Source organism: Hibiscus syriacus, unplaced genomic scaffold, assembly GCF_006381635.1.
Source record: "Hibiscus syriacus cultivar Baekdansim isolate YM2019G1 unplaced genomic scaffold, ASM638163v2 tig00110503_pilon, whole genome shotgun sequence".
NCBI classification, from domain to species: Eukaryota; Viridiplantae; Streptophyta; class Magnoliopsida; order Malvales; family Malvaceae; genus Hibiscus; species Hibiscus syriacus.
This window is the reverse complement of record NW_024062764.1, coordinates 3,912,055-3,984,143: the sequence shown is the minus strand read 5'-3', so window position 1 is coordinate 3,984,143 and position 72,089 is coordinate 3,912,055. Positions and strand designations below refer to the sequence as shown.

The following is a 72,089-nucleotide window of genomic DNA, read 5'->3' as shown; positions in this document are numbered from 1 at the left end:
ATTGCTTCCATCCTAGCTACGGGAGCGTATGTTTCATCATAGTCTATGCCCTCTTCTTAAGTATACCCTTGAGCAACAAGTCTAGCCTTGTTTCTCACTATATTACCACTCTCATCAAGCTTATTCCTAAATACCCATCTAGTACATACAGTAGATTTATTACTAGGCATTTCAACTAATGTCCATACTTTACTTCTCTCAAATTGATTTAACTCTTCTTGCATAGCCATAATCCAATGTTCATCATTTAATGCTTCTTTAATATTCTTAGGCTCTATGCATGAAATAAATGCAACATAATTACAAATATTTCTAAGAGAAGATCGAGTTGTTACCCCTTTGGATGGATCACCTATAATCTCACCACCCTTGACATAGTTGTACTCTCTTGGATAAGATACTTCCCTTTCTTCAATGGTTGGATTCTCAAGAGGATCATGAGTTTCCTCATTCTTTGTTTATTCCTTTGATGATGGTTCTCCAACTTCATGTCTAACATCATTTGTATTTATAACACCTACATCACCATTCACGCAAGAATCCTTCCTTGGAAGGGGATTATCATTGAAAACAACATGTATAGACTCTTCTACAACTAAAGTTCTTTTATTAAATACTTGATAAGCTTTAGAATTTAAGGAGTAACCCAGAAAAATTCCTTCATCACTTTTAGCATCAAATTTGCCAAGGTTTTCTTTACCGTTGTTTAAAACAAAATATTTACATCCAAAAGGATGAAAATAGCTAATGTTAGGCTTTTTATTTTTGAAAATTTCATATGGAGTTTTCTTTAAAATTGGCCTAATCATTACTCGATTAACAACATAACAAGCAGTATTTGTGGCTTCCGCCCAAAAATATTTTGGAAATTATTTTCACAAAGCATGATTCTAGCCATTTCTTCTAAAGTTCGGTTTTTCCTCTCAACAACTCCATTTTGTTGAGGGGTTCTAGGTGTTGAAAAATTATGACTAATACCATTAGAATTAAAAAATTCAATAAATCCAAGATTTTCAAATTTAGTGCCATGATCACTCCTAACACTAGTTATAGAGTAACCCTTTTCATTTTGGATTACTTTTGCAAACGTGATGAATTGTTCTAATGCTTCATCTTTAGTATTTAAAAATAGAACCCAAGTATATCTAGAATAGTCATCTACCAAGACAAATGCATATTGTTTTCCACCCAAGCTAGTAGTTCTAGTTGGCCCAAAAAGATCTAAATGGATCAATTTTAAAACTCTACTAGTTGATACATCATTAATGGATTTAAAAAAACTCGCTTTTGTTTTCCTTTAGCATAAGCATTATAGATTTTATCATTATCAAATTTAAGCTTAGGCAACCCTCGAACTAAATCACCTTGAATTAGCCGTTGCAAAACACTCATACTAGCATGTCCTAGTCTCCTATACCATAACAAATCATCATGTTCATCCCCTAGAAACTAGGCACAAAATAGTCATATTAATAAAATCTAAATGCATCATGTATATATATATATATCCCTATTTTATGACCAACAAGCATAATCGAAAATAGATGCAATGTTAATCAATTTTGCAATCATTTAAAATAAAACATTGTATCTTTTATCAAATTTATTTTTCAAAAGATTATACTTTTAACCCATTCACATATAAAACATTATGCAATGTTGATTATAGAGATTAAGAGAACATGCATAAAGTTTTTGAAAATGTTATGCATTAAAACTTTATAATATTTAAACAAAAAATCTATGCATAAACATTAAGAAAAAAAAATTTAGGTCAAAATTTTGCAAAACCAAAGTTCTTGAAAAATCGATATCAATTGTTAAAGAGATATCAATTACTTTTTAAAAACAATTTTGACCAAAAATTAATATGATGAACTAGAGTTTATAAAACATTACCAAAATTTACCATGTTCATCATACAATATTTTTCAACATACATGAGATAAAACATAATTCAACTTTTTAAAACCTCATGCATGCATAAACTAAATGAGCAACCAAATAATAAAAACATTAAGTTTAGAGGTTACCCATTCCCTTTTTATGTGTGGCTTAGAGCATCTTGAATATCATCATCTTTATCACATTTGCTCTCACACACCTACAAGAGACATTTAAGTAGATTTTGGTATCCAAATTGCTTTGGATCCTTGAACATTAGTTTCAATGCCTCTTGTTCCTTTTGGAACCCATACTTGTCTAATTTTAAATCGTTTTCCTTTCTTTAAAGGACAAGTAAGTTCCTTATGACCATGATAATGACAATGTGAACATATTGTCATTATTGAACTAGATGAATTATTTAGAATGATCTCTTTTTCTCTTGTTAAACATTCAAGCTTATCTTTCAAATTGAAATTTTCTTTTTCAATACTTTCAAATTTCATTTTTGAGAGTTCTAAATCCTTCTTCAAGATTTCATTTTGATTTTCAAAATCTATTTTCATTTCTAGAAGAAGTTTGTTTAATTTGAAAATTTCTTTTTCAAAGTTTTCAGATTTTATTTTTGAAAGCTCTAACTCCTTTCTCAACATTTCATTTTGATTTTCCAAGTCTGTTTTAGCTTTCAAAAGAAGATCATTTTTAGCAATAAATTTAGAAATCAATTTATTGTATTTGGAGTTCATGGTCTCAAACTCCGAAAATAATTTATCATAAGCATCTTGTAACTCATTAAAAGATTTTGAATTTGATATATTTGAGTTAAAAGATACCTTTGGCTCTGTGAGAGCTAATAGAGACATCACTTTTATTGGTTCTTCTTCTTCCTTGTCTCTATAGATCTCCTCAAGCTTATCCCACATTTCCTTGGCACTTGAACAAGAAGAAACTCCTTTATATACATTAGGATCAATTGCACAACACAACATGTGCATAGCCTTTGAGTTTTATTGAGCTTCCTTCCGTTCTTGAACACTCCACTTCTTTGCCTTCTTAGTAGGAGAGGAATATCCTTTCTTGATTATCATCCAAGCTTCCATATCAAATGCTTTGATGAATATCATCATACACCTCTTCCAATGACGATAATTTGTTCCATTGAAGTGTGGAGGCACGTTAATAAGTATGGATTCTTCCATGGAGAATGAACCGGAAGTAGACGCCATCTTTATCGATTTAACTCTTCCCGGATCGACTCAAGAGGCGATTAAACCTTCAAATGAGTGAGGCTCTGATGCCAATTATTGAGTTAATCGATTGACGGAATTGGCCAAGAGGGGGGTGAATTGGCAATTAAAAATTTGGTGGAAGCTTTTGTAGAAAATTGAAAGTAATTGCACAGCGATTTAGAGTGGTTCGACTTTCTCAATCAAAGTCTACGTCCACTACCTTAGCTACCCACACTAAGGATTTTCCAACAAATTCACTAATTTTTTCTTTCTTTTGAGGCCAAAGAGATAAACTTACAACACCCTCAAGAATATACCCCAATTCTTGAGAACACTCTTTCCCAAAGAGAAGATTACAAATTTGCAAACTTACAAGGAAAACCTCACAAGGTAAGATGTTTGCACAATTCTAGAACAAGAAAAGAACACTCACAAATAATTACAAATGAGCACAAATGGTGTTCTTTGAAAGCAAGATGAATATTGGAAGGAAAATTGGCTTGATTTGCACAAACTTGGTGTTTGATGTTTTCTCTCTTGTTTCTCTATAATTTCTTATTGATCAAGGGCTTCAGAACTTGTTTAAATACACCTTGAATCATTTATGAACGTTGGGGATGATTAGTGAAGATCATATAGCCGTTTTAGTGTGAAAACAATTAATAAAATAGCTTGGAGCGTGGGGGAATCGGTTCCCCCTCATAGGGAATCGGTTCCCTAAGTGTAAAATTCAAATATTTCGACCGTTGATCATGGGGAATCGGTTCCCTCCGAGCATTCTGAAAATCTCGGAGCCAAACCATTCAGGGGGAATCGGTACCCCCTAGAGGGGAATCGGTTCCCTCTGAGCAATCTGGAATTTTTGGCTTTGAAATGGTTCGAAATACTTTGAAAGATTATTTTGAAATTGTTTTAAGATTAAAACTTAATTTTACACTTAAGTAAGGATTAAAAATGATTTTTGAAATATTTGGAGTAATGTTTTGATATTTGAATAATTATATCGAATATACTTAGAAAATCATTTGGAAAATCTTAAAATTCATTTAACTTAATTTGTTATATCGAAATATAAAAATGTTTTCAACACTCATGTTTACAATTTGATTCAATTGCGAACAATATTTTACATAATTTTTTTCCTTTTCCCTCCTAACACAAGAAAAATGAGAAAAATATTTTCAAACATAACAGTCTCAGATTTGAAAGGTTTGTAAAGCCAAAGCTCGAAAAGATAATGGGACACGATTGATTCTAAGGACCAGATTGGCAAACAACGCACGAGACTCCATCCAGGGGATAACATATAATTCATTCATGTTGCATGCATCTTAGACATACTTAGGTGCATCACATTCATCATTTTAGCATACATGATTTTTTGCAGCTTTTAGAGTCAAGTTTCGACTTCAGGATGAAAGATACTCGATTCACAATCACCTTTAAAGAATGATGGTGGTTGCTTAACTCAGTAGTGAAAAGCTACACCTCAACTGACATGACATATCTACAGATCTCAGAATCAATTTCAGATAGATTTCTATTCCACGACGGAAGATATCTGGCTGACGAAATTTATCAGTTGACTTTCTTGTGAAGGGAAGTCATCCAAAAATCATATTACTTAGTTCAGACCCGCTCAGAGGAACCACTTGAAGAGCTATGATCGGCTTAGACCTGTGAAGGGAAACCATTTTTTAAGACAACATTTACAGCATAACTCAAGGCTAGAAGGGTTATATGCCAACAAAGACCTTTGAGTTTGACTACGCTCAGCTCCAAGGCACATCATTTGCAACATAGCTCAAGGAAAGAAAGGCTATTTGCCAAAAAAAGACCTTCGAGTTCGACTACGCTCAGCTCCAAGGCACATCATTTGCAGCATAACTTTAGTTGAGAAGGGCTATCTGCCAAAGACCATCGAGTTCGACTACGCTCAACTTCGAGGGCACATCATTTACAACATAACTCAAGGCTAGAAGGGTTATCTGTCACCAAATACCTTCAAGCTCGACTACGCTCATCTCCAAGGCATATCATTTGTAGCATAACTTAAATCGAGAAGGGTTATATGCCAACCAAAGACCTTCGAGTTCGATTACACTCAGCTCCAAGGCGCATCATTTGCAACATAGCTTAAGTCAAGAAGGGTTATCTGCCAAAGACCCTCGAGTTTGATTATGCTCAGCTGCGAGGGAACATCATTTAAAGCATAACTCAAGGCTAGAAGGGTTATCTGTCACCAAAAGACCTTCGAGTTTAACTACGCTCATCTCCAAGGCATATCATTTGCAACATAACTTAAGTCGAGAAGGGCTATCTGCCAAAGACCTTCGAGTTTGATTACACTCGGCTTCGAGGGTACATCATTTACAGAATAACTCAATGCTAGAAGGGTTATCTGTCACCAAAAGACCTTCTAGTTCGACTACGCTCAGCTCCAAGGCATATTATTTGCAGCATAGCTTAAGTCGAGAAGGGCTATCTGCCAAAGACCTTCGAGTTCGATTACACTCAGCTTCGAGTGCACATCATTTACAAAATAACTCAAGGCTAGAAGGGTTATCTGTCACCAAAAGACCTTTGAGTTCGACTACGCTCAGCTCCAAGGCATATCATTTGCTGCATAGCTTAAGTCGAGAAGGGCTGTCTGCCAAAGACCCTCGAGTTCGACTACGCTTAGCTTCGAGGGCACATTATTTACAACATAACTCAAGGCTAGAAGGGTTAACTGTCACCAAATACCTTCGAGTTCGACTACGCTCAGCTCCAAGGCACATCATTTGAAGCATAGCTTAAGTCGAGAAGGGCTATCTGCCAAAGACCTTCGAGTTCGACTTCGCTCAGCTTCAATGGCACATCATTTGCAGCATAACTCAAGGCTAGAAGAGTTATCTGTCAACAAAGACCTTTGAGTTCGATTACACTCGGCTCAACGGCACATCATTTACGGTATAACTCAAGGCTAGAAGGGCTATCTGCCAAAGACCTTCGAGTTCGACTACACTCGGCTCTAGGGCACATCATTTACAGCATAGCCTAAGGCAAGAAGGGCTATCTGTCAATAAAATTATCGAGTTCGATTTCATTCAGCTCGATGACACATCATTCACTACTGTCCGGTTACAATCGAGGCTTTCAAGTCGAGAATAAGACATGGGTTAACCGTGCCTTAGTGGCAAGAAACTGCTTTCCGACAACATAGCTTAAGTCGAGAAAAGCTATCTGTCAACGAATACCTTACGAGTTCGATGTCATTCAGCTCAAAGGTCTATCAACCACATGTTGGAGTCAAGAAACTACTTTCCAGTCAAATTTTAACCAATGTCTTTAAACCGAGAAGAAGACCGAGGTTGACTACAATTTGGCAACGAGAAGTCACGTTTCGATTCAAATTCTGAACAACGGCTTCAATTCTATATTATTTCAAGGTGGACTCGACTTCACGACGGAGGAGCCATCTACAACTCAATTCGACAGGGAGTTATTTTTCAACTCCACCGAACGAAAATTTGTGTCTTTTTATCTTTGTCCTATTTTTCGTTACACGAAAAAGGACAAAGAGGGGCAGCTGTAGACACTCATTTTCGTCCATATTTTTGACATATATATATATATATATATTATATAGTTTGCAAACGGTTTTTGAAAATATATATAATATATAGTTTTTAAAATCATTTTGAAAACTTATATAATATATAGTTTTAAAATCATTTTGAAAACTTATATAATATATGATTTTGAAAATATTTTTTGAAAACTTATATAATATATAGTTTTAAAACCATTTTTTGAAAACTTATATGATATTTTTTAAAATCATTTTTGAAAATTATATGATATATGGTTTTGAAAACTTGTTTAAAATATAATATATAATTCTTAAGAAAATGTTTTTGAAATATATATTATATATATTATATTATTATTATTATTATTTATTCGTTTAATTTAATTTAATTTGTTTTTCTTTTCCAGGTCTCGGTCTAGTTCAAAGGGTCCAATGTTTCGGTCCAATTAAAGGGGCATGTTTCAGTCCAGTTTAAGGGGTTGCCCAACGATTAGGGTTTAACACACAGATCACAAGCGCCACACAGGAGAATCCAACAGTCAAGGGGTAAAATGGTCGGCCGAAATCTCGGGACTGACCCATCCCGGGATGGCCGATCAACCACGAACAAAACGACCCCGGAAGATTCGAGATGACTCCAACCACCATCGAAAATGACCCCAACGGAGCCTATAAATATCAAGAACACAGTGAACCAAAGGGGGAGATCAACAATCGACAACAAAGAACACCATCCAAATAGTACACGGAGAGAACATCGGCCCACAAATACATAGACCACGGTACCAACAGGGCCACAGAAACCATCAACATCGAGAGAACCCGAGAGATATCAACAAACCCACATCAAACACATAACATCAAAATAAACTAACACAAAATCATCATAATACCCACTGTAGAAACTCGTAGCAAAACTCAACAAAACAAAAATAGAGCAGGAAAAATAGAGTTCACCACCGTGCGAAGCATCGGGAGCGCCAAAGGTCACCGGTGGCTCGGGTTTTTTTCCGAGAGGTATTTCCTAGATCTATTGGCCTAGGGCAGTTTTTGAGTGAAACTAACGTTGTTTTCGGTTGAGAGTAAAAGAGGGCATCTTTTGGGGGTGTTTGGGTTACTTCCGGCCTCCGGCGCCGTCGTGCACCGCCATGCGCCGATGTAGCTCCGCCTTGGTTCTCTTCCCCGATGAGGGGGAGTTGGGAGAGTCTGAACTCTCTCCCCTTTTTCTTTTCTAGAAGCAAAGAAGAAATGAGGATAATGCACACAAAAAGAAGCCTTTTCGAGCTTAAATATTCGAACAAAAAACAGTGCCGTTTTGGTACCAAACGAAACGATGCAGTTTTGCCCCATATACACCCATGTTTTTGAGACTTTAGGGGAAATGACGTTCTAGTCCTCGGCCGTTTTTAACCTTTTATTTTAATCACTTCATTAAGTTCCAGTTTATTTCATTTTGAGCATGCATATTTCAATATTTATATTTTTGTCACTAACGTGAATTAATTTTTTTCTTTCAAAATTTAACTTTTTTTATTTGTTATTTGTTTTTCTTCATTTTTTATTTTTTATGTTGTTTTTCTTTTATTTTTATCATATTTTTTTACTAGCTTCACTTTTTTTTTATCTATTTCTTTCTTTGTCTTTTTCCTTTTTATTTAATAGTTTTTTCTTCTATTTCTATTTCTATTTATTCATCTTCCCTTTTTTGTTTTTTTATGTTTATAATTATTTTTTCTCTTTAATTTATTCAATATTTGTTTACTATTTGTTATCTAATATTTTTTACTTTTTTAGAAGAACTTCAATAGATCAAAGGTAAGTAATTCGAATCGAGTGTTTTAAATTTTAATTTAAATTTTTAACTTTTCACAACTAAGACAACCGACAAATTAATTGGTACCGAAAGAGCGGTTCAAGGGTGCTAATCCTTCCTTGACCGTAACCGACTCTCGAACTCGACATGTTTCTGGTAAAACGCAGATCATGTAAGATGGTGTCCGACCCACCTAAATTCGTTTTAAAGTGGTCGATGGCGACTCTAACACCAATTATTCAAGTCGAAGCTCAATTTCGGGCCCAACCGAAAGACGGTTCCGACAAATGTTATACTTTTAATTTACAACATAATATCTATAATAGAAATTTTATCTTTTCGAACTTACTGTTTAACAATAATCTATAACAATTAAATTTTAAAATATACTTTTATACAACACTTTTAAAATTTTGTTTTTATAACAATTTTAAATGTTATAAAAATCATAACAAAAGGAAATAATAAGGAATTGGTAAGACTTAACCATTGGACTTTCATCTACATTGGAAGCACTTTAATCACTAGAACAAACAACATAATTAAATAATACTAACAACGTCATTTATATATCCTTAATATCTATTAATGGCATAAATAAATCAGTGAAATGAATTTAATAAATAAATTATATTTCACACATATATATTAAATTATAGTTATTGAAAATTTTGAAAATAAAATATATATAATTTTTTTATATTTTTAAAATAAAATATTTTTCATAGTTATTTTAAAATAATTATAAATTTAAAGTAAATGAGAAAAAATTTGAATACAAAATTAAGATTCAAATTTTAAATTTTTTATGATTTAAGTTATTTTGTAACTTTGGATTGTATAAATAAATTTTAATATAATTTATATATTATTATTTAAAATTAATTTGAAAAAAGGAAAAATAATTTAATTTAAAAATAAAATTATTAAAATTATTTTTTTAAATCTTGCGTTAACTATAATTTAATATATATATATATATATATATATATATATATATGAAATATAATTTATTTGTTAGATTTTTTTAATAATATATATATATATATATATATATGAATAAGATCTACTTATATAAAGTTTTATACCTTTTTATGATCATTGGATGAGGGAAAATCAAAGACTCAAATTAACCCTAGGAAATGAGAAGATATTCATTGGAAAAAAACAATTAGTTAATTGAGCCTTTGGTTTCTCACATCTATCAGTTCTAAAAAAGTAAAACTTTTAATTTTACATTAGGTATAACGGGATCCTAACATATATGTTTGTGAAATAATTTCAAACACATAATACGAAAGATTTTTGCATTTTGATATCAAATGGATGATTTGCCTCAGCAGCAAAAGTGTTCCCTAGAGACACATTTGGTCCTTGATTTAAGTCTCCTATGTAACACTTTCAATCAATTGATGGCGTGTAACACTTGAAAATGTATTATAATAATATATTGACACGTTATATTCTTAGGTTAAAAAATTAATTTTTAAATTAAATTAAAATTAATACTAAATTGATAGCATCACATACTTGATAAAACTTAACCCAGGGTACACCAACTCTGCCACATACCACACCACACCACAAAGTGATGTGATAGAATTTAACTTATCACCTAGAATGAATTATTATGAAAATAAAAAAAAAAGAGAGGAGATTTCAAGAAAGCAGAGACTCACTTTCTTATTACCCTTTGCTTGCTTGTGTAGCCTATACTTTGCAAGCCGGAATGGTACTAGTTTTTTTTTTTTTTTTTAGTCTTCACTTCACATATGACAAATGTAATTGTTAAGGTACGGGTCATTCTTTCCTTTTTGGATTTGTCCCGGAGGAGATAGCTTCCTTCGAAGTGAAGTTCCCCCGCCATCGAATAAAAATTTGTAGTCGCCCTGAAGCTAGAGTGTGTTTATGTTCGTAAGAAGCCTGCAGTAACCTTCGTCTTTAAATTCTTTCAAACATCACATTTGATTCAAAACGATTTAGTTTTTTCTAGTTTTTTGTACCAAACAATGATCCCGTCAGTGTTTATGTTCGTTGAATGAAGGAAAATCAAAGGTCGCAATTAATTTTTTTGTTTTTTTTCTATGTGAATATATTCACATTTCTTATTGTTAATCTCAACCTTTGATTTATCCCCAGTTGGATCTTAAAAGTATGTAATTTTTTTTAGTTTTACACTATATAATTGGATCTTAACTCATATATAAATATATATATATATATATATATATATATTCAATTATAGTGTTATGAAATTACTAAATAACATGGAACCTAAGAATTTTAAGGATTTAGAGATTTGGAAAAATCATAAAAGGTCATATATTACATGTAACTCTGACCAAATCGGGTTGTTTTCAAACGTATGCAACTATTTCTTTTTACAATTTTAGGACCAAAATCTAAACAAAATAAATAAAATCAAATAAATAAAATAGACATTTTCAAAATTTATTATTTTAAGGTGAAATATAAATTTAAAGAATTAAAAGCTTGGTATTTATTAGTAATTTTAAATATTTAACTTTATAATTTTATTAATTACCACATGTGGTTTCTCCTGATGACTTTGGTTTGGTTGTATTTTTTGACCAATTAAAGGGACAAAAATAAAATATCAAAACTTTAAAAATACTGATAAAAATCAAAATTTGGGCGAAAAGTCAGAGATTTAATATCTTTTTACTTTATTTTAATTAATTTTAATAACTGCACCTTTTGAATTTAAAGGATGAGAGTAATGTAACAAAAAAATAGCAATCATGTTATTTGGTAATCGCATAACACTAGAATTAAATATAAAAATAACACTTTTGAAGTAAAATATTGATTCACAATAATATACAAACTCTAATACAACTAGAATATATAATAAATAAAGTTTTTTATAGTATAATTAGTGAATGATGTTAAACCCTAAATTATGCTTATAAAAGCTCAGTTATCTCCGTTCTTTCAAAACACAATCTAGGTTTCATATTATCTCTCAATCTATTTCTTTCATTATGGCACTAAGAACCCATATCATCATGCTTGCAGTATCGCTAATATTTGATCTGATTATGTTTCTAGTGGGATTACTTCATTCTTACAATTTACATCGACCTCTCGTTAGGTTACTAGCCGAGGGTCGGCCGAGGCCATCGGAGAAGCAACTCGAAGAGGATCCGATCATACGCGATGCCGGGATCGTGTTTCGGTACGAGAAAGTAGAGGGAACCGAGTCGTATCGTACCGATTGTGTTATCTGTTTGGAAGACTTTGAAGACGGAGATTGTTGTCGGCTTCTTACCAACTGCAAACATCTGTACCATCGGCTTTGTATAGATAACTGGTTGTGGGAGGCTTTCTGTTGTCCGATTTGCTGTGAGCCAGTCTACCGTTAGAGATTGATGTTTCGTTAGAGAAAAATTAACAAATTGTTAATACTTATGAGATGTTCTAGATAATTTTCTTCTTATTGTTTTAGGGTTCTTTTTTTTTATGAATATATATATTAGTAGTTTTTAAAAAAATTGTTACATCAGTAAAGCATCCCACGTTGAATGAAAAAAAATCTTCGATTGGGTCTACCGGTCTAAATAAACAAAGCGTTCGATGAACAATTCATAAATTGTTCGTCTATTAAGAAAACTAAACGAGTAGTAATAAAATTTTTATATATATTTAATAACGAACACTAATAGAAGTGTGTTTGATTTGTTTATGTTCACAAACAAACTCGTTTACCGATTTGTTTATAAGCTTGTTTACTTGGTTGTTTATAAGCTCGTTTACTCGATTCTCTTTATATATATATATTAAATATTGGTGAATTTATGAGTTAAATTTAACATAAGGTGAATTCTAGATTTCAAATTGTGAAGCTTAAGAAACTTAAAGGCTAGTGGTGTAATTTTATCATTTTTCTTTTGCTTACAAATAAAAGGAGAGGGTTAGTTCATTATCAGTAAATATGTTTGTGAACATTAAAAGCATATTCAAAATATTAAACAAATAAATTCATGAACGCTACACGAACGAACACGATACTAAAAATTTAAACGAAAAACAACCCAACATTAAAAGCTTAACAAACAGATAAACAACATCAACGTAACTTTATTCGTTTAACACGATTTATTTTCACGCCTAATTGAGTCTTTCATAAAATCTTTGTTTTCCTTTCTTGTCGAATAAAGGAAGACAAGTCCTTCACTCATGTGTGTCACCACTTAACTTGTATTTGTAATGAATGTATAATTTTTGAAGATGACGTTCATCTTAGATGTTATTCCCTCATTAATTTTAACATCAAACTCAATTAAAATTTAAGTTATTAATATAAAATAATTCAAGCCTATTATAATTTTAGTCGTTCTCTCCCTCCCTTCTCCCCTTTTTTTCTTTTATAGTTTGTGTTATTTTCTGCATATCAAATTAACTTCTTTTTTTTATTTTCTCTAGCAGACAGTGACAATAATTTTGATGCTTATTTTTTTATCACCAGTTGTTTTCTCTCTTTATTTCTTGTTTAGTTTTTAATAAGATTAATTATGTCTTTGTGGCACATTTTTCTATGTCTTTTGGTAGTTTTCAGTCGTTTGGCCGTTGCTTTCGTTTATCTTTTTTTAGGGTCGGATTTGACAACGCCACAACTAATCAAGATGAAGCTTATTTGTTATTATGTTCATCTTCCCTACTTTGGACCATCGGATTGATTTACATACGAGTTTTGTGTTCGTGGATAGTTTTCTTACGTCACTCGATTCTAATTTGTGATTTGTCGATGGTCTCTCAATAGCTTCATCATCTTTTGTGATTCGTTTTGTAACATTTACTTTTCAAAGCATATACTTGTACAAGATAATGAAAATTCCAACTTATATTAAATAAAACTGCATAATTTATACAATTTCAACCAAAAGGTTTACAAAACTGATCAGAGCGTATACAATTCAAATCTTTAATTACATGCCAACTACATTCCTTATTACAAAATACAGACTATTCAAATACTTTTCTGATATGATCTTTGGAAAGGAGAAGCTGAACTGACTTGCCTATCATTGCTCCTCTTCTTGCCTCTCGGAACCTACATGTGAACCTACATTTCATATCATCATATCATACAAAATCATATAATATTACATATAACAAAATGCATACATACACATATGTTATCATTATCATAATTAATATTCTTATCATTAATCCCATTTATCATATAATCTTGTACTTATCATTTATACAATTCATATAACACATTTCACCAAGAAACACACATAACATCACACAAGGTTTATTTATGTTATGTCTTTTATTTGCCCATAGTACACTTGTGAGAACTAAAGATATGTGAGTGCATTGAGGTTGTGCACAAATGTTGTCACCACAACTCGTATAAGTTGTACTGAGTGCCATATAAAATTATTCCGAAGGACCTCATAGAATTGTCCCGAAGGACCACATATATATCCCTAAGGACCACATAGAATTGTCCCTAAGGACCACATATATGTTCAAAAGGACCAAATATATGTCCTGAAGGAATGCATATATGTTCCAAAGGATCACATATATGTCCCGAAGGACCGCGTAGAACCCTCGACTCTTGGCATGCCAACTATACCCATAGCTCTCATATCACATAACATGGGCATTATCATTTATATTTATCACATAGTCACATAAATCATCACATAACTTATATCATTTCATATGTAGTCTCATAATTTATCACGTAGATCATGTAACATTCTCGTATAGTCTCATAGCTCATTGTCATATATAGCATATCACATAGGTTCATCTCATATAACATGTAATCACATAGCTTGTATCATATAACTTATACTTTGTTCTCTTATGATCACATATATCATGTATCATATATAGTCACATATCACATAGACATATAATCACATAATTCCTTGGCACATAGCTTATATCACATGTTCATATCACATAGCATATATTATATTCTCATGTAATCACATATATCATTTATACCAATCCACATGGTTTATCACATAAACATGTATTCACATGGATCATGTAACATATTCAATAACATACAACACATATACTCATTTTCAAGTACTCAAGCACACATAATAATCATATCAAACACATACTTATATTCATGGATTCACTTATTCTAATACAGGAAACAGACTCGTCGCAAGTCTTATTTCCATAAAACATCATATACCAACTAATATGCACTCACCTGACCTCACTAGTCAATTCAAACACTTATAACTCTTGTACACTCTTATAGCTTCGAATCGTCTTGGACTTGTCTTCGATCGATATCTACACAAATATACGTCTTATATGAATATCGAAGTTCGAATTTCTTATAACCAATCAATATAACTTAAGCTGAAAGAAACATTTAATTTAGCATTTCAAGCTTAATAGTATCGATACTCTCACTATCGTACCGATACTACCCTTCTATGGTATCGATACCCCCCGATACCGATACCATTTTTACATTATGGAATTATAACTTGCTAATGGTATCGATACTAGACCCTTGGTATCGATACCCCCATATCAGTATTTATACCTTCCATAACCATTACCGATACTACTCCTTAAGTATTGATACTTCTTAAAGATTTCATCATATTTTTATCATATAGTATGGATATTGTTCCTTCAGTATTGATACCCCAAGCTCAAATTATACTCATTTTACTTTGAAGTATCGGTACTGGATGAACAATACTGATACCCCAAGCCCATAACTTATTTATTTTACCCGAAAATTTTCCAAAACTTACTTAACTTCCACTCTGCTAACTCCTTTCAATTCATTAAACTCAAATATACTTATTAAAACTACCTTATATCACTTAAACACACTTAAACATCCAAAATCCTCATAGAACACTTGGAAATAAAAATCAGACCAATTATTCAACATGTTCTAAATCCATTTCTAACACTTTAGATTTCTTATTTCAGCTCATGACAAGTCAAATTTAACCTCAACCTTCATTTACAAACTCTTTTTCAACATTTCACTCCAAAACCTTTTACTTTCAATCTTTCATAACTAGTTCATCTTTGAGTTTTAAGCGGCCTTAAGCTTTCCTTAAACTTTCCTAATACTCCAAGAGTCAAAAATACTAAAAAATTATAAGAAATAATCAACTGGAATACTCCTTACCTTATCCAAGCACTCACATAGAGAGGAGGAAGAAATAATGAAGAAAGAGGAAGAAAATTCTGGATTTCCTCCCACTCTTCTCTACGCGAAGATAAATAACCCCAATTAAACATTTTAAAATCATTACTTGCTAAAAGACCAATATGCCCTTTCCATTTTCAAACTTTGTTATTAAATCCAACACCAAAATACTCCAATTAAGTCCCTAAACTTTTCAATTTTCCTAAATTGATCACCAAGTTTTAAAAACTTACGTTTTAGTCACTAGCCCCATTTTTGTGATGTTACAAGTTTTTTGTGACAATGCTTATAGAAAAATGTCTTAATTATATTTGGTTTACGATTATACTTGTAAATCTTTATTATAATTCTGAATATTTTCAATTTTTAATAAAACTATCACCTTTCTATAAAAAAATATTAATATAAAATAGATGTTATACTAGGGACGAGCATGGGACTCGAACCCGACTCGATCGGGTCTAATTTTTTTAAAAAAGTGGGTTCGGGTTGGGTCGAGTTTTTTTAATGTGATGTTCGGGTTTAGGGTGAAAAATATCAGACCCGACCCAATTATAATTTTACCTTATATATTTATGAATAATTACAATAATACCCCTCTATATATTATTTTTTTTCAATTAAGTCATTGTTTTTATTGAATAAAAATATTTTTTTATTATTTCGGGTCGGGTCGTGGGTCGGGTGAAAACTTGTTTTGGTAGGGTCAGGTCTCGGGTGGAGGACTCCTTATTATCGGGTCGGGTCGGGTGGACCAAAAACCCGACCCAACCCGACCCATGCCCATCCATATGTTATACTTTTTATTCCCAAAATTATCCTTCACATCATGAATAGTGCAAGCAAAAGAGCAACCCGATTTACCTCATTAACATTACAATTTACTAAAACCATAACATTAAAACAAGGGTAAACTACACGTTTAGTATTTAAACTATCAGTTTTATTCTATTTTAGTATCTAAACTTTTATTTATTTCAATATCATACTTTTACTTTTTATTTAGTTTTTGTACCTTGCCATTAAAAATCTAATAGAACTTAAACCTAACAGAACTGGTGTAAGTGACACATTTTTATGAGTAAATTACATCATTATCATTCAACTATCTTCTCATTTCTATTTTGGTCACTAAAATTTAAATATTAATAAAATAATGATAAAAATATCACGTCACAAAAATTATTAATAAAATAAATTAGAGTGATTAGAATAAGAGTAATTTGAAAGTTGAGTAGTTAAATTATTTTTTTTAAAGTTTAGTAACCAAAATAGGAGTAAGAGGATAAGTGAGTGATGAATGATGTAATTCACCCATAAAAATATATTGCCGTTATGTTTTTAACATCGGGTAGTAAATGAAACAAAAACTAAACGTGAAATATAATTTTGAAACAAATGAAAGTTCAAGTGCTAAAACAAAATAAAATTGATAGTTTTGGCATTAAATGTGTAGTTTACCCTTAAAACAATTTAATTAGTGAAATTTGTAATGCGGGCATGTGGCTCACAAGCCTTAGCCGCCGGAACGGCTTCAACGGCTGGGTGTGGCTCAATCGGCTCGCAAAGAAGCTCGGCCGGGAGTTCCCCAATTCCCCTCAAATAAAACGTGTAGAAGATCTTGAAGGGAAACACAATTTGGCGAAGCTTAACCTGATCGGTGACGACCACGAAAATGCCTGACCCACCAGTAATAGCCAGACACGTGTCCTGGTAGGTCAAGTAATGTCCCTGCACCGTCATGTGACCGTAGTCTCCGACGTAAAAGCTGTAGATTGCCTCGTAACGGTCACCTTTAATTTCCGGTTTGTTCTCTACCAGAATGCATATCCCTGCCGTTATTCCCATCCGTTTCTCCATGTCATATATGAATAAATTTTAAACAAATAGGACTAAATTGCAAAAATTCTAAGAGTAGAGAGATCTAGGTACAAAAATAATAAGATAAACTACATTATTTTATCACCCAACTATTATTGCTTAGTCATCTCACTATTTTTCCTTTAAAATTATAACTAAATTTATCTTTTATATGTTTTTATCATTCATCACTAAAAAAATTATATAGCAAATAAATATTGTCAACACACATTTTCGTCCGGGTACAACACTCTCAACAACCCCGATTTAGTAGGATTCAGAAAACAAACGTTAGAGTTTTAGTAGGATTCAAACTCTTAAAAATATGATAGAGTTTTACTAGGATTCAAACCCCTAAAAATATAATAGAGTTTTACTATGATTCAAACTCCTAAAAATATGATCCACAAGCATTATAAATAGTCATTGTAACTCACTATTGTAACACATGATTTACATATAAAATACAAAGGAAAACACGAAAAAATACAAAGGCAAAGCTATTGTAAACTATTCGAAAAAGAAATAAAAGGTAACATCTTTTTTACTTTGATTCGTTCATTTCTCGCATGTGCATATTATTTTTCTTGAAATTTGGTTCGAATAACTCAAAACGTGGGTTGCGTCGATGACCAAAAAGAGGTGGGGTTTCGAAATTTCGAACCTAGATCTACCCCCGAGGTGTGTTCCTATTTTTAAATATTCAATTCTCCCCCAAAATCAATTTTGTTTTTGCTTCGAAATTTGCCTATCGATTTATTTTTCCTTTTGATTCGGCCCTTTACATTTACATTTTAATTATTATTATTTTATTTATTTAACTTTATTTATGCGCACATTTCCCTTATTACTCATTTTATGTAATTGCTTTGTTATTTTTTTTTTCATGTAATATTTTTTACATTTTATGCATTTTCTTTTTTACTTTAGTATATATTTTTATTTTTTAGATTACATATATATATATGTTATTTTTTATTATCTGTTTTATTAATTTATATATATATACTATTTTTTATGTTTTTATTTATTATATATATATTATTTTTACTCTTTTTATTATTTTATTTATTTGTTTTATTTGTTTTATTTATATATTTATATATTTTTTTATTTTTTTTATATTTTATATATATATATTTATTTTATTTACTATTTTATCTTTGCTTTCTTTATCTTATCTTTTATTTAATTTATTTTTTCTTCATTTTAATTTAATTTATTTATTTCTTACCTTTTTATCTAACACATTTTTTGGCTCTCTTAAGGGTACACCTTTAAAATCATCTAAGGTAAGTAATTGGGATCGTATTTGTACCTTTTAATTTTAAATTATAATTTTCTTAATTTAAGACAACTGGAAATTGCGTAATACCGAAAGGGCAGTTCAAGGGTGCTAACCCTTCCTTGACTGTAACCGACTCCCGAATCTGACACATCTTTGGAAAGACGCAGATCAGGTAAGAAATAGGGTATCCGATCAACCCATTTGTTTTAAAATAAATGATCGGTAGTGACTCCAACTCGTTTAATCCAAGTCGAAACCCAATTTCGGACCCACCCGAAAGACGGCCGCGACAAATGTATAAAACATATCATTAAGTATCTAAAATATTTTTTTTTTGTCAAAATAAGTATCTAAAATTATTTTATGTCAAAATAGATATTTTTGTTCAAATAAGTAATAAAATATTCAATATTTTTCATCTAAGTTCTAAAAAATTTGATACATCACATTAATTAAAGAATACTTTATGTACTTAGACGAAAAATTGAATACTTTAGATATCTATTTTGACCAAAAACACTTTAGATACCTATTTTGACTAAAAGATAACTTTAGATTCTTATTTTGACCCAAAAAATACTTTAGGTGCTTCGATGAAAAAAATATTTCAGATACCTATTTTGACTAAAAATATAATTTTAGGTACTTATTTTGATAAAAAAATACTTTATGTATTTAAATGGAAAATATATAGTTTAAATACATATTTATAATATAAACTTTAAAAAAGTAATGATAATATTAACATATCACCATAAGGTAATGTCATGTCACCATTGAAAAAATTTGAATTTTTTCGCATTATTAGTTCTAGTTCTTAAAAGTCAAGTGATCAAAAAAGAGTTAAAACGTAATTTCAAGTATAATTTTGAAAAAGAAAATTATTTAGTGATCAAAATAGAACTGTGGAAATAATTGAATGATTAAATACATAATTTACTCAAAACAATAACATACTTTGTTGCTAAAAAGGACAAGATCACCGAGCGAGTTAACAGATTTCTGATTCAGACGAAGATAAACTGGGCTACCGCGAAAATAGTTTAGATATAATTAATAATATTATATTACTTTAAATTTTAACTTAAAGTATTATTTTGTCAATTTTTAAAAATTAAACAATTGATAATAATTTTTATTTATAATCGTTTCTATTTTATCCATTTTTTTCACTGATGTTAAAAAATATAATATTTAATTATTTTATTTTTATTTAATTAATATATAATCGTTGAAGATTAATTGTCGTTGAATTTTTAATGAATTACTAATATGACACATTAATAAAAAAATTTAATTTTATTTTAATCCTTGAATTTTTTATAAAAAAATAATTATGAGTATTTCTATAAATAAAAAATATTTTAGGGACAATTTTTTAATTTTCTTCAACCTGTCAAAACTATAGTTGTTGAACTATATTTTGATATAATAATTAAGACAAAATGTTTTTGGACTTTAATTGAATTTATTCAAAGTTTTCAAAAATAATTCAAAGTTAATTTAACTTGGAATTGAGCACAAAATGTTTTCCTGGACAAGCAATACCGATATTGTTCTTACAGTATCGATACCTCATTAACAGTATTGATACTGTTCATATGATACATATACCAAAGGTAAGGAAAGTATTGATACTCACTAGATAGCATCGATACTACCAACTTTGCTCAAACTTCATAATACAAAAATGGTACCGATACCCAAAGGGGTACCGATACTACTTTACATAATAATATCGATACCATAGGCTTAGTATCGATACCATCAGGCCCAACGACTAGTTAACGACTAGTTTCATTTAAAAATATAAGGGAAGTACCGATATTCCTTATAGGAGTACCGATACCCTCTGTTCTGGGTAATTTTGTTTTGCAGAGAAAAACATCTCCAACGGCTTTAAAAGACTCCCAAAGGCTAGAAACGGCCACAACTTCATTCCAAAATATAAATATAAGTTCAAGACACTTGAAGAAGGGTTAGAACACCTATCCAAATAATTAAACATAAGAAAATAGTTTTTCATTCCTATTTTAATTTCTCTTGTAAATATTTTGTTTTTGTGAGCTTTATTTTGTAAACACCCTATTTTTAAGAAGTTTATTTGTTTATTTCTTTTTACCTTTTGTAAATGGGATTGGTTATAGTTTAGCCAAGTGAAAAACTAGGGAGTTTGTAAAAGTTACTCTTGATCTTTGAAAAAGAAAGAACAAATTAGTTGATTTGTTGGAAAATCCTTAGTAAGGAGCTAAGATAGTGGAAGTAGACTTAGTTGAGAAGTCGAACCACTATAAATCTCTGTGCAAACCTTTCTATCTTTTATTTCTCTTTACTTCCTAAATAATTTTTGCCAATTCACACCTCTTGCACATTTTTTGGGTGTTCAATCGAGTCACTTTGATCCTAACAATAATTTTCCTCCACCAACATCACACGTCTGTATGTAGCCAATCAGTCCAAATAAAAAAAAACATAAATAAAATTAATCATTCATGTAATTAACCCAATTAAGATTTTTGATTTAAACTTAAAATATTACATGTAGGGGGTGTTTGGTTAATAGAATCCACATTTCTCCGTTTGGTTGGTCAAGAATGTCATTACCGGTAATGTTTATTGCCAATAGTGTATTTTTAGGGGTATATTACCGGGAATGTCATTACCCCCTCCCTTAGGTATTGTTGGATTACCGGTGTTTTGGACTAAAATGCCCTTAGTTTTTTTTTCTTAAAAAATATCCTTCTTCTGTCATTGAATAATAAAAATTCTACGAATGTTAAATTACAAATTTATCCTTATACTATTTTAGATTTACAAAAAAAGTATATAATTAAAATTTTATATGAAGTTTAGAGGTTAAAATAAAATTTTACCATTTCATTAAACCTTTTTATATTTTTAATTTTGTAAAAAAAATTATATAAATTTTATGAATTTAATTTTTTTTTAAAAAAATATATAAATATTTTATAGTAATATTATAGTAGAATTCAAATTGTTAAAAAAATAAATATATAATAAGGACAATTTTGTCAAATATACATTCTAATAATCTTTTATTACTTTAACCAAACAACCATCTTACATTACTACTAAACCAACCAAACACAAAATACATTCTCAGTAATTCTACTCCCTAATAATCTTTTATTCCCACTAATAAATTTATATTCCGTGAACTAAACGCACAATGAAATTGCAACCATGAATGAATGGTCAAAGCAGGCTTCGCCGTACTACTGTTATTATTAAACGTGATCTTGTACATACACATACACGTGATTTCTTTTCAAATAAAAATACTATTTATTTGGACGGAAACAGATTTAATTTTTCACTTTGAAAAACTGCCTACGCATATTTTGGGAAGGCAATGGAATGAAATTATTCTTTTCATATCAAGACATATAATACACAAATTATATAAAATTTATTTTATACTAATTTATTAAGCGGTCTCAATAATAAAAAGAATATCGATCTTAAGTTTAATTTATTATGTCTGTAAGATGTGTCTACATTATCAATTGATTAATAAACTTTTGAACAAAAACTTCATTTTTCTTGTTATCAACCCAAACTATTCAAAAATAACATTTTATATAAATATTCTAATATTAATCTTGAACTTTTAAAATTTAAAATCCGAAATTATAAATTCTAAAAATAACAAATTAAATTATATCTATAAATTCTAAATTTAAAATCCTAAAACTTAAATACCGAAACACTAAATTTTAAATAGAGCTCTGAAACCTTAAAATAAAGAAACTTCATAAATTAAAGAGTACTCGACTATATGGTATTGTTTTATTAAGTTTATCGACTATTAAAGGTTGCAAAATGGTTTTCTAATTATAAAGTGTTAGTTTATTGAGTCCCTTGACTATTAGAAGTTACAAAATGATCATCTGTCTGTTCATTATGTTTTAAACCCGACATTTTTCGTTAAAAAATTAATAATATTTTTAGTTGAACGATAACATGCTGACTGTGATATGATAATATATAACGTCAGAATCTCAAAAAATTATCATATTCTAATCACCATGTTAACGTCTATCTTAGACAACCGCCAATTATTTAACGAAAAAAAGACAAGTTTGGAACATAATAAATAGTCGGGTGACCATTTTGTAACTTTTAATAATCAATGGACTTAATAAAGTAACACTCTATAGTCAAAGGACTATTTTTATAATTTTTAATAGTTAAGGCACTTAACAAATCAACATTCTATAGTCGGAAAAGATAACGTATAAAATCGTACACTATCAATATATCATATAATTAAAAGAAAAAAGAGCCTTATGAGCAACTAAACATCCAATGTTATTATTGCTGTTGTTTTGTCATGAGTTTAACATGAGCAAAATGCAATGTTTTAAGAAGATAATCTTACGATTATCGTAAGAAAGTTTGTTTGTTCAATGAAATTCATTTTTCGGATTTTTAGAACACAACACCACCTTACATGCCAAGATCCGAATTCCCTGCTCCTTCATGCTGCAGCCTTCCGTGCCAATGATTCTTTAAACTGCTTTATGTCCCTAAAGAATTCAAAGTAAAAAAAAAAATCATTTTCATGTCAAAATGTTTTAGATTTATTTAAGCATTCGACACAGGTCATGTGGTTGTCTGTCGTACCTGCACCGCGGTACGATGCAGTCGGAATCTTTGCAAATTCGGGCGTGAAGTTTCAGTATGAGCCATGCCTTCTTACAGTGCCTACAACCTCCGGGAGCCCTAGTAGTGAACCATTTTGTATGGAAGAATAGGTTCTTCATGCCATTGCAATTCGAGTCGGGGCAGCGGTAGCGACACCGAACAGCATGCATCAACAGTTCCATCAGTTTCTGTTTCAATCAGATAACATTGTATGTTATTAGCATTCATTGGAATCACCTGTCTTAACATGGACAATATGTTAGTACCGATAGATTATTCGTCATAGTAGCTTCGCCGTTCTCGGTCTAAGAATCGACGGCAGAAGAATGAGGAGTCAACTCATGAACATGCGAGGAACATCTGTCTCTTCAGTAGCATGCGGAACAAACGAAGAAGTCGGAACAGGTCTCGCAATGCCAGCAGTGCTCTGCTGATGCGTCCTTGTTACAAATAGAGCAGGTAGTAGTTGTAGTAGTGGCATCAAGCAAGGCCGCCGGATTGTGAAGTTAATAAAGGATCATCATCGACGAATGCTTGGTCCGACGAAGTGTGTCAAACTAATAGTTGTTCTGACAGAAGATCAAAAACTGATACCTATTTTCAAATAAACCATTGCCCATGTCTGCATCTTTATCATCAGTATCAGAAAGATCATCCACCATTTTCTGGAAGAAGGACAGATATGCATAGATACTCTAACCCCTTCGTAATAGCAGTAACGAAAACGTTAAAACCACGAGCACTAGGTGCTTACCTTACAGAGTAAATGCCTTTCACCTTTCCATGATGTGTGAGTGGAGTTCTTGTACGTACTTTGTTTTGTATCATGGCACCTGGAAGATGACATGAAGCGTAAAGCGCAATGAGTAACACATACATCGGTAGAAGCTCCGAAGATGACGAAAAAATGCATAAACACTGACAAATTACCTTCCGCAAAGCTGAAAGCTTAGACACAGAGGGCAAGACCTTCGACAAGCGTCTAATATGGCTTGATAGCAGCATACACAGACAAACTGCAGATGGGCAATGATGAAATCCTCCTTCATAGATAATATACTTTGGCCCAGCTGCGAAAGCGGGAAGAAACGAAATCGAATATTTAGTGACCATAATAGAAATCCATACTAAACAGATTTAAAATAGTATGGTTTGTAAATTTTTACCTTCTGCATCAGCAGAATATCCTTAATGGCATGACCAGATGGATTTCTGTGTCCCATGGATTGCAATGTTCTCTTCGACACATTCGTCATGCTCATACCATTCGAGTCTTCAATTGCTTTCTCGATCTGTTTAATCACATCCTTGGCAGCACCGGTCCAATAGTCACCGTCAAAATATGGCAAATGAGCAGCAGTCATCTTGGTGTTGTATCTCCCAGTGGAAAAAAATTGATCATATAAGTTGGTCAAATCAACCGCTATGCCTTCTTTAGCAGCCTTTTTTTAGCATGGTCTTATGCATGCACTTCCAAAAAGGATGCTAGTCAAGACATATATACTATATACAAACCGAGACAACGCAGCATGCACGCATACATATATGTGATATAAGTCTGTGTGTGTACGCGTGCGAGAGAGAGAGAAACCAATGCCGCTGCTTATCGGACTTCGGTATTTTCTGAACCTCTGGGTGACAATAGAAAATATAATCTTTTTCATGGGCGGACAGGCCCATATGTAGCAGGTTGTGAATCCCCGTTTCTTGCAGTATTCAAGGTATCCTACCTAAAAACGAAAACAGAAGACGAAAACACGAAACAATCTCAGTGATCTGACTATGACAAACAACGAGCTTCGAAAAACTACAATAATTGGAGAAGGAAAATTATGACATACCCAGATTTCATGGTAAACAACAGTTCGGAGAGTTTCTCCACTAGCAGCAGTTACTGTTTCAGGCCTAAAATACTTGACAGAATCGAGATATGAGATATAAACGCTGCGTTGATTCGGTCGACCACATTCTGCACCAAACTCTTGGACATACATGATAAAAAGGCATACATCTGCTCCTTCAATGTTCTGAAACAAGAGAATTACCTGAAAATGGAAACCATTTTCATGGTTTAGTGAAAATGGCATAAACCAATTACCTTCAGAACATTTAATAATTTCAAAAGATATCTTACCTTTGACCGGTACGGAAACTCAGCAGGGTAATTCTCATCCTGAAGAACATCTAAAAGTTTCTCACTTTTACAAGTCTCCGAACCGATAGAACCTGTCTAATCACAAGACATGCTTCAGGAACCTAGTGAACAATAGAACATCATACCGTCAATGTAACCACTAAACTAAGTAAAATTAACATTTTGAATCATAGAAAAGATGTAGCAGTCAAATATATATACATGCATACATACATATATATATATATATATATATATATATATATATTCAAGTTGATACACTGAGTGAGACTTGCTATCCTACGTCATCAGTGCTCATTCCAGTAGCCCTTGCTTTCTCTTCTCTGTTTTCCTGAAGACACCTAAACAATCTTTATTCTAAGTGGTCACTGAGCATGGTTTGTGGCAGATCTTTTGCCCCAAAAACAGTATTTACTCGGGGTATCGGTTCTCCGTTTTCGATTTCTTCTACGTAGCATTTTGGGCAGACAAAATCTTTTCCTTTCCTATTCATTTTCTCATTAAAGAGAGCACATATCTGGTGTTGCCTATAAAGTTATATGAACGAATATCATTATCTTCAAGTGAGTAAGTACACAAGTCTCAAGGAGAACATTTATAACTATGATTACAGCTGTAACTAATTCTGTAACTAACTTCAACAAACTGAAACTTCTCCAACTGCTTAGCTGCAACGTATCAACTCTCAGCTGCATGCGCGTCCATCATGCACAACAGCTCTCAGCTGTACGTGTGCTCAGCATGTCCCATGCACAGCACGCAACTGCATTCATTAACACTAATATTCCCCTTTCACCTTCATCTTCAACAATTCAACTGCACATCAACACTAACATTCCCCTTGCAACCTTCAACTTCAAAGCCTCCTTCAAAATTCATCTGCACGAATGTTCATCATGTCCTTATGCATAGTAACTGCACAACAACAACATTCATCAACACTAATATTTCCCTTTCAACCTTCAACTTCAAAGCCTCCTTCAAAACTAATTTGATATGCTTTTAAGCTGCACCACCAGCAACCATTGTCTATGTTTGAAGAATAAAGGTGGTGACAAAGGCTTGGTCAGCACATCAGCAACCTGCTCAACTGCAGGAACTTCATGCACTTGTAGCTTCCCCATAGCCACCATTTCTCGAACAAAAAACAAGTCTAGCTCAACATGTTTAAACTTGGAATGAAGTACAAGATTAGCACATACGGCGAATGCACTCGTATTATCACACCATAACATGGTCTTTCCATGCGAAACTACATGCAGTTCCCCCAACAGTGATCGAAGCCACACCATTTCAGCAGCTACACAAGCCACACTTATGTACTCGGCCTTAGCAGTTGACCGTGAAACAACCTGTTGCTTTCGAGAGCTCCACGAGACCAAATTTCCACAAAGATATATGCAAAACCCAGATGTCAATTGCCTATCATCAACATCTGACCCCCAATTTGCATATGCAAATCCAGTCAAAGCCATTCTCGAGGAGGATGTAAAACGTAGCCCAAAGTCAACGGTACCTTGTAGGTTACAAAGAATTCGCTTGACTGCCTGAAAGTGAACATCTAGTGGGGCTTGCATGAATTGACACATTCTATTCACAGCAAACGCCACATCAGGCCGAATAATCACAATGTACTACAGAGCACCTACTATGCTTCTGTATCGTGTAATATCTTCAAGTGGAGTTCCTTCCTTAGCAAACAGTTTGACATTGGAGACCATGGGGGTGGGAAGGCTTTTCACTTCACCAAAGTCATGCTTCTGTAAAAGGTCTTGAATATACTTCTGTTTACTCAAGACAACATTGCCACCTTCATAACTAACTTCCACTCCTAAGAAAAAAATTAAAGGTTCAAGATCCTTTAATGAAAACTGAGTGTTCAGTTTGTCTATAACCTGTTGAACAACCACTTCTTTATCACATGTTAAGATAATGTCATCAACATACACCAACAAGTGCACCAAACTATCCAAGGTCTTTTGAACATAAAGTGAAGTATCCGACTTAGTTAGACAAAAACCTTCAGATTCTAGGTATGTCTTCAGTCGTTCAAACCAGGCCCTCGGTGCTTGTTTCAGCCCATAAATCGCCTTGTGTAGCTTACATACCAGCTCACCATTGCCTTGCTCATACCCTGGTGGTTGAGTCATGTATACCTATTCAGTGAGCAACCCATTCAAAAATGCATTATTGACATCAATCTATTTCAGCTTCCACCCTCGTGACAATGCCAAGGAAATAATTATCCTAATCGTTGTAGGCTTGACCACCGGGCTGAAGACTTTATCAAAATCAATTCCTGGTTCCTGAAGGAAACCCTTTGCCACTAAATGTGCTTTATATCTTGATATCGAACCATCATCATTTCGCTTTATTCGAAAAATCCATTTACAGTTTACTGCCTACCTATCTCTAGGAAGAGGAACTAATGTCCACGTGCCATTCCGTACCAGAGCATCAAACTCAGCTTGTGCAACTGCTTTCTAATGAGGACTCATCGAGGCCTCTTTGATATTCATTGGTTCTCGATCTGAACTTACAATATTATAAAATTTCGGCTTCCAAATTCCATGCTTGCTTCTGGTCATCATAGGATGTGCATTAGAACCTGCCTGTGGTACATCATTCTCCTCATTGTCTTGAACTCCAACGCATGTTTCTACTGTACCAGGAGACACCAACTCACCTTTAGCAGTTAACACTCCTTGTGAAGAAACCACCTCAGTTGGGGCCAAATTTGGTAACTCATTACCCAATGTAACATGTTGCTCATCTTCAAGTAACCTGCTATCAGTTGTTTCTTCCATTCGAATGTTGCTGCCATCACAACTCTATTCATGAACTTCATCTGAGTTGCCCCTACTACTTTCATTGTTTGTATTCACCATGTGATGTAATTCCTCAGCTTGACCAATACTTCTAGCACCTTCACACGTTCCTTGAAGGGTTTGTTATGATGCAAACTACATGTAACTGTCCAGTCGTGACAGTCTCTTCTCTATGGCAACTGCACACATGTTGGTTCTTAACAAAGTGAAACACTTGTTCATCAAACCTCAAATGGCGAGACACAAAAATTCTACTATCACTATCTAAGCATTTATACCCATGATGTGAGGTGCTAAGCCCAAGAAACACACACTGTCTGGATCGAAAATCCAATTTATGTTGATTAAATGGTCTCAAGAAAGGAAAACAAGCACACCCGAATACTCTTATACCCGAGTAGTCAGGAGCTTTTTGATAGAGGACCTCAAATGGAATTTTACCTGATACAGTCTCGGTTGGTAGTCTGTTAATGATGTACACTGCCATAGTAAATGCATGAATCCAGAACTTTGTTGGTAGTGATGCTTGAGCCAACATGGCTAGTCTCATCTCAACAATGTGTTGATGTTTGCGCTCAACCTTCCCATTTTTCTCTAATGTATTGGGACAGAAAATTTGATGTTGAACACCATTAGTAAAGAACCAATTCTTTAGAGCTTGGTATTCACCTCCACCATCGCTCTGCAGAGCCTTGATTTTCTTCCCAAACTGAACCTAAACTATTTTAACGAGATTGAGAAAACATTGACTGACTTCAGACTTCTTTTCGATTAAATATACACAGGTATGTCTGCTAAAAACATCAATAAATGAAACATAATACAAGTAACCTTCAGTCGAAACCACAGGTGCAGGCCCCCATATATCTGATACAACCAGCTGAAAATTTTCTTTATATTCAGTCAACGAATTACAAAAAGGCAGCTTATGAGCCTTGCCTTACAAACATGCAGAACAAACATTATTCAATTTGTTTTCGCTAGAAGAAACATTACACGTCTTCATAATATCTTTGACAGTTTTCACACAAGAATGCCCCAAACGCCTATGCCACAGTTCCAAAACACTTGAAGCCTTTGACACATTGTTCACCATACAACTCGACTTGCTTTCTTCATATGGTAGCAGTTGGTACAACCTTTCATGTGTGAGCTTCCCTCTCAATAGAACGGTCCGAGTATGTGCATCCTTCACAAGGCATTTAAATTGATGAAACTTAATAAACATATTGTTATCACGAGTGAATTGAGATACTGACAATAATTTCTTCTTAATATGTGGAACATGTAGCATGTTTTTAACACCAGAGGTTTGAGACTAGAAGACAGAAAACCTTGGCCAACATGGTCAATCTCAATCCCTTCACCATTTCCCATTAAAAGTGTATTGTTACCTTTGTATACCATACCTGAATTGAATGGTACAAGGTCATTTGAAACATGATAAGTGGCATCTGTTTCTAGATATCACAATGCATTGGAATGTTTTGGTGCATTATGAACTGCTGCCATACTAGGCACAATGGATACAAAAGCTGTAGGTGCAGTTTGTACAAATGATTTTTGTCATTCTGTTGGTGCGGGATGAGCTACACATTCCCCAGGAAAAGTGTACATTACCTGATTTGAGGAATAGGGTAATCCTTGACGAGTCGATGCATAAGGCATAATATACATAGAACTGTATGGATAGTGATTGAAACCAAGAGAATTCAACGTGTGATTATACGCATGCCTATTCACAGGAACAACCTGCTCAACTGGCTTCTTCTATTGCTCAGCAGGATGATCTTCACTGACAACTCCAGTGAAATCTCAGTCAAAACGATGATAGTACCCCTGAGCAATGTGCCCAGACTTTCCACATAACTGGCACTGTGGTCGATTTGAGTGATTAAACCTTCATCGCCCTCAACCACGATAACCTCCCTATTGACCTCTCATGGGATAAAACTGTTTTTCAGTTACATCTGCTTCAGTGACAGCCTGATCCCTCGACCCATTCTCATCTCTTGAACGAAAAACCATATTCGCATCAATACCATCACTTAAAAAGCTTTATGCCTTGCCACAAAGTCCAGGAGCATTTCTGTGAGATTATCCAATGATACTATCTCGCGAGATGCTATAGCAATGATAGATTCAAACTCCATTGATAACCCAACAAGAATCACAATTACTTGTTCTTGTTCAGATACAACACAACCAACAACATTCAACAAGTCACAGATTGTCTTGATTTTGGCTAGATAATCACTCACATTCAAGCCATCTTTCCTCTGAGAGTGCAAAATGTGTCTTAGAGAAGAAATCTTGGCACTAGAATGTACTCCAAACATTCTTGACACTGCATTCCAGATTGTACGAGATGATGTGAACCCCGTAAGGTGTGGCAGAACCTCCATGCTAATCGTTATCAACAACTATTAAGAAAGCAATTTGTCTTGTTGCCTATGCACAATAAAGATTGGATTTTTCTCAAGCTGTCCTGACTCATTTGTAAAAAATTGAGATGAAGTAGGATTATCACCCGAGATATAAGCCAACAAACCATAGCCATCAATTATAAGTGTCACCTGATGCTTTCAAAGAAGGTAGGTTAACTCAGTAAGCTTTATAACATCCTGTTTAGGTATTCAGCGGAGACTGAACACCAGCTTGATGTAGGTCCACCATTTTCCAAAGAACTTTCAGAAAAAACCTTCAAGAATCCTCAAAAAGCAACCACTGAAGCAAGAAAGAACAAGAACAAATCAAGAAGCGCATGACCATTTTGGCGAATGATACCATGTAAAGTTATATGATCGAATATCAAAACTATGAAAGCATGAACAAAACTAAATAAAAGAAACTTCTGAATTTCATTATCTTCAAGTGAGTAAGTACACAAGTCTCAAGGAGAGCATTTATAGCTAGGATTACAGCTGTAACTAATTCTGTAACTAACTTCAACAAACTGAAACTTACCCAACTGAGCTGCAACGTATCAACTCTCAGTTGTATGCGCATCCATCATGCACATCATCTCTCAACTGTACGTGTGCTCAACATGTCCCATGCACAGCACACAATTGCATTCATTAACACTAACATTGCCAACATTTACATTTATCACACTGAACTCACTGCAAGGTAACAACATTAGAAAGTAAGTGTTTTGGTTTGAAATTTCAGTGAATTAGCTTACCCATTCTTCCAGTTCATCATCATTCTTCATTTTAATGAAAAAGATTTCCCGGAAGATGTGATGCCCTGAGCCCGACATACGTTATAGCATGAGGAACAAAGAAAATGTATGATGCCATTTGCTTCAGTTATGACTTCAGGTATGCTATAAATATATTGCATTGAGTCTCATACAAGTACAACATGACGAACAATATATTGGTGCAGGAGAAAGTGAAAGCTTAACTTCTCCACCCAACAGGCAAGACTCCTTACCGTCGACTATTCCGTTTTCCCATTCTTTCTTTCCAATATCCTAGTTTTGTAAGAGAATGCCGTGTCAATGTAGCTTCATGAGCAAATGCAAAATCTAATTTTGTAAACATGGTATCACCATCAAGTATAATATAGATAGCTAACTTGAGGAAGATAAACTTCCCTGAACAATATTAACACAACAAGAACCAGCAACTTTGAAAACGATTCGATAGACTCTGTGCAATTATGCATATCCTTCAAGCATAACTTCTGTCCAATTCATGCAACCCCTATACCCGGCCTGGAAGCTATGACCAAATCTTAGCGATTACATATCGTATTCAAAAATTCTTTTCATATTTAAAACAACTTTAAAATCCATATAATAGTATAATATAGAATTAGTCATAAGAAAGATTCATACCATATATATATATATATCATAAAACTATATAAAATATATACATAACAAAATATCGGTAATACAAATATACCAAGATAGTAGCAAAAACATGTGTCACCAAAGTATAACTAAAGGCATATAGAGATAAATAGTGGTACAAAAATAGGATTAGTTGGTTCTCCTGATGCCAAGTCTGCTAGTCTACGATCTGTTACTATCTGAAAAAGTCAAAATTTACAAAATGAGTTAAATAACCCAGCGTGATCCTTACGATGTATAAAAACATACATATATAAAATACTTCGGTAAAAAAATAGTTCATCAAGCATGCTTTAAAAATATGAAACTACCCCATCCAAACACTAGAATGTGTAGGATCCCCAGAACCATACACCCATATGTACACCCGATAAGGGCCTTATACATATAGCATAAGGACCTACGGTAAGGACTTACCATGTACACAAAGCAGATAATTTTGCTGTAAGGTCTTATAATTCATAGACTAGACGTGATATACTTCCTCCAATAATACCCCAAATGATAGTAATAAACATGTATGTATTCGAGTGAAAACGGTAGTTTAATCCATTAAAACATAAAAATATTCCATAATCAGAAATTAGATACAAAAATACAATAATTAGAGATCATATTAGAAATATACAGTAAATTAGATATCAGATAAAAATATTCAGAAAATCAGGTATTGTGTCATAAAAATATTCGATATAATCAGAAATCTAAAACAGTTCAAATAAATAGTTTAAAATAGTAATGTAACGCCATCAAGAAACACATATGTACCAGTCTAAGTAGTCTGATAGGAAAGTCTACTACTGAGTCTGCCGATAATGATCAGCGGCAGCACTAGATCCTATGAATCAGAAAATCTATATCAAAATCCTAATATGAATAATAATAACCTATATTTAAACAATTTACAGAAACCTATGAATAACTCTTGAAGAACGCGAATCGAGCGGATATAACAGACGGGAAGTACTGGATCTAATCGATCATCGGTCGGGGGAAACACAAATACCTTCATAAAATTCTATACTCGAATCAATTCCATAATTAAACCTCAAATAAGCAAAAATGCTAAAAATACCAAGCATTTCGGATTACTGGGCTTAATTCGGGGCTTTTGGGTTAGAATTTGGCAAAACGAATCGTAAAATCAGACTTAGGACATAAAAAAAGTCAAGTTAGAGGTTTTTAGAAAAACTCAACAGTGGCCAACGATCAACAGCCGGTCAACGGTCAATGGTCAACTGCTGACCGGTTCGGTTCGAGTTGGACCGAGTCGGGTCGGACAGATCGGGTAGGTGGGTCGGGCAGTTTCTAGAAGCCCACCAGGTGGTGAACCTTTCCCACGCGCAGTGACGGCGTGTGGGGGTGCATGCGGGGCCTTTCAGGATAGTAAAAATAGCGAAAAAAATTCATATATGCTTTTAAGGGGTTTTAAGACGCTTACCAAGTTCAGTTCACAGTGGTGAACGGCAGAGAGCTCGATTTTACAACGTCAGAAACTTGATCTTCCTCACCCCGTCACATACTGGAGGCAACGGAGACAATATGAACATCGGTGTACTCAGGATAACATGAGAAACACGATGGTGCAAGAAGTGTTGAAAATGGAACAATGGTCAACAACAAAAAGTCAATTGAAGTTTCTTGCTAAAAGAAGAAAACTTGAAGAGAGAATGAGGTTTCTAAATGAGGAAATTTTCCAAATTTGGGGGTTATATATTCCTTAAAAAGAAAAATGATAAAATTATGCCATTGATCCTCGAGTTTTAGTTGCTTTTTGAATTTGGATCCGAATTTAATCAAAATTTCACTTCGGTCCCCAAATTTAATTAAACTTTCAATTTAGTCATCAGAATAAATTTTATGAAAATTTTAGACCCTAATTTGGGTGTGACAACTCTCCTCCCTTAAAAGAAATTTTGTCTTTGAAATTTACCTGATGGAAATAGATGCGAAAATTGAGCCTCCATCGACTTCAATGTCTCCCAAGTAGCATCTAAGGGGCCACAGTTACTCTATTGAACTTTGATCATTAGAATACGCCTATTCCGAAGAACTCTCTCATCCCGATCTAAAATCTGAATGTGCTCCTCTTCATAGGACAAATTAGGTCTCCACTCTACCTCCTCAACTTGAATGATGTGACTTGGATTTAGACAATATCGCCTTAACATGGATACATGAAAAACATCATGAATTTGACTAAGCTAGGGAGTCAACTAAAGTTGATAAGCAACAAGTCGGACTTCCTTCAGAATACGATACAACCCAATAAATCTCAGACTAACTTACCATTACGTCCAAATCTCAGCACCTTCTTCCACGATGAAACCTTCAAAAAAACCTGATCCCCAACCTCAATCTCGACTTCTCTATCCGATGGCAATCCAGGCAATTCTTCAGGGAAAATATCGAGAAATTCCTTAAAGGTCTGGATGCCTTCAATGCCAGATCGAGAACTCGTAGTATCCAAAATATAAGTAAAAAACACCTTGGAACCCTTCCTGATCATCCTCTCAGCTACCAAAGAAGACACAACATTCGTCAGGAATCCTCAACTTCCTCAATCATCACAATCATCCGGGAACAACTCTCTTAGTCTCACAATCGAGATTAACTCGATGCTTGCTCAACCAATCCATACCAAGAATCAAGTCAAACTCTTCCAAAGATAACTCCATCAGGTCCTCCATAAAGATCTCCCCATGGATCTCTATGGGACACCATCTAAAAATACAATCTAACTCTATAGACTGACCTACGAGACTCTGAACTGTCACCGAACTCTCAATATTCTCAACTAGAATATTAAGGCCCCTAGAATTGACTGAACTACGACCCATGTTGGAGTCTGAACTATTCTCTGAGTACGAGCGGGGGTACGAGTTGATGTCTAAACTGTAGGAGTTAGCTATGGACAATCCCTCAGGAGATGGTCACCATAACCACATCTAAAATAGGTACCCAAATTCTTCCTACATTCACCAAAATGATGTCTCCCACAGTGCTCACATAACGGCAAAGGCTGCAAACCAAAAGAACCACCCTAACTAGAAGGCGTTATAGCTGATGAACCTGATGCCACAGGCCTGGAACTCGTAACATCTCTCTGAAAAGACTCACCCCTGCCTATCTTGTTGAGGCGTGCAAAAGAGTCAACAGAACCAAAAGACCTCTTGAATCAGTCTTGGTCTCGGTCTCTATCTCTCCTGTGCTCTATACTCACTTGCTCTATCTCTTTAACGATCTTGGCTATCTCAAATAAGACATCAAAGTTCCTCTCTCGGTGGGTGGCAACTTGACTCTTGATCTCATACCTGAGTCAATTCTCGAATCTCAAGCACTGATCCAACTCAGTGTCAACCAACCCAGTAGCATAGCGACTCAATCTGATAAATTCAATCTCATAATCCATAATAGACATATCACCCTGCTCTAAATTCTAAAACTCCTGGCGTCGCTCCTGCATGTATCTCTCTTTAATATAGCGACTCCGAAAACATGTAATGAAAATATCCCAAGTCAACTGATTTTCCGGAATACTACAAAAAATTGATTGCCACCATATAAAACTCTCTTTCTTCAGCATAGCTAGGGCCCCCTTAACTTCTTCTTAGGCCTCAAATTCATCTCATCTATAATCCTCTCTGTATCCTACAACAAATACTCAACGTCAGTCCGAGGTCCACCAGTAATGCCCTCAAACAAAATTACTCCAGCAACTACCAATGACTTTGAAATATCAACAACAGACATATTACCAGGGACTCTAGCAACTCTCCTGAACATATGAAAGACAACACTATTAATGGCATCCTCATCCATATCAGTGTCATCATCCTCAGTGACGGGAGGGTCTCTCGTAGGTGTAACTGATTATCACGAAAAATTGACGGATCTACATGCTGAACAGTAGGATCTCGAGGTGACATCAGATTATCTATCATAATAGAAGGTCGAGTCGCTCGCCCTCGACCACATCCTGGCCTATGACCTATAGTAGCACTCATCGGATAAATCTATAAGGCTCACAGAAAGAATTTGAACCTAAGTTAGACTAGCATCAGAGAACTCGATTATATTTAAAACTCATAAAATAAGGTGATACGTTTTTTGAAAATATCAAAAATATCTTGAAAATTCATATTTTAGGACATCCACAGTCCGAGTGTTTAAAATTGAAAACTCTGATACCACCAAGTGTAACCCCTTAGACCCGACTTGGACGTTATGATCAAATCTAGACTATTACATAAAGCTAAAATTCATATAATAGTATAATATGTAATTAGTCATAAAAAAGATTCATATGATAAACATATATACATATATAAAAAATTGTATAAAATATATATAGAACAAAATACTGGTAATATAGATATACCAAGACAGTAGCAAAAACACGTGTCACCAAAGTATAACTAAAGACATAAAGATATACAGTGGTACAAAAATAGTAGTATTCCGTCCTCCTGATGCCAAGTCTGCTAGTCTATGGTCTGTTACTATATGAAAAAATTAAAATTTACAGAATGAGCTAAGTAGCCCATTGTACTCCTTATGGTGTATAAAAGCATACATATAAAATACTTCAGTAAAAAAATAGTTCATCAAACATGCTTTAAAAATGTGAACACTATCCCAATCCGAACACTAGAATGTGTATGCTCCCCAGAACCATACACTCACCTGTACACCCGGTAAGGGCCTTATACATATAACATAAGGACCCGTGGTAAGAACTTACCACGTGCATAAAGCAGAGGAGCCTGCGGTAAGGTCTTACAAGTCATAGACTATGCCTGATATACTTCCTCCAATAATACCCTTAATGACATTAATAAACATGTATGTATTCGAATGAAAACGATAGTTTAATCTATTAAAACATGAAAATATTTCATTCTAAAAAATCAGATACCGAAATACAATAACCAGAGATCATATCAGAAATATACAGTAAATCAGATATCAGATAAACAATATTCAGAAAATCAGGTATCGTGTCGTAAAAATATTCAGTATCATTAGAAATCTAAAACAATTCAGATAAATAGTTTAAAACAGTAATGTAACACCATCAGGAAACACACCTGTATCGGTTTGAGTAGTCTGATAGGGAAGCCTACTACTGAGTCTGTCAATCATGATTAGCGACATCGCTAGATCCTACGAATCGGAAAATCTATATCAGAATCTTAATATGAATAATAATAATAATCTCTATTGAAACAATTTACAGAAACCTATGAATAACTCTCGAAAAATATGGATCGAGCGGATTTAACGGACGGGAAACACTGGATCTAATTGAGCCTCGGTTGGGGGAAACATGAGTACCTTTATAAAATTATATACTCGAATCAATTCCATAATCAAACCTCAAATAAATAAGTAAAAATGATAAAAAAAAAAAGACTAAGCATTTTTGGATTAATGGGCTTGATTCGGGGTTTTTTCGGTCATAATTTGGTAAAACGAATCACAAAATCGGACTCAGGATGTCGAAAAACGTCACGATGGAGGTTTTTAGAAAAATGTCAACGATGGCCAACGATCAAAGTCAATAGTCAAAAGTCAACGGTTGATCAACGGTCAATGGTCAACGGTTGACCGGTTCGGTTTGGTTTGGATCGAGTCGAGTCGGGTAGGCGGGTCGAGCAGCTTTTAGAAGCCCACCAGGCAGTGGACTTTCCCTACACGTAGCGGCGAAGCGTGGGGGCGTGTGTGTGGCCTTCTGGGGGGTCAAAAAAAATTTATATATGCTTTTTAAGGGGTTTTAAGACACTTACCAAGCTCGATTCACAGCGATGCATGACGAAGAGCTCGATTTTGCAACGTCGAAAACTTGATCTTCCTTACCCCTTACACGCCGGCGGCAACAGAGACAATGAACACCGGTGGACTCGGGACGATGCGAGGAACACGATAGTGCGGGAGGTGTCCAAAACGAAAAAACGGTCGGCAACGAAACTCGATTGAAGTTTCTTGCTAAAAGAGGAAAGCTTAAAGAGAGAGAATGAGGTTTCCAGATGAGGAAAATTTCTAGATTTGGGGTTATATATTCCTTAAAAATGAAAATGGTAAAATTATGACATAGTTCTCTAGTTTTAGTTTCTTTCTGAATTTGGATCTGAATTTAATCAAAATTTCACTTTGATCCCTAAATTTAATTAAACATTCAATTTAGTCCTCAGAATAAATTTTAAGAAAATTTTAGGCCCTAATTTGGGGTGTGACAATTCATACTGAGTAAAGTTAAAGCAATTTTAAGTAGATGATTGAAGTAGAATATCCGCTAATCAAAACAGCACAATATGGAAAATAAAAGCAATAAACAACAATGAAATCACAAACCTAGTCAATGCCCTCCCTGAGACTTGATATATGCTCCATTATCTGCTCTCCTGTGAAATTTCTACCAAGGACACACCTCTTCGTTTTCGACTATCGAATGTTATTTCCTTTCTGCAATTTGATTCTTGCACAATAAGCTCAGTCTTTGTTTGTAGCTCTGCATCACAACCAGCTGCAAGTTCTAAACACTTTGGCGACTTCCCCAAGGGTCGAATCTCGGCAAAACTTGGTTGAGCCTTCAATGGAGCCATTGCATAAAACATACCATTTTTCGGATTCAAACGCTTTGGCAATGGTTGCATGGCTTCTGAAGTACCACATCCGGGCTGACCGGAATCTCCTTTACCCGAAACTGTTCCAAGACCTCTTTTTACATGTTGAAAGTCAGGACTAAATCTATCAGTTAAAGGACTATGCCTACGAGGACTGCAAATTCTACATGTAGCATCTCGACAGCCATCGTAATGTGATACGAGTCGCAAAATCTGCGGGCATTTGCAGATACACCGAGAACAGACTTTTAAATGCAGACAGTTCATAAAGAAAACAAAGCATCATACCGGGGAGTCATCACTAAATTCTTATGCTTTATGTAAGCAAGTAAAACCTTCTTCTGGATAATCTGCTGTATCTGATCTATCGAATTTGCCTGTGATTCTTCTAAAGGGAGCTGAGGAGGATGGCCATGAGTCCCATCTTGTTCATTTATGGGACAGATAGATTGACTTTGTCCGGTTAACGAGAGCCTAGTAAGACCACTTGTCGCTTCTCGTTCATTTACGAGACGAAAAGACTGATCTTGTCCATTTAAAGGACATATGTCTTCAGCTTCAAGGGGCCTTTGAGTTTGCAAGTTTGGAACAATAGTTGAAGGAGTCATTGTCGACTCCACGCCAAGCCGTATATTCGGAACGACAGAGCGAACCATCCTGCCCCCTGCACTGTAACCAAGTTGGAGAACTCCTTAATCCAACCAGAATTCTACACAAGAACATTATTACCAATGTATCATTCATTCATTCATTCAATTTCAGATCATCACAAACAAAAACTAATTGGTTATTCAACGAAGTCTCATTTACAGTTAACTTCCTTTGTGGGAAAGACAACTTGATACAAAACCCCCAACGAAGAACAAATTGTACAAAACCCTAAAAACCCTATCTCCAGTAAACAAAAATATCTTGGAAAAAAAGACTCTCCTCCGAGAAGTGAATGAGGAGAGTATGAGACGAATAGAGTAACAAGGAACAGAATCCAAAAATCGAAATCGAATATAGTAAGAATGATTCAGAGAGCAGATAGTTTCATAATCCCATTTCAGAAGTATAAATCTTCACGTTAAGTTGAGGGTTTCAAAAGTTACCGTATTTGATTGATCGCTTTATAGGAAGCTTGGGATGCAAGAAAGACGAGGCCGGCACGAAGATAGATAGAGCACTGATGAGAGGGAAATATTTGATAGAATTTTATTTTATTTTTTTATATTTCTTAAATTACCCTTAAGTTCATATTGATTATTGTATAACATGTAAGGAAATAATAAATTTATATTTTTAATGAATTCATCAAGTATTCTTAGTGATAAACACGATGACATATTTATTAGTAATGATTATAAAGAAAAAATACTGGTAAAAAGATCTAGTGTACTTTGATATCACTCCTCATTCAATTTGTCCTAGCACACCCTAATTTGATTTCGTAACGTGTCTAAGTATAATTATGCAAAAGCTAGTATGTTATGGTGTTTTACCTATGCTCTCAGAGTATGTTCATATGAATCATTTCTACTTTTTATAATGTTTGAATGACTTGTCTCACTGAGATTTTTAAGCTTACTTCGGTATTTTTCATGGAATTATAAAAATTATTAGTTTTGATTTTATCAAATTGATTTATTTTGAGAGATATAGCCATTTTCTATATTTATGTAGCTTTGGGATTTATGTTATAAAGATGGTTTTGTAGGGATATTTAGAGAGTAATTTGATATACTTCAGATTTAAAAATAGATATTGGATTTTAAGATATATGAGATAATTGTGTATTTGTACATTTCTTGATCTCTACATTTATAATGGACTATTGTTATCCTCGCCCGTGAAGGTAGACAAGGCCGAATCACATTAAATTTAATCACTTGTGTATGTCTTATTTTGCGTTGATTTGGTTTTGGTTATTTATCTGTTTTCAAATTCCTAAGTCATTGTTAGCAATTTTGAGGACATGCGAGAAGAATTTTAATGAGTAATTTTCAATCGATCTAGTGGTTCTTCAACATGTATTACTTAAGAATTGAAGTTGTTGAAGGTTTATCAGAGATGCTTGAATTTGTGGAGAGGTATAAATTCTATCAGAGAATATTAATTGAAATTTTCTATAAGTGAATATGCTCAAATATCTTGCAATTGTTAGTGCTCGAACCCAAGACCTCTAAAAATAATAATCATTCCTTTTATTATTGAAGTCACTTAGTTCACGTATACTCTCTCAATGAGGTAAGAAAGTTTATTAATTCAATGTTACAAGACATTTATGTATAAAATTATTTGTTTCTTATTACCTAAGATGTTGTGTAAGAAATTGGAAGCTATATAATTATATGATACTGGTGGAAAAAGTCTATGAACAAGCACAGAATTTATTGTTGTTTATGGTATTAAGTATGTTGTGTGAAAAAATGTGGTGGTACCAATTTTAGAGGCTTCCCTAAATTTAATAGAACTCTTTTGGCTAAACAGGGATAATGCCTAATTTGATATTCTTCTTCATTTGTGGGTAAACTATTAGATGCTAAGTATTACCCATCTACGGATTTTATGAATGAAAGATTAGGTTCACATCCTTCCCTACTTTAGAAGATTATTTCAAGGGTTAAAGATCTACTTAAATTTAATCTAATTTACCGATGAGGGTTGGTTCAAGTGGTAAGCAGTTTGATATCGCTTAAATATATTTCATGTTAGAGTTCTTGTATATGCATAAAATACCTATCTAGAGACTCATCAACTAATACTAAGTGTGTTACACAAATCAGTCCAGATTAATCAGGGCAAAACATTCGGGTATCAACTACTAAGTGACGTGCCTATGGTGAATCTTAATGATATATCACTATACTATTATGGAAAAAGTGCATATCTAGTGATAGAGGATAATTTGGGCATTGTAATTTTCCTGGAACAAAAGAACCTTTAGGGCACTATTCATAGAGTTTAAGATCTCCTTACCTTTGTGTGTATCTATTATCTATTGCTTGGCTCTGCTATCTTTTGGCACCATACATGTAATCTCAGTTTTTAGATTATGGTGTAACGAGTATCTCTTTGCTACTATTTTTAAAATTAAATATAAAGGTTTGTTTGTTCTATTGTAATTGGTTTTTCGAAAAAAAGATGTCTTTTTTTTTTAATATTTGGTTTGTGGAAAACATATAATCAATGTAATTCATTTTCTTAATCATCAAAATTTCGTTTGTATTTTCTGGAAAATGACTTACAATATGATTTTTCATAAATCGTTTTCCGAACTTTTCACTTTAAAACATAAATACTCAAAATAATATTATTTTATGTATTTACTATTAATATACTATTTTAGTACCATTTAATAAAAATATAAATTATGAAACTATATTTATTGATAACTTTAATAATATCATATAATATTTTTTGGTTTTATAATAATATATTTAATTATAATATAATAATAGTATATTCTTATTTTAATAATATATAATAAATTATGTTATTTATAATAGAAATAATATTTTAATAATAAAATTGACATTAATAAAATTAAATAAATTATTTGAAAATAATATTTTTTAATAAATACTTTATTATATTCGATATTTATATCAAATAGTTTCTAAAAAGTTATCATGAAAAAAGATTTACACTGTATAATCCAATCACTGTATAATGATTTTCAAAAATGATTTTTCTATGAATATAATTTAATTTCCGGAAATTATTTTCTAAAATCTATTTTCCTTAAAACAAACCCACCCTAAATATAAGTTGTTCTTCGGAGAGTTTAAACTGTACAGAAATCATAGACGTTGAAGGTCTAATTTTAAGGAATCTTTGGTCATGATACATGGTCTACAACTCGTGATTGATTTGGGCTTTTGATCTATTTAATTAGAAAATGACTATTTGTCAGTTAGTACCAAGTTAAAGTCAACAATGGTGGACTTATCGGAGATTAGTACCTTTGCCTGAGATGAAAGAATGATGTTGAGTGACTTTCAAGATTGTTGGTTCGACTTCGTTCCACGATAGAGGAATCAAGTAGCACATACGATAACAAAAGAATAAATCTGGTTGTCGACCGATGAGTCTTGGGTAGAAGAAACTCCGATGCCAGTAATGTTATTAGCGGCAGAAGATAAAAAAAAATAGTAATAGTTAGATCTATCTTGAGAAAGACTTTTAAGATTGATTCTAAAGTTAGGAAAGTTGAAAAAAAATAGTTTCTCTTCACCTTTTCTTCGTGTGGCGTGCTCGATCATTGTCTATTTGCTTTCACCGGAGGATTTGGCATTCTGATTCATGTTCTGTGTAGAAAAAGTCCTTATTTTCTTAGTTGGATAGTTGTTGAACGACGGTTTTGCTCTCGATATGCTTTTATTTATTTTCTCCTCACTCTTTTCAATAAATATCATATAGAAGGAAATACAAAGAAATTAATGAAATGCTTCTCTGTTAAATTGTAAGACACCTTACTTGATTTCTATATAAGGATTCTATTTTTTTTAATAATCTTGAATAAATAATAAATGTTCAAAGACTCATTTTTTTTTACAATATACACTTATACTCCTCCATAGGTACTCGAACTTTGTTGGGATTTCGATGAAGCTCAATTGAGCAACTGAATATTGTCAATAGGGGGTGAATTGACTTTTTGAGTTGATGGAGTAAGGAGTATAAAAAGATAGACATTTTGCTCAAGGATTTATAGTGGTTTGACTTCTTAACTAAGTCTACATCCACTACCTTAGCTCTTCACTAATCCCTAGCTTCTCACATGCTAAGCTAGAAGCAATCCCCTTTTCAAAATGTATAAAAGAAATAAATAAGAAACCTCTAAAAGGTAGGTGTTTACAAGATTAAGCTCACTAAAACACTAATATTTACAATATAAAGGAAAATATCTTGTGTTTGATTGCTTTTATAGGTGTTCTAACCCTTCTTCAAGTATCCTCAACTTGTTTTTATATCCTGGAATGAGCTTGTGGTTGTTTCTAGCTGTTGGAGATTATTTTTCTGCAAAATAAAACTGCTCAGGACAGGGAGTATCGATACTAATTTCAAGAGTATCATTACTACCTAATATTTAAATAAACTAGTCATCAAAGACTGTTGGGCTTGACCAGTATCGGTACTATGCTTTATGGTAATACCATTGTGTAAAGTAGTATCAGTACCCTTTGAGTATCGATACCTATTTTGCATTCTGAAATTTGAACAATTTGGAAAACAACTGGTAGTATCGATACTTCTCTTACCTTTGGTATCGGTACTACGTGAACAGTATCGATACAGTTCATGCAATATCGATACAGTTCATGCAATATCGATACTGTAAGAACAATATCAGTACTATGCATCCAGAAAAACGTTTTGTGCTAAAATTCTAGTTTAATGGACTTTGAATTATTTTTGAAAACTTTGAACAAATTCAATCAAGTCCAAAAATATTTTGCCTTAATTTATTATCTAAAAAAACATAGTTCAACAAACTTAAAACTTCAAGAGATAACAACAAATATTTCAACTACTGAACTCACTTGGTTGGTGTCAATATAAAGATTTCCTAAATTGCCTATACATATCTTTTATCCAATCACATATCACTTAAATCATGGCCCATAAATAAGAGGATAACACAAACTTAAGCATGTTCAAATTCACGTTCTCAATGTCACCTAGACTAAGACTCAGTCAACCATAATCACTTAAATTTTAAAACACTTCAAACAATAAATAATGTATTTGCTTATATGTATAATTATATTACCTTATATTTGTACCAATATATATATATATTATTACTATAATTAGGAATTTTCTTTAAAATATTTTTTTAATGATGAATTTGATTTATTATAGTATTATTATTTGATACACATGTTGTGTAAGATTTATTTTACATAACATGCCTATTTTAATACCAAATCTTAAATTATAAATTGTTAACCTCAAATCATGGACCTTTAAACTGTGAATTTTAAAACCTTGAACGTAAATTTTAAATTCTAAATTCTAACCCTTAAATCTTAAATTCTTTATTTATGGTCTGTTTGTTTGGCTGTAATTGGTTTTCCGGAAAATGAATTACTGCAATTTGAATTACTGGAATTTGAATTACTGTAAAATGAATTACTGGAATTTGAATTCTGAAAAATGAATTATATTTTTGGAAAATGAATTACATTTCCGGAAAACATCTGGAAAACGTTTTATGATGTTTGGAAGATGTTATTTAAACATTTTTTCCACTAGTTGAAGAGTTTTTTAAAAATTATTTATTACAAATATTAAATATAATAAATAATATTATTTATCATAAAACTTAATATTATTATTTTAAAATATTAAAATAATTTATTTATTATTAAATATTATTTTTTATAATTTTATTAATAAAAATATTAATATTGGTATATTTTAGTGAAATAAAATATTATAAATTATATTAATTATTTATTAAAGTAATAATGTTATATTATATTTTAAAAATATTAATTAGTATATTTTAAATATCTTTACTAAAATATTATTTAAATATATAAATAATATTATTCATTATTAAATATATAAAAAAATTATTATATATTATTAAAATAAAAATATAATATCTTATATTATATTATTATAATATAATTTATTATTTTATATAATATTAAAAACATAATATTATATTATTATAAATATTAATAAATATATTTTAAATATTTTAATAAATAATATTTTGATGAAAATGATATTAAAATATTTTATTAATATTAAATTCATAAAATAAAATTATTTTGAGTATTTTTGCTTTAAAGTGAAAAGTTCGGAAAATGACTTACAGAAAATGAATCCGTAAGTCATTTTACAGAAAACACAAAGGAAATCCTGTTATTAGGAAAATGAATTACGTGAAACAAACACGGGAAAACATTTTCCGGAAAACGAATTACGTGAAACAAACACGAGAAAACATTTTTCAGAAAACGAATTACATGAAACAAACACGGGATTTCGGAGAAAACCAATTCCGTAATTGATTTTACGGCAAACAAACAGACCCTAAAGTTTACATAGATTGCGTATCAGATAAATTTCCTTTATTATAACTCATTTCTTTATTATAGGTACTATTTTTTTTTAAATCACTGACCCGATCTAATTTAAATTATTAAATTTTCATATTATCTTCCTAACCCTATGATAAGCATACATATATTTTATCTTCCTTGTCACTCTGATAAGCATGGCGATAATGGCAACTAATGCTATGCTTTCACTCTCACTCTCCATATGCACTTTCTTCATCCAAACGGTACTTTCTTCATCGACAGATTCATTCGTCTTTGGAGGCTGCAGTCAACCACAATACACACCCAACTCACCCTTCGAGTCCAACCTCAACTCGCTACTCACTTCCCTTGTCAACTCAGCCACTTACTCCTCCTACAACAGCTTCACCATCATGGGCTCAACTCCCCAAGACGTCGTCTACGGCCTCTACCAATGCATGGGGGATCTCGGCGTCGGCGAATGCCGGGATTGTTTGTCTGAGGGGATCGGACGGTTGAAAAGCGAATGTTGGGCGGCGGTTTACGGCGATTTGTACTTGGGGAAGTGTTATGCACGGTTCTACACCGTCGGGGCTTGGGGAATTGCAGCTAAAAGACGTTCGCCATCGTCATTGGATTATTTGCTGGTAATGGGATTGCTGTCATCGCCATTTTTCATGCTTTCCTAAAGAAAGGTGACGGAAAATGGTTAAATATTACAAAAGCCCTTCAACTTCATTTCTTTATTTAAATAAGTCCTTATACTTTGTTTGATACTTTATAGGTTAAATTATGCATATAGTCAGCTAGCTATCACATTGATTACGTTTTGATCACCCAACTATTTTATTTTTAAAACCATCATTAATGCTATATATGGTTTTATTCTGGTCACCCGTCGTTAAAAAAGTAAAGATGAAAATGTGTCACTATAAGATAATGCCATATCATCATTAGAATTTTTTTTTAATATATCATATAGTAGTTCTATTAATTTTTTTTAATGACGGATGACCAAAATAAAACCAAAATATAACATAAGTGATGATTAAAAAAACTAGTTGGATGATCAAAACAAAACCAAAATGATAGTTGGATGACTAAATATGTAATTTACCTTACTTTTAAATAAACTAATATCCTTTTAAGGAAATCTTTATTAAGGAAAACCACATTAAGCAACTAGTTACTTCTTAAGGTTAAATTCTGATTCCAGTCTCTCTAGTTTTCTTTGACTTGGGATTTAGTCTCGATATTTTACTTTCTTTCAATTCTAGTAAAAATATAGAGACTAAATTTTAAAAATTGGATTCTGAAATATACTGAATCGATTCTTTGGACTTGAATGAATAACTGAATCATTGTTCCAATGCGATGCAGATGGCAAGAATTCCACAACAAAAGGAATTTGTTGATCTCTTTTTCCTCCATGAAAAATGGAAAGCTTATAAAGGAGGGGAAAAGGATACTTTCCCCTCCACTTACTGATGGGCATGGGTCAGGTCGGGTCGGATTTTTGGTCCACCCGACCTAATCCGACCAAAACAAAATTTCACCCGACCCGACATATAACTTATAAATCCGACTCATCCCGACCCGAAATAATAAAAAAATATTATTTTTATTCAATAAAAAACGACTTAATTGAAAAATTATATATAGAGGAGTATTATTGTAATTATTCCTAAATATATAAGATAAATTATATATATTTTTGGGGTCAGGTCGGGTCAAGTATTTTTCACCCTAAACCCGAACCCGACTCGAACATCACACTTAAAAAAACCCGATCCGACCCGAACTAGATTTTTTTTTTTAAAAAAAACCCGACCCGGTCAGAACCCATTAGGTTCGGGTCCGATGCCCATCCCTACACTTAACAAAGTTGGATCGTCTTAATGTTATAAAACAAAGGGATGCATATTCTCTAGGATCAGTATACCTAAAAATATACCAACCCATCAAGTAACCTCAGTGGTTAAAAGGAATGTTCTTTTCCAAGAGATCCTAATTTTGAGATTTGCGTCTGTAGAGTGTATGTATATTGTTAACGATTAAGAAAAATTCTGAAAAGATACTATCAACATATCCGACATATTTTTAGAGTATTATGTTCAAAATACATTAAAGAAGATTAATGGCCCTAAATATTATGGTAAAAGCAAAGGTGCATATTAATCAACAGTTCCAATGCATACAATCCGTTTCATCAGAGCTAAGCCTAAATTCTTTCGAAAAAAAATTATTTGGATCACAAAAAACATTAGTTTGAAGGAAATTCAATGAAGAGTTTTACCACAATTTCAACTTGTACAAATGGGGTCCTTTGTCCTTCCTTCAACTGCAACCGAGATGATAGGAAAGCGACGGCACCGCTGCTTATTTGGCGGATCTCGAGTGCTTGATCAGCCAATCGATGACAGCGTCTATATTTATGGAATCCTTGCATGAAATCATGTAGCAGCACACCTCTCTATCACTGATCGAATCGAGACCCCTATGAAACAAATGTTGAACGAAATAATAACACGCTTTTAGATTCTCAAAAAGAGAAGAGAAACGAGTTTTCTCGAGGTAAATCATCAAAGAAGAGAAGACAAATACGACTTATCATTAAGCTTGTAAAACTTACAGTTGATCCACCAAAGCTTGCTTCGAAAGAGCTTCCGACTTGTCGATTTTGTTGCCAAGAACAAGTAATGGAATTCCACTCAAGGAAGGTTTTTTCAAGAGGTCGTGTAACTCGGTTCGGGATATCGGAACACTGTCTCTATCGGCAGCATCAACTACATATCTGCCATTATATATGTGTTAAACAGTAAATAAAGATGACAAAAGCTAATAGATTACGAGAATGAAAGCATTACACGATAGCGGAGACGCCGCGACAATAACGTTCCCACATTGTACGGAACCTCCGTTGCCCTCCAAGATCCCATAGTTTTATCGTCACGTTTCCCTTTGTAACTTTTCTCATATTAAACCCAACCTGGATTCGACATTCGACGATTTTCTTTTAAGATATCCTCAAGGTGAATCATTATATCTGATTTTGTCGAAATAAAAAGGTACCTACGGTGGGAATCATGTCTTCACTATAGCCCCCTGTCTGGTAAACATAAGAAAGTAAAGTATCAGATAAAACCATTAAAACTACTTATTACAAAACAGCAGTAAGAAAGAACGAAAGAAATACGTTCTGTGTTACTCACGGCAATGGCATTGACGAGAGATGTTTTTCCAGCATTCTGAAGACCGACGAGCGATAGTTCCATTTCCTGCTTAAAGAATAAGCTGCAATGCAGAATTGCAGATACTCGAAATAAGTACGGAAATGCCTCAGATTCTCGGAACAAACAATACAATGAACTTCGATTTCTAGATGACTTTACAAATCGACAAACCCGATAAGAGAAGGAAGCTAGGTAGCATTGCTTATATTTTGGGCATAAGGATGAGTTAATGACCCAAACTTGAAGTTCTAATGACTACTAAAACGCAGAAAGGAAAAGAGAACATTTTAGTACTATATCGGTTTACAGTCGGCATTAACATCACTACTCGATTTCAATTTCCGAACATTTAGCAAAAAACCAAAAAGTGTAAAGCCAAGACATGACAAAACAATCGATTTAACTAAGAACCCTATCACCTCGACTCTGCTGAATGAAAATCCAATAAGCCGAACACGGAATCTCAAAGAACAGATGAACTCATGCCAATGATACCTTCCACTATTAGAAAAAGAAATGTTAAACATTAAATCATATTACCCACTAAAAACACTAGGATTTTATGATTAGATCGTGTCGAACACTCAAATTAAATGGATTCAAATCGACTCGAGTTTTGAGCGAGCCAAAGCGAGCTACTTATACCTGACTCGACACAGGAGCAACTCAGAAGAAATAATATATTAAGTTATAAAATTTTAAATTAAATTATTAATAATATTAGCATTTAAATGTCATTTTTTTCTAGGAAAATGACATATGAGATTTTCATGTACTTATGCTCAGATTTGAGCTCGAATTTCAACCGAGCTGAGAATATTCTGATTTCAATCTTTTTCTAGCTCAACTCGAGCTTCAGTTTTTATTTCGAACTTGACAATTTTAAGTTCCTAAGATTTCGAGTCTCCACTACTCGGCTCGTTTACATCCTAGTTAGAATAGTCGGTACTTCTAACGGTAAGGTGTATTGGGTGTTCAAGACCTAGCAAAGTTGACGATTTTCCCAGCAAGCCATGCCAAGCACAGCAAAACAAAACCAAAACCCAGTGTTGCATAGTCTTACAGAATCAATATTTCTCCAATACCCAATCTCTAATTTGTTCTTAAAATTCCTTTGCAACTGATAGCAGTTGACAGAGCTTTTTAGGATTTTTTTTCTTCATGGAATAGATTAATATCACAAAGGAGAATTACCTGCGGAGCCAATTAAGAAGTGAATCCCACAAACCCATTTCGAGAAAACAGCAGAGCCGAGAGGGGAAAACGGAGAAGAAAGCAACGTAGAAAGGAAGAAAAAGATAGCAAAGGAAACTTCGCCGACTAATTTGTCTCTTCTTTCTTTTGTTTTTATCTCTTTCTGAGTTTGTAATCAAAGCTTACTTGCAGATGTGGTTACCACTAAATGAACAATACAATGACAAAAAGATTATATAAAATGTAATCGGTAAGAAGGTACTACAGGTTTCTATTATATTTATTTTGAAAAATAATTAATATGATACTCGTCTTAATATAAATTTAATTCAAAAAATAAATTTTATGTAAATTTTTAACTAATTTTTTTCATCGTTTGACCGTTATGATTTTGACGTGATAGTTTATCGTGTTGACATAACGATCCATGATACTAACATGATAGTTCATCTGTCATGTTTAAGTTACAAATTTAACATATCTATCATGTTATTCGTCATGTTATCAACCGTTATAGACTGTTATGTCAATATAGTTAACTGTCACAGTAATATTATAAATCACCACGTAAATACCGTAACGGTCAACAACGAAAAATATTAGTCAAAAAATCACACTAAACTTATTTTTTAAGTTGAAAGGTCAAATTAAAAGAAAAATAATACGATGACGATATTTTTTTAATAGTACAAGTTCTATAATGTTTTTTTTGTCAACATAGTTTCATATACCATATCAGTAGTTATCATTAATTATTATAAACTATAATGTTAATATCATAAATTATTATATAAGTGTCGTAAATTATCATATCAATATCACAATAATCCATAATAGATAACGTGGATCGAAGAGTAGTTTTATGTTTATTTTTGAAATTGAAAGATCACATTGAATAAAAAAAATATATCATTTTAATTTTTTTAAATATAAATATTTGAGATACTGTTTTAATTAAATTATATAATTTATTTATTCAACAAAATTAATTAATTAAGAGAAAACAAAATTCAAATTTCCGTACTCAAAGACAATATAACATTTAGAGATAATAATTTGTGGTTGATGTATTACTGTCATGTATCATATAAATTGTGGTTGACACATTCTTGTCAGTGCTGCACATTAATTGAGGTCCAAAATAGTTGCATTATTTTATATCATACGATTTAAGATTTAAATCTTTTATCATATAACTTATATTAAGTTTAAATATTATTTATTTTAAAAATTAAAAGTAAAGTTGATAAAACTATGAATCTGACGGGTTAAAAATACTTTTTTCTTTTTTATCTATACTTATTAAAACAACAGTTAATTGTAAAATTAAGCAGAACAATAACATAGTATTTTAAAATAAATAAAGAAAAATAATTATCAATTATTTGAGATTAAATGTTCATACCTCTAACCTCTAGGATTGTCGAATTATCTACGATTTACGAACTCGAAACCTCAAAAAAATAACAATTATTCAACCCTCGCACAATGCATTCTGTTAATAAGTACAAGACTAAGGCAAAGGCCATATCAAGCACAACAAAAGCTGTGATAATAACCACTCGCACAATGGATTCTACAGATCCATTAATTCAACACATTTATCAAAACAAAACACACGTATTAAAATTTCAGTTCAACTAATTGAATCCAAAGCTACAAAGCACTCAAAAGGTAGGGTACAGGCCTCACCCCAACAATTTGCTCATCGTCATCCTCGCTCCACCTGCACCATTTCTGAATCGACCTCGGAGACACACACATATCAGCACCGACAAAGCTGTAGTAAATGACCGAACCGCCATTCCCAAGCAGTTCAAAACTCCTTTTCTCGCAACAGTATCCGTCCACAGAACATGGGATTCTACACAAGATAATCAATATTATTATAGTATTAAGCTTATATATAATTTAGGGTAAACTATATATTTAGTCACCATTTATCACTTTGATTTTATTTTGGTCACTCAACTATCTTTTTTAAATTATACCTAACATTATGTTTTGATTATGTTTTGGTCACCCGTCGTTAACAAAAAATAAATAAAACTACCGATGTGATAATTTTTTTCTTTTTCAATATATTGTCATCATTTATCACATTGATTTTATTTTGGTCACTCAACTATCTTTTTTTAATTATACCTAACATTACGTTTTGATTATGCTTTGGTCACCCGTCGTTAACCAAAAAAAATAGAACTACCGATGTGATAATTTTTTTGTTTTTCAATAATGACATGATATTATCTTAGGGTCACAAGTCAATATCACTGCTAATTTTTTCACGATGAGTGACCAAAATGGAACCTAAACGTAACATTAGATATGATTTTGAAAAAATAATACATCTTTTTTTATTAATCTAGGGTAAGTACAAGGTAATATCTGTTCAAATATAACTCTCAAGTATTTGACATTGAAAGCTCACACCCTTGACATTTCTGATACTCGAACTCGAGATCTCAAGAAATAACAATAATTCTTTCATCATCGAGATAGTTTGGTTCGTGCAAATAAGATATCTATTTATTTATTGAGAATTCAAAGAACAATTTTGATGGTAAAAGAAATGTTCTTCTTTTTATATGATTATAGTTTGAGCATATTTTTTACAAATGTACGTGTATTTATTTAGATTTAAAATTGAACACAAATACTACTTTAGATTTTAAATATAGGTATGGTATTGAAAATTGTTATAGTTCAGGGGGCTTTCTTGAAAATAATCATAAATAAAAAAAATAATATGTTATAATTTATAAATGGATGAGTTGTCTCCCTTAATTGTCTTTAATTGCTTCGGTTCTCTTCCTTTCCATTCGACGCCTTATATTAATGCTGGATTTGGGCCCAAAACAACTTACTGGTCCTCACCTGAAAATGACCCTTCACTTATTTCAATAGGTAAATTACACTTATAGCCACTAAACAATAGAGATAGTTTTATTTTAACCATTTAAATATGGATTTTGTTAATTAAATCACTAAACTATTATAATAATTCCAATCAAGCCACTGTCGGAAATACTGATGTGATAATTAAGTAAATCTGTATAATTACACATTTAGTCATCATTCTTACACAAATAAATATGTGAACTAACATGTAAATAAATCATTCTAAACATACCAGTCAAATAATATTATGAAAATAATTAATATTTTTCCGAAGGACTCAATTATGGATGTACTAAATTGATTTAAAAGTCAACACGTGAACCGAGTTCTAAAAATAGAATATGTAAAAGAACTACGAAATTGAGCATATAGAGTATAAATCCTAAAATAAGCAAATTCTTGGATCAAATACAAATTATTAATCAAATTGTGACCGTAAACATCAATCTTTAAATAAAGAGTTAATTGCATCATACACCCCCAATCTATGACTCTCATTTCAAATTAGTCCTTAAACTTTTAAATATCTCGATTTCATATTTAAACTATGATTATCATTTTAAATTGGTCCTCAAACTTTGAACATTTCATTTTCATCCCCAAACTATGATCTTCATTCTAAGTTGGTCCCCAAATGTTTTGATTATTTCAATTTTATCCTAAATTATATGTACATACTAATCACATCTCTTGTTAATAAAATCATTAGGCCAAGTTGTATTATTATATGTTTGAAAAAAATTAAAATTTAGGTTAAGCTATGGTTGAAATGTATTACATATTTGGATGAATTTGGAAGATCTAAAAGTTTAAGGACCAAATTAGAATGAGTTTCATAGTCAGGGGATGAAATTTGGAAATTTCAAAATCTTAAGGAATAATTTAGAATGAGAGTCATAGTTTAAGGAGGTAATTGAAATTTTTAAAAGTTTAAAGACTAATTTGAAATGAGGATCACAGTTTGGGGATATATGATGTAATTAACTCATAAATAAATCATTAAAATAAAATTATGTACAATGTACATCCGTTAATGCTAATAAAAAGATGTATAAATTATTTGGTAAAGCATAATATGATACTAACAGCATATTTTTTAGAAAGCAAAGAAACCGTTAGATATTACAAGTTTTTGGCATGTCCTTGTTTAATCCATTAATAATGGTTGAGTGACCAATCAGGTAATTTACCCTTAAATATAAGTTTGAGGATATCATCCTCGGGATAAAAAAAACACTTTAAAGAGGCATTATTATTTAATCTTAAAACAAGAAAAAGATCACGTAATATGGATTTGTCGACAATTTGATGCATATAATCTCATGAAAATAAAGTTAAAAGAGACCAGAAAAGAAGCATATTGAGGATAATTGCTACACATGGGAGAGGAACCAGAAATTGAAATTTGCCTTGTGCTTCTTTTGCAAAACAGTGAGAATAAGAATGTACAGGTAGACTGTCGTTTATGCTTCGATTCTTGCCTTGGCCTTTCCGTGTTTCTTCTCGTACTCGATTTTCGATTCTGATAAGCTCCGGGATACCTGATCACCAACAGATGCCATACAAACGGTTAGCAACGCTGAGAGAGCATAGTGGCACAAGAAAGATGCACGGGGATCTTGAAAATGGATGGAATGGAGAAATTTGAAGTACTTAATGCCATAAATATGTGTTTGAGAGACACGGAACCTTGATCGAATAAGCCATCGGCAGTAATATATCCGGGTTCATTGCATCCTCCGGGAAGTTACGCAAACCATGAACGAGTTTCTCAAAGGATATGTAACCCCCCCAGACTGATGCGGGTAGCCCGATCCAATCCGGGAAGTCACATTAGGGCCACCGGAGCGACCCACTGTAAAAATAGCGGAAAATTTAAATCTTTTTATCCGAACATGTAAACTTATAAAATCATTTGTCACTATTTAAAAATAAAACATATTTCCAGACTCGTATATAAATCAAAATACAATTACATGCTCCCTAATCACATGTACCATACTCTGCAACAACGCCGGAAGAACTCCCTTACTGAAGTCGATAGATGCTCTGGTACAATTCTTTTAACCTGAAAAGGTGAGTAATAGAATGAGCTTCGAAAAGCTCAGTAATACAGAACTACCAGATGATGCTTAAAAACGTGCAGATACAGATAAATATTTATTTCCTTATTGTTTCCGAACATTTACATATTTTTATGCTGAGCAGAGATCCTACTGATATTTCAGGTGGTAACGGACAATGAGCTTTCAGTTCAGAGAAATATTTCAGATGACTGAGATCAGGAGATCAGAATAGGTTTTCTAGTGTGTTCCCAAAAATCATGTAACTTTTCAGATTTTTTTAAAACACATATATATATACCCCCATCCGTCACGAACAAAATGTATAGGTTCCCCAGAACCATACAACCCCGTCACTAACAGTAAGGCCCTGAGCACACAGCCGAGGAACCGATAAGTAAGGCCCTGAGCACACAGCCGAGGAACCTCCAAGTAATCTTCCTCCAACAATACCCCCCAATAAAACATGTTCCGTCCGTAAACGGATATATCAAAAATCAAAACATAATTCAAGTCAAGTATCATATCAGAATCCAGGTCATGTATCAGATCAGAATCCATGTCAATATCAGATCAGAATCCAGGTCAGGTATCATAACAGAATTCAAGTCGGAAATCAGATAAAATATTTATATGATTAGGGAACACACCAGAGTTTACAGATATTATTCATAGGTATTGGATAATCTTAACAGGTAGAGAAACACGAATATTCAATATACCGATAGGATATCGGAATTTAGAATCACTATTGGAAGAGTTCATTAACTGACAAAATCATCAGTTATTCAGAATGTGAATTATCAGGATATTATCTTATTCTGACAGTTTTCAGAAGCTGTACGTAATCAAAAGAGTATTCAGAATCCTTTACATCCATGTCGATTGATCGGATAATCGAACAACTCGAGAACGAAGATTCAGAACCTTAACAATCTATGTCGACTGGTCAATTCATTTTCCTTCTAGGGTATTTACTCTTTAATACCACAAATTCTTGTCCGTAGACCATTTTCGGAATTATCGCTGAATAAATCTTCCAATGTCTTTATTTCATTTCCACGCTTCCACAATATCATGAAATGCTGACGTACTTGATTAATTTGTTCATAACACATTTTAATTGTACACTACGTAAACTCATCAGAGTTTCCAAACTTATCCAAATCACTTATTAAATCCTCAGTCATTGAGGTTACCTAGTTCATTTAGCAGTCATGTCCATTCCAGTTACTTCAGGATTTTCCAGAGTAATTCAAACGTTCCTGAATTTCAGATACATGTTGTACTTCCATTCCATTCAATTTGGTCTTCATGGTTGATTTGTCGAACAAACGTCCAATTCTTAGTACTGAATACGATCTAGAGCTGAGCTGAATACTTCCAAAATTTATCATCGAGCCAAACTTGAGAAGATGAACACATGTTCCAGTAATATCTATGTTATTCAGATATTGACATAGCTTTAGGGTTGATCTATTCACTTAAATTGTTTTCCATTACCTTTAAAGGTAGTCCAATACTTATCTTACTTGGATTCCTTAATTAATCCAAGACATTTACTTAATTTAGGCCATAAGAGTATTTTGGTAATTTTGATGTTCAGTTTTATTCCATTCATTTCAGAGCTCGAGGATATCCAATCATTCCTGAGCTTGGTGACATTCTTGAGTCATTTCCATTACAGGGGTATTTTTGTCATTTTACAGATCCACGGTATTTCAATATTTTTCCTCCATTCGGTCTTATTATTTAATTCCAATTTATATCTTTTTCCTCCATCCGATCTTATTATTTAATTCAATATCATTATTTGTTTCAGTCCTTTCGAATAATTCTGACAGCAGAATACCCCCGATAAATTATTCTTCAGGTATTTACTCATTTCTCGGATATTTTCGGGTCAAGTGCCTTCTCAGATTTTACAAACGGAATATCATGAATTTTCCTGCACTAAGTCGGGATCTTAACAATTAAATTCGTACTTAATCGAGTTAAGTACGAATCCTCTAAGTATTTTCTCATTCAGAGTCATCTCAGACTATTCTACCTCTTAAGGGCATTTCCGTAATTTCTTAACCAGATAAGTTCGATATTAGCTCTTAACGAAAATAATATAATTTAGAGATCCTATGATTAATTGCTTTCTTGAACAATCTCTGATCTTGAAATAATTCCCTTAACACACTTCTAGTATCTTGCATAAACCCTCTTGGGGTTAAAAACCGGTTATCCATAATGTCTACGTATAACTATCATTTCTTATGCACATCAATATTTTTATCAGATCAATATGTCTGTAAAATCCTCTTATCTAACTTCCATATTCCAATCTTGTCTTTTTATAACACAAGGGTATTTTCGTAATTTTACCCTACCGGAGTATTTTTATAAATTCACATCCAAATGCCTTTAACATTTAACCTTTGATGAAATAAATTATAAGTTACAGATCCAGGTTGATTTCTTTACCACTAAGCACATAACTTGTAATTTAATTCTAGCAATCCCTTAATTTCTTATAAAAGTCATCTGAACCATAATCAATTACTGAACCTTTTTACCGTATTCAGATCGAGTGTAGAACTTCATTAATTACACATATGAGACCAAACATTTTCATTCATGCATTTACCAATACCAACATGTTCTATAAAGCATAAAGAGGTAGTAAAGTATTACCTCGATTTCCGTGCAATACTGATCGACCATAAAAATTTCATTCGAACGCCTTTGATCTTCAATTCAACTTCCAATAATTCCTCAGATACATATCAACATAAATTATATCAGAAACGGAGCTTAATTACGATAAACGGATCGAATCGGGTGATAAATTAGTGAAAGACGGCTTACCGGGTTCGAATTTGGTGAAACGGACTTCGGATTCGGATTCAGGACGTCGAAAGCATAAAATATGACTTTTCGGAAATTTGGAATTTTCGGTCAAAATCAAAGTCAACGGGTTTGACTGACAATTTCGAGGCCTTCGGGTTCGAATTTCGAAAAACGGACAGCGGAATCGGATTTGGAACGTCGAAAAATGTCAGGATAGGTATACTCGGTCGAAGTCAAAGGTCGTTTAATGCCCGATCAAAGCCGGTCAAAGTTTTGGTCAACAGTGGTCAACTCCGGTCAACGGTCAACGGGTCGGGTCAACGGGTCGGGTAAACGGGTCGGGTCGGGTTGTGACCGGTCGAACCGGTCAAAACAGTTCCAAAACCGGTCAAACCGGTCAAAACAGTTCCAAAACCGGTCAAACCGGTCACTTTTCCCTTCCCCACGCGCAGTGGCGGCGCGTGGGGGCGCGTGAACAGTGATAAAATCCCGGAAAAATTTCTAAAAATTATTTTGAGCGATTTCGAGATACTTACAAAGCTCGGTTCACAATTTTGAACGGCAGAGAGCTCGATTTCAACAAATCGGGAAGTTTGACCGGTTCACCTCCCAACGCGCCGCCGCCGCCGGAGAAAAAGGAGAACACCGGTGGACTCGGAACGGCACAAGGAACACGATGGTTCGGGAGGTGTTGTAAACGGATAACCCGATCGTCGTGAATCGATGAAAAACCAACTAAAACCGAGTTATTACCGACGATACTTCCGACTGAAATTCACGACGAACGGCGATGATTCACGACGAAAGGTTTGAGGGGTTTTGTTCCTCGGTTGACAACGAACACGATGGTTGTTTCGGCTTGTCGTTTGGAGGTCGGACGGCGAGTAGATCGGAGTTGGAAGTAGGGAGAACGGGAGAGGAAAACTGGAAAATTTTCCAGAAACATACGGGAGTATGGGGGGTTTATAACATCTCATAATTAAAAATGACTAAACCAAGAGTTTAGCCACTGAACTTCCTGCACTTCTTAAAACGGTCTGTCAACTTTGAAATCTTACAATTTAATCCCTTATTTCTTTCAAAATACCAAATTAAATCCACCAATTTATATTTTCTTAAATTTAGCCCCTAAATTGGGGTGTTACAATTCTCCCCTCCTTAAAAAAATTTCGTCATCGAAATTCATTCATGTCACATAATTGCATAAATGAAACTTCCATCAGTTCTTTCAAATCTATCAATAGCTTTTATAAAAGTACGATTCCTCCACTTATCCTTAACCAGCTGAGCATACATTCTTATCATAAATTTTCCTTATTTCAATAAAAGAATTTAAAATTTTCTCGAGTAATCAATCTCTTCAGAATTCTCACTCGCTCCAAGTAAATAATCAGAACAACTTTATTCTTGTGAAATCAATTCAGCATTGGATACGTGAATAGGCTCGTAGAGCAGCAACATATCTCAATTTCATTTCCGGAGTCGAGTCAGAAATTCTCAGATGAATAACTCTCACATGGCTCATGAGTTACTTTACAGCGTTTATATAGATGTTACTGGTATTCCTTTCTGTACAAGTATAGCCTTAGCAGATAGAAACTTTGGTTTACTCAATACAGATAGAGACTCGGCCCTGGAGTTCCGGCTCAGAGAGGTACGATTGCAGTCTAGGGGCATGTACTGATCAGACATATTTTGACATTTGACCGGCCGGTCTAACTTGAAAATTTTGACTCAAACCATAGCTCTGATACCACTAAATGTAACCCCCCAGACTGATGCGGGTAGCCTGATCCAATCCGGGAAGTCACATTAGGGCCACCGGAGCGACCCACTGTAAAAATAGCGGAAAATTTAAATCTTTTTATCCGAACATGTAAACTTATAAAATCATTTGTCACTATTTAAAAATAAAACATATTTCCAGACTCGTATATAAATCAAAATACAATTACATGCTCCCTAATCACATGTACCATACTCTGCAACAACGCCGGAAGAACTCCCTTACTGAAGTCGATAGATGCTCTGGTACAATTCTTTTAACCTGAAAAGGTGAGTAATAGAATGAGCTTCGAAAAGCTCAGTAATACAGAACTACCAGATGATGCTTAAAAACGTGCAGATACAGATAAATATTTATTTCCTTATTGTTTCCGAACATTTACATATTTTTATGCTGAGCAGAGATCCTACTGATATTTCAGATGGTAACGGGCAATGAGCTTTCAGTTCAGAGAAATATTTCAGATGACTGAGTTCAGGAGATCAGAATAGGTTTTCTAGTGTGTTCCCAAAAATCATGTAACTTTTCAGATTTTTTTAAAACACATATATATATACCCCCATCCGTCACGAACAAAATGTATAGGTTCCCCAGAACCATACAACCCCGTCACTAACAGTAAGGCCCTGAGCACACAGCCGAGGAACCGATAAGTAAGGCCCTGAGCACACAGCCGAGGAACCTCCAAGTAATCTTCCTCCAACAATACCCCCCAATAAAACATGTTCCGTCCGTAAACGGATATATCAAAAATCAAAACATAATTCAAGTCAAGTATCATATCAGAATCCAGGTCATGTATCAGATCAGAATCCATGTCAATATCAGATCAGAATCCAGGTCAGGTATCATAACAGAATTCAAGTCGGAAATCAGATAAAATATTTATATGATTAGGGAACACACCAGAGTTTACAGATATTATTCATAGGTATTGGATAATCTTAACAGGTAGAGAAACACGAATATTCAGTATACCGATAGGATATCGGAATTTAGAATCACTATTGGAAGAGTTCATTAACTGACAAAATCATCAGTTATTCAGAATGTGAATTATCAGGATATTATCTTATTCTGACAGTTTTCAGAAGCTGTACGTAATCAGAAGAGTATTCAGAATCCTTTACATCCATGTCGATTGATCGGATAATCGAACAACTCGAGAACGAAGATTCAGAACCTTAACAATCTATGTCGACTGGTCAATTCATTTTCCTTCTAGGGTATTTACTCTTTAATACCACAAATTCTTGTCCGTAGACAATTTTCGGAATTATCGCTGAATAAATCTTCCAATGTCTTTATTTCATTTCCACGCTTCCACAATATCATGAAATGCTGACGTACTTGATTAATTTGTTCATAACACATTTTAATTGTACACTACGTAAACTCATCAGAGTTTCCAAACTTATCCAAATCACTTATTAAATCCTCAGTCATTGAGGTTACCTAGTTCATTTAGCAGTCATGTCCATTCCAGTTACTTCAGGTTTTCCAGAGTAATTCAAACGTTCCTGAATTTCAGATACATGTTGTACTTCCATTCCATTCAATTTGGTCTTCATGGTTGATTTGTCGAACAAACGTCCAATTCTTAGTACTGAATACGATCTAGAGCTGAGCTGAATACTTCCAAAATTTATCATCGAGCCAAACTTGAGAAGATGAACACATGTTCCAGTAATATCTATGTTATTCAGGTATTGACATAGCTTTAGGGTTGATCTATTCACTTAAATTGTTTTCCATTACCTTTAAAGGTAGTCCAATACTTATCTTACTTGGATTCCTTAATTAATCCAAGACATTTACTTAATTTAGGCCATAAGAGTATTTTGGTAATTTTGATGTTCAGTTTTATTCCATTCATTTCAGAGCTCGAGGATATCCAATCATTCCTGAGCTTGGTGACATTCTTGAGTCATTTCCATTACAGGGGTATTTTTGTCATTTTACAGATCCACGGTATTTCAATATTTTTCCTCCATTCGGTCTTATTATTTAATTCCAATTTATATCTTTTTCCTCCATCCGATCTTATTATTTAATTCAATATCATTATTTGTTTCAGTCCTTTCGAATAATTCTGACAGCAGAATACCCCCGATAAATTATTCTTCATGTATTTACTCATTTCTCGGATATTTTCGGGTCAAATGCCTTCTCAGATTTTACAAACGGAATATCATGAATTTTCCTGCACTAAGTCGGGATCTTAACAATTAAATCCGTACTTAATCGAGTTAAGTACGAATCCTCTAAGTATTTTCTCATTCAGAGTCATCTCAGACTATTCTACCTCTTAAGGGCATTTCCGTAATTTCTTAACCAGATAAGTTCGATATTAGCTCTTAACGAAAATAATATAATTTAGAGATCCTATGATTAATTGCTTTCTTGAACAATCTCTGATCTTGAAATAATTCCCTTAACACACTTCTAGTATCTTAACCATAATGTCTACGTATAACTATCATTTCTTATGCACATCAATATTTTTATCAGATCAATATGTCTGTAAAATCCTCTTATCTAACTTCCATATTCTAATCTTGTCTTTTTATAACACAAGGGTATTTTCGTAATTTTACCCTACCGGAGTATTTTTATAAATTCACATCCAAATGCCTTTAACATTTAACCTTTGATGAAATAAATTATAAGTTACAGATCCAGGTTGATTTCTTTACCACTAAGCACATAACTTGTAATTTAATTCTAGCAATCCCTTAATTTCTTATAAAAGTCATCTGAACCATAATCAATTACTGAACCTTTTTACCGTATTCAGATCGAGTGTAGAACTTCATTAATTACACATATGAGACCAAACATTTTCATTCATGCATTTACCAATACCAACATGTTCTATAAAGCATAAAGAGGTAGTAAAGTATTACCTCGATTTCCGTGCAATACTGATCGACCATAAAAATTCCATTCGAACGCCTTTGATCTTCAATTCAACTTCCAATAATTCCTCAGATACATATCAACATAAATTATATCAGAAACGGAGCTTAATTACGATAAACGGATCGAATCGGGTGATAAATTAGTGAAAGACGGCTTACCGGGTTCGAATTTGGTGAAACGGACTTCGGATTAGGATTCAGGACGTCGAAAGCATAAAATATGACTTTTCGAAAATTTGGAATTTTCGGTCAAAATCAAAGTCAACGGGTTTGACTGACAATTTCGAGGCATTCGGGTTCGAATTTCGAAAAACGGACAGCGGAATCGGATTTGGAACGTCGAAAAATGTCAGGATAGGTATACTCGGTCGAAGTCAAAGGTCGTTTAATGCCCGATCAAAGCCGGTCAAAGTTTTGGTCAACAGTGGTCAACTCCGGTCAACGGGTCGGGTCGGGTCAACGGGTCGGGTAAACGGGTCGGGTCGGGTTGTGACCGGTCAAACCGGTCAAAACAGTTCCAAAACCGGTCAAACCGGTCACTTTTCCCTTCCCCACGCGCAGTGGCGGCGCGTGGGGGCGCGTGAACAGTGATAAAATCCCGGAAAAATTTCTAAAAATTATTTTGAGCGATTTCGAGATACTTACAAAGCTAGGTTCACAATTTTGAACGGCGGAGAGCTCGATTTCAACAAATCGGGAAGTTTGACCGGTTCACCTCCCAACGCGCCGCCGCCGCCGGAGAAAAAGGAGAACACCGGTGGACTCGGAACGGCACAAGGAACACGATGGTTCGGGAGGTGTCGTAAACGGATGACCCGATCGTCGTGAATCGATGAAAAACCAACTAAAACCGAGTTATTACCGACGATACTTCCGACTGAAATTCACGACGAACGGCGATGATTCACGACGAAAGGTTTAGGGGTTTTGTTCCTCGGTTGACAACGAACACGATGGTTGTTTCGGCTTGTCGTTTGGAGGTCGGACGGCGAGTAGATCGGAGTTGGAAGTAGGGAGAACGGGAGAGGAAAACTGGAAAATTTTCCAGAAACATACGGGAGTATGGGGGTTTATAACATCTCATAATTAAAAATGGCTAAACCAAGAGTTTAGCCACTGAACTTCCTGCACTTCTTAAAACAGTCTGTCAACTTTGAAATCTTACAATTTAATCCCTTATTTCTTTCAAAATACCAAATTAAATCCACCAATTTATATTTTCTTAAATTTAGCCCCTAAATTGGGGTGTTACAGGATAAATGTATCTGATGAACAATGTAGCATCATAGCAATGTAACAAGAATGGTTAGTTCGATCTCGAGAAGAATGGTTAGTTCGATCTCGAGAAAATAAGAGTTCTTGAGCTACTTACCAAATCGTCATGGCAGTATTTCAAAAGGGCCAATCCGACTTTAAAGACAATCTTGATGCCCTGGAAAATAAAAAGAAGAAAATCATTTTCTTTTACTCAAAAAACCAATTTTCAGGCCTTGCAATTTATTCAGCAGCTTGAACCTATATCGTATTTCCAATCACTAACCTCAAATAGAAATATATCCCAAATTCGAAGAGCCAAAGGAAACGGGAAAGAGTACGAGAAAACGGTTATGAACCACTGGCTAGCATACATGCTCGGATTTATCATCTCCCGGCTAAAATGATCACCCAGCTTTGGCAAGTGCTCCCTCACCAAGTGCTCAAACTGAAACAAGTATTGCTGTACGAGAGGCAGCCCAACCTACCAAGTGCATACAAATTTTCAGAGAACTGACAGAAAATATAATGATGGGATGATGCTAATTAAATAGAAATCTCTGCTCAACAGAAAAATGCACCAAATGCCAGTGGTTAAAGAAAGTTCAACCAAAACTTCCAGTTATATTAATATGATCGAACCAAATCAGTTGGCTACAAAGGTTGAACTAGAAACCGCACATCTCTCAGTGCTGACATCCTGTTCAGTTTTTGTTCCTTGGAAAAAGTTATTCCATGAGAAACCTGTCGAGATTACTACGTACTGTCCTAGAGTAGAATGCCAAATGTGCTAGATTATCAACCATACAATAATATGATTGTAATATCATGAGGATATATCACGGGAAGAAGCCGGAATGTCGAGTCTAGTTCTTAAAATGTAGACAGATATAACTAGTTTCATTTCAACACAATGCTCAGCTGTCCACCAAGAATGCCGATATATATGTTCAATAAGCATACTAAAAGATCAGATAAATATGTAAATCAATTAATCCACTTTATAATCCAAATATTTAAGTTCCTTGCACAATTAATCTAGGAAAAGTTCCCCGACACCAGTAGCTAGTATAAACTGCTATAAATGCATGTTAATTCCCGAGTAAGAGAGAGTGGTAAACTGGTACTAACAATCTTTCCAGACGTAAGTCCCTAATAAACCATTAACAACAAAAAATGGCGCATCCAGCTTCGTAGATAGAAAAAATAGGTTTTAAATACTATAAATACCTGATATAAGCCTTCCATAGGAGCATGAACAGCTCCTTTTAGAAAGGCAACCAATAACCAGAATGCATCCTCTTCGCTCATATAAAGAAGCAAGAGGCCTGCTAAAAAACCCATTCCCTGCATTTTCAACAAAAACCAATAGCATTATCTACCTAGACAATAACATATATGAATATGCGAGCCCCTAAAAATGAGACAAACCTGGACATAGCCGACAGCTCTATCGAAGACAGAGTATGCCTTCAAAACATTGTAAAGGGACCTCTGGCCGGGTCCATGTCTCTGTTGAAAGAAAACATGTGTGGGGAAGGTGCGAGATATATCCCGAATTATGTCTAGTTCTGAAGCAGATGTCTCGTAAACTACAAGTTGCTGCAACAGCATAAAGTTTCATCAGTGAAGAACATGTGCAACGAGAAAGAACATTTTCATTTTAAAAGAAAAAGCCTCCAAAAAAATAATGAAAGGAAAATCTCCATTAAGATAAGGGAACAGTTTGGTCCAAACAACAACAAAAATTCTCCCTAAAAAAATAAAATGAAAGAATAAAATTTCCAGCAATCCAACTCATTATCATCAAAACAACATCATATTAATCTTGCCTCATTAGCCAATGAGGGGGAATAAGGACAAAAATCAGATTTTATTAACCCAAAAGTTACATAAAATGACACCAAATAATTATGACGTCATTCTCCTCTGTAATGCCAATTCAAATGTATTTCACAATGATGTCTGAATTTTCAATATTAATTTTTACAAAATCCACATCAAGGCTGGCATCCATAATGATTCAAAACAAAACAATAATGTACGTACCAGAAACAACAGGGAAACTGAAAACTATTCTCAGATCATCCTAAGTTCATGCTCTAGTACTCACCTTACGGAATACAATACCCTTGTTCCATAATTCTCTTAAAAAGGCTTTTGTTTTAAACCACAACAATTTTGTAACCCCAGATGACCACTTGGAAACTGTTTAATTCACTGTCTAGGTACTCTAAGATGTATGAAAGGGTTTGGTCCGGACGTGATTGAACTTGACTATATCACAGAAATCTGAAGAGCATTCAACCAGAGTATTCCTTAAACAAAATGGCATTGTTCAATTAAAGTATATTTTGGTAGACTTGAAAGAACCACTACTTTGACATCAGACCTCATTCTCACCAAATGATTTAGTGAATCCGGCTTGAAAGACTAAAGATTAAACTGATCAAATGGTATTGACAACCGTGAATGATACTGGCACAAAAAGTAATTTTCGAATGCTGCAATACTATCCCATCCTTCTATAAAAACTTCCTAATAATACCTAATCCAATCATATTAAAAACAAACTTTCCTTCCAATTTATATTCTAAGTTCGCAGCCATCAGTTCCAATAAGTTCACAGTCTGGCATTAAACCCAGTTTTGTTACAAACTAGGAACAATGTTACAGTTCCCAAGTGCTGAGGGTTATTTCGTGCATTTTAGCAGAAATAGGTTTCATTGCATGTTAAGTCAGAAAGGAAAGTCAAGCAAATGCCATGGCATTCAGAAATAATACACGGTTTGTTAAAAAAGAATGTCTAAACCTACACGAAATTAAAGAAATACCTCATAAACCCCTGGGTTCATCAGCAAAAGGTCTCGGCTTCCAGAGATCAACTGCCAAACAAGACCCCTTAAACAATCAGGAATACCTTTCCTTATATGCCTTTTGACGACATGCGGCTTTCTTCTTACATAATGTTTCCAATCACTCCCACCAACCCCAATCATTTTCCTCCATTTTCTAACTTTTCTAGCTTCCCTGGAAAATTTTAATCACCATAAAACACAATTCAGATTAATGCTTGTTAGCACAAAGTATAAAATCCTAATGACAGCTACACTAATGTCACCTTAAAGAGGCACACTAATTAAAGGAAAGATAAGCTACTAACCTACTCCTTGGTAAACCTTCTTTAGTGCTACTGCTATTAACACACTGCTTTATAAAACCATATCTGTCTACGGGTCTTTCTGGAGGAACCAGTTCTAGTTCAAAGTCATTGAATCCCCTACCCCTTTCCATTTCACTAATTCAAAGAAGAGACAACATGCGAATCGGAAAACCGACTACGTTCCTTCTAACCTTTCGTTTGATCACGTATACCTCCAGAACCTGATACCATCAAAAGAAATCAATGATGAATCTTAACAGCGACAATAACCAAGACAATAATCAATTATATTTACAGCATAACATGACAGCTTTGGTTTTTGAAAGATTATGAGCATATTCCATTACCGTATATACCATACAATTCATTACTAAAAATACTAAACACAATTCAAAATCAATAAGAAAATATGTCAAATTCATTGTTTTAATACCAACAATTAACTATAACCCAGAAAAGGAAAAGGCTAAAAGAAACAAAATTGAACCCTTTTTTCATCATCAAAACTAATCGAACACTAGACTTTGGAACAAAGAAACAGATTCAAAAAAGCATTAAACGAGAAGATCAAGAAGAGAAACTTAAAACCCACCAATATTTCACAATAAACGAAATGGGTATTTCCAGAAATGCCAATCAATCAATGAATTACTATTGAAAATGAAAATCCAAAACCCATGCACGAAGTTATAAGAAAGTAAAAAAAAGAAAACCAATAAACCTGGGAGCTTGTTGAGGAATTTGAGGAGTAGATCGAACAAGAGCTATCGATTGTGCAATATTAGTGGGTTTTTAACAATTGGTTGAAAGGAAAGGCTGGTGGTTCAGTTAAGGACTAGTTTCTGTTGCCACTGTTTCACCAAACACGGAGCTTTGAACGCCGTTGCCATAAATCACAGTGCTTTTGAAGTTGGTTAAGACCCGTTTGACATGCTCAAGTCACTTTTAAAAATACGGTAAAAAAAGTTTTAGATTAATGTTTAAAAGTATAGTTTAAAATTTAGTTATTTAAAATTGTTGTTAAAAATTAAGTTTAAAAGGATAAAATGTTTTTATAGACATTAAATTATAAATCAAAATTATAGAATTTAAATTATATTTTTATTTATTAATATTATGATATATAAAATATATCAATTTAAACTATAATAAAAGTATAAAAATATTTTAAGATAACTTATTAAGAATATTTTTATAAATGAAATATTTTATTAAAAAATATATTGACAATACTTTTTAATATGTGAATATAAAATTATTACAAAATAATAATTTAAATACTTTGACAAAAAAATATTACAAAAATATAATAGTGCTTGCAAATTAAAGTAAATTTTAATATATAAATCATGAATTTTATTTTTATTTAATTAATTAAAATAAATTATTTTTTAAGTTTGTTAATATTAAATTATTAAAAAATATAAATATATAATTGAGTGGAGCACGTACATTAATAAGAGTAAAATTATAATTTTCTTCCAAATATAAAGTTTAAAATGAAAAAAATTAAAAGTTCTAGCTTTTACTATTGGTTTGAAACCATCGTTTTTACTATAATTTTTTTATTTTTACCTGTTTGATATTAATTTTATAATCAAAACGAGGATTTTTTTAATAGATAAAATTAGATTTAGAAAGACTAAATGGATGTGTATATAAATAGGAGAGGCCGTATCATTAAAGGTTCACGTCTAGTTAATCCTATAATATTTTTAAAAGGTATAATGAGAAACTTAGTCCTCAACTTTTATACTTGTTGTTAAGTTGATTCTTGTTTTTTTTAGCTTAGTTGAGCCATTAACCTTTTTTTAAGGAAAATTAATTTGTTTTTATAAAAAATGATATTAAGTAAAAGAGGTAACAATGTTTACAGAATAACAACAACTCCTTACATTTGTAGTACCTTTACCATTAATTACTTGGGGATGTTTGTTTACTGCTGAATGCTGGACCGTTCAACATTCAGTGTGTTTGATTCTCACATTTGAATGAAGACTGTGCTGAATGATTCAGCAAAACACTACTGAATGATTCAACATTAAAGTACATTCTGAATGATTCAGAACCATTATCAAACAACATGTCACATTCAGAGCTAATTCATACAGAGCCTTTGAATCATTCAGGCCATTGAATCATTCAGCGCTTAATCATTCTAATTTAATCAAACAACCCCTTAATATATGTAGATTTTCACACGAACTATCATATTAATATTATCAAAAGTTTATCATATATCATTCGTTCCGTTAAAATTAGAATAATTTGACTAAAATAAAATGTAAAGTGTTTAACTTAACTAAAAACTAGAACTAATAAAAATAAATTAATATTGATAATTAAATTTATTATTAAATTTTTTAAAATTATAGATAAATATTACTTTAAAAGAATGTTATTTCAATTTAAAAAATGTGAAGTTTTTCTTTTAAATGGTTAAAAGATATCTAAGGCTCTTGTATTGAATTATTATTTTTTACCTAATGTGGCATTTCAACTTAGAAAACAAACTCAATGTATTCCTTTGACCAATGTTTTCTATTGTTAACCATTACAGTGTTGACGTGACAATTCATGATTCTGACTGACATGGTAGTTCACAATACTAATGTGGCAGCCTACGGTGGCAGATAACATGTTACATAGGTTAAATTGATTTTTTGGTCTTGTTCATGGTCGAATTGGTTTTTTAAATGTTCAAGGACTTATTTATTTTTTTTGAAAAAATAAAAACTATCTTAAATTTATTTTTAAATATAAAAATATTGAAAATTTTAAATTTTAAATATTAAAAATATAAAAATATTTAAAATAAAAATTAAATTACTAAATAATAAATATATATTAGAATTACCATTTTTAAAAAGAAATTAAATATATATAATAAGTTATAAAATGATAATTTATAAATTATTAAAAATATTTAAAAATATATATTATTCATAATATATACATGCAACATATAATAATATTATCAACAGCCATACAAAATATTCTTACTGGATTAGTTGAAACTTATAAAATTTGTATCTAAATATAATTAGGAAAAATAATAAGTTTTTTGTATCAATACATACATCTAATCATATTTCGAATAATTTGAGGACTATTCAAAATCCTTGCACATCATATAATAAGCTAGTATATACAATGGTGCTTAAAAATATGTGAAATATGAAGAAATTTGTATATTGATGCGAGTAACTTACCAAATTTTTGAATAAGCGTTGATGATATAACAATATATTATATGTATATATTATTATATAAACTTAATTTTAATCCCTTTGTCACCGCCGATCGCCACTAACGTTGTCAATCATCCGAACATCCAACAACGTGAGATCGACCAACCACCCATGACCAAAACTCTTATACTTTCGCAATTGGTCAAACACCCAACAACGGTGTAAATGTAAGATTTTGTTTTAATTGAATCTCTAAAAATTCCTTAGATCGATTACGGTAATCAGCCATTTGATCAGATGTGGCAGTTGGTCATTTTCCATTTGGTCAATCGTGGCAGTCGTCCATTTGAATCCTATTGGACAAACTTTTGAGAAAGTTGTAGGGGAGGGAGAGAAAGGAGAACAAGCGAAGGGAGAGGGGGATGACGTCGTAGGCTGTTTTTGAATAAAAAATATTTTTAATTTTTAAATATTTTTTTTAAAATTATCAAAACGTGGCATATGCCATTTAACAGAGTTTTTAACGGTGGTAACACCCGGGCATCTAAAATAGTAATGAAGAAAACGTTAGACACATATTTTTTTTAAAAAAATATTGCACCAAAAATCAATTTGAGATATAATTTAGACACTAAAAAGTATATTAAGACTATTATATATAATATACGTTTTTTAAAAAAAAATTGATTTTTTTAAAATTTATAAGTTATCATTTTATAAGTCATGATATGCATTTAATTTTTTTTTAATTTTTAATAATATTTTAAATAGATATATTTTAATTTTTAGTAATTGAATTTTTAATTTTAATTTTTTAATACTTAATATTTTAAATATTTGAATATTTTTATATTTAAATTTAAATTTAATATATTTTTTTATTTATTTTAAAAATAAATAGGTCCCTGAAATTTAAAAAAAAAAACTAAGGGTAAACTACATGAATGATCAGTTACGTTTCATTTCTATCCACTTTTGCTCATCAAATTCAAAAAATATAAGTTTTGGTCACCGAAAGGTTAATTGTCGTTAAGTTGAAGATATGCACATTAATAAAAAAGGTTAATTGTCGCTGTTGATATTCATGTTACCTCGACACAGTTATTCTTAAGTTATCGGGTTTCTTTTCCATTTTTTATCGGTTGTCTTTTTCTTTGCCTATCTTGGGTGGAAGATGATCGACAAACGAATTTTTGGATAAGTTCTTTTTCTTTCCTCAGCATGGATTTCTTTGCTGAAAGTCCGATTGACCGGCGACGGGGAAGATGCCTATGGTTCAACAAAGTGCGTTGAATAAAAACATATTAAAAATGGGATAAATTAAAACTTATCCCTAAACTTTTTTAGATTTACAAAAGACTCATAATTAATGTTTTATTTAAAGTTAAGGGTAAAAGAAATTTTAACATTTTTATTAACGTGATACATCATCAATTCAACAACATTCAACGTTTCAATGAATAAAATGATTACGTAAATGACCAAAACTTATATTTTCTGAATTTGATGAGCAAAAGTGCACAAAAATAAAACGTAAATGATCATCC

At 33.0% G+C, this 72,089-nt stretch overlaps 4 protein-coding genes and 1 long non-coding RNA gene across 5 annotated transcripts; 1 reads left to right on the top strand and 4 right to left on the bottom strand.

Annotated features, from left to right (window-relative positions):
* Positions 1–17,154: 17,154 nt before the first annotated feature.
* LOC120129720 (allene oxide cyclase, chloroplastic-like) lies at positions 17,155–19,869 on the bottom strand (the record flags this gene model as incomplete). The annotated part of the gene is made up of 3 exons (XM_039147158.1): positions 17,155–17,547; positions 18,967–18,973; positions 19,785–19,869. Coding segments are annotated over 3 exons (483 nt in total), but the record flags the coding sequence as incomplete, so codon positions are not given.
* Positions 19,870–31,062: 11,193 nt separating this feature from the next.
* On the bottom strand, positions 31,063–43,389 carry LOC120129820. The gene is made up of 5 exons (XR_005516786.1): positions 42,921–43,389; positions 38,702–39,682; positions 37,438–37,513; positions 31,450–31,607; positions 31,063–31,209 (listed from the first exon to the last, which is right to left on the bottom strand). It is a non-coding gene; the product is annotated as an uncharacterized LOC120129820 (long non-coding RNA).
* A 2,803-nt stretch (positions 43,390–46,192) lies between these two features.
* On the top strand, positions 46,193–46,710 carry LOC120129719 (plasmodesmata-located protein 7-like). The gene has a single exon (XM_039147157.1). The coding sequence runs from the start codon at positions 46,193–46,195 to the stop codon at positions 46,685–46,687; it is 495 nt and encodes a 164-aa protein (XP_039003088.1). The 3' UTR covers positions 46,688–46,710.
* Positions 46,711–48,153: 1,443 nt separating this feature from the next.
* LOC120129819 (ADP-ribosylation factor-like protein 8c) lies at positions 48,154–50,618 on the bottom strand. The gene is made up of 6 exons (XM_039147224.1): positions 50,426–50,618; positions 49,211–49,292; positions 49,075–49,107; positions 48,866–48,987; positions 48,631–48,792; positions 48,154–48,495 (listed from the first exon to the last, which is right to left on the bottom strand). The coding sequence occupies exons 1-6, from the start codon at positions 50,461–50,463 to the stop codon at positions 48,378–48,380; spliced, it is 555 nt and encodes a 184-aa protein (XP_039003155.1). The 5' UTR covers positions 50,464–50,618; the 3' UTR covers positions 48,154–48,377.
* Positions 50,619–64,169: 13,551 nt separating this feature from the next.
* On the bottom strand, positions 64,170–68,185 carry LOC120129718 (EVI5-like protein). The gene is made up of 8 exons (XM_039147156.1): positions 68,073–68,185; positions 67,352–67,572; positions 67,023–67,218; positions 65,620–65,790; positions 65,419–65,535; positions 64,475–64,672; positions 64,307–64,366; positions 64,170–64,199 (listed from the first exon to the last, which is right to left on the bottom strand). The coding sequence occupies exons 2-8, from the start codon at positions 67,480–67,482 to the stop codon at positions 64,170–64,172; spliced, it is 903 nt and encodes a 300-aa protein (XP_039003087.1). The 5' UTR covers positions 67,483–67,572; positions 68,073–68,185.
* Between the last annotated feature and the right edge of the window lie 3,904 nt (positions 68,186–72,089).

Coding starts and splice junctions, on each gene's coding strand:
- LOC120129719 (XM_039147157.1), top strand. CDS start 46,193: ATGGCGATAATGGCAACTAATGCTATGCTTTCACTCTCACTCTCCATA.
- LOC120129819 (XM_039147224.1), bottom strand. CDS start 50,463: ATGGGTTTGTGGGATTCACTTCTTAATTGGCTCCGCAG. Junction 48,988..49,074: donor GTGAAGACATGATTCCCACC/GTAGGTACCTTT, acceptor TGTCGAATCCAG/GTTGGGTTTAATATGAGAAA. Junction 48,496..48,630: donor CAAGCTTTGGTGGATCAACT/GTAAGTTTTACA, acceptor TTTGTTTCATAG/GGGTCTCGATTCGATCAGTG.
- LOC120129718 (XM_039147156.1), bottom strand. CDS start 67,482: ATGGAAAGGGGTAGGGGATTCAATGACTTTGAACTAGAACTGGTTCCT. Junction 65,791..67,022: donor TGAACCCAGGGGTTTATGAG/GTATTTCTTTAA, acceptor ATGCTGTTGCAG/CAACTTGTAGTTTACGAGAC. Junction 64,673..65,418: donor CTATGGAAGGCTTATATCAG/GTATTTATAGTA, acceptor TGCACTTGGTAG/GTTGGGCTGCCTCTCGTACA.